We start from the raw sequence: 71,931 nt of genomic DNA, 5'->3' as shown, positions 1-71,931 counted from the left end.
CTAAATCGTGACAAATGGTCTTTCAGAAAAAATGGCTTCCCAGCAAGAGAATTTAGCTGGGAAATAAAGGTCTGCCTTTCTTCAACACGAATGTACTCGAACGAGTCTAGCCTTTTTGGCGTAAATATCTCGTTCAGGTAAATTCGTCGTGCTTGGCGCCAATAGGGACCATACGGTGCCCATGTCATGTCACAATAGTTATAGCTTGTATACTTTCCACCAGCTAACAGAGGACGGGAGGCGAAATTTGCATCATGTATTTTTAGAAACTGTTTTGCCATTTCAGCAGATGATGCCACAAGAACTGGCCTGGAGCCAAATTTCAGCAGCATCAGCTCTCCATATTTTTTGGAAAGCAAGTCAAAAGATTGATGTGGGATAGGACCAAGTAGGTTCAAATTACCAATGATGGGCCATGGTTTTGGACCCGGTGGTAGCTTCCGGTTAACTGGGCGTCGAGAAGTGGTAATTTTACAGAGAAAAGCTAATACAACTAGTCCTGCCAAGGCTAGAAAAACCTCCATATTTCATTTTGTGATGAATGATGACAAGTTTATTTAGTATGGCAAATATATTTATAGAAGAAGTAGGTGGGATTTGGAGTTGCACTGAATTGAGACTTTTGACTATGTGTATCCAATTTCTACAGAGTGAAAATGACACTGGCTTGTAAACTTATGTTAAGTCATACAACTATGCAGCAGTCAGAGCAGCAGATTTGAAAAGTGAGCACTAACATTTTGTATTATAATTAGTTTGTAGTTTCCTGGAAACTCTACAGCAATGGAAATTAGTGAATTAGACCGTAGAATATTGCAAGGAATTAAATGTATACGACTTTTTAGAGTAATGTGATTTACACATCAGCCTATCATTTTTAATGGTTTGCACCCTATCTTCTTAGATTTTTTGCAAAGTTATAAAACATCTCATTTTTCAATTATAACAGGATAAAATAGGAAATTACATATAAACAAAACATAAAATGATTTAAATTTAAAATAAAAGCAATATTAAATACAAGTTATTTGCCGCTTTTTTATTTCCATGAAAATAAAGAATACTTATTTGTTGCTACTACTTCATACCAAGTGAAGGTATTCACACCCCTAACATAAGTTCATGACTATTGGAGCTAGCATGAATATGCATGCAATAAGGCTCTACTAGAAAGGTTACACAAATGTTGCTAATACTTTCTTGAAAATCTGATGAGCCCTATGCATAAGCAAGCTCATTAGACACTTGGACATTTCATAATTTAGTAAGACCATTCCAAAGCTACATGACCTAATTTAGGAAGACGATTATAGGTTTCATAATGGTAAACACAATACACATAAATCACTCCTCTCTTTATGAAAGTAGAAATCAAATTTCAAGACCTAACCTCATCTCTCCAAATGGCTCAGAGATGTTGGTTGAAATGTGCAAGTGAAGATTGGGCACGTAAGATAAAATAATATAACGTTATTCATATCTTTTTTCTATTTTCATTCATTACTTTAAGGGAACTACATATCATCTACATGTATCATACTGTAACCACTATTACTATTGCAGAGGTCAGCATTTCTTCACTTACTTTTGATGCTTGCTGACAAGATATTTCTAACGGTAAAATGAGAGTACATTTCATTTAATCACTAAGAGGAAAGATCAAAATGAAGTGTGCTAACGGCTAACAATGAATTAAGGATGCACTGGTAAGACGAGCTATTAGAGTACCTGTTATTGCTCACAAATAGCAGGAACATATCTATGCAAAGCATTAAGCATTGATTTAGATGATCCAGCTGGTTTTGAATGGAATACAATATCCAAGATAAGCGGACTCGAACCGCTGACATCCGCCGCAGGGTAAACCACCGCCACATTTTTTATGAGGTCCATCAGTTCTGCAGATGAGGTTAATATTGTTATCACCTGCACAATAAAGCATAGTTTAGAAAGGGACAAGGAGAACAATAGTAAAATAAAAGCATGTGGAATGCCTAACTAATCTAAAAGTCAATAAGGATAAAAACATGCAATAGATTTTAAAGAACGCTGGAGAGTAACAACATATGCTCTAAAGGGCAGGGCAGCATAGTGCACTAAACTAACAACATATGCTCTGAGACACATAATTACAGGAGTTGGTCCAAAATATTTTGATCAACAGCTCCTGGTGAGATGCTCCAGTCTGTTCACAATTTCTTTCTAATATTAGCAAAATTGAGATGACAGCCAAACTCAAGGCTACTGTGCCACTAGATCTTACAATCCCACGTTCAATGGTACCATGATTCATGGTTTTGGCAAGGCAGCTAAGACCATTGTCTTATGTCCTATAATACCATGCGAGTTATTACATCAGACTCTTCAAAAGAGCGCAAAAACACTTCCAAAGAACAAAGAAAAGTAATTAGTATTACCAACAGTTGCCAATATGAAAATCCACAGTATTTGTTGAAACTGAAACCACAAGACTCGTGTTATCTGGAGCAGTTCTCATTTAGCTAGTGAAAGTTAAAAGTAGCCATATAAAGGTAATTGATGACCAGACATGCCAAACAAAGACCATGCACATAACTGGCAGTACATGTCATGCATTCAGCCACTCATTATTGCAACAAGCACCCAAGTAATATGCGCCAGAAGCTTCTCTACAATAGTAACCAACAAAAGGAAAGATTTGAAAATGGAACAGACCTTTGAAACCATCTTGACTATCACTTCTGGATCTGTGTGAAGAAACTTGTGGGCAAAACCAATAAAATGCATGACCAAAGAGCTGTAGTATAAGTAGTTAGCTAATACAAAAACTTGCCAAGAAGAGGTATAACCATGTGGCATTGACGGGGTAACCTCCTTTAATGTACCTCTATTAGACTTCCCCAGATCCGAAGGATATTGTAAGAAAATCCTAGATTATGTAGCGGCTTATAAATTTGCTTTCAAAAATGTGTAGTCTAGATAGTCATCAAGTAATGGCATTAAAAAACAACTTAATTAGCTAAGAACTCTAACTGCTATGCATGACAATGTGATGATAAATATATAAACAGTTAATGAGCATCCTAAAACACATGAGATTATAAGAAATTATACCTTATTTGTAAGGTCTAATCTAACAAAACGGAAGTAAATACAAAGCAATCAGCTCAGAAATGAAAACGCGCAGAGTTTCAGAAGCAAACCTGCGAGCTGAGTATCATTGGATAAAGCGGTGATATCTATCCATCCAGAAGGAGACATAGACTTGAAAGCAGCTGAAGCAGAAGAAGATTCATCGAAGCCGAAAATTTTACAAATTAGGGTTGGGAAAGTGATGGAGAAGAACCATCGGGTCTGTTCAGCTGTATGCTTGTGTAGAAACGACTCAACGGCGTCGCACGCAGCGAGGATCTGCAGAGGCGACGAGGCGGCGATATCGGAGGATTTCGACTGAGTGTCCGTTGCGTATCCACGAGAAATCATTTTCGCATGACAATGTAAGAAGCTTTGAGTGAAGAGAAATTTGAGGGTTTAGGGGTTTTTAAACGATGGGGGTGGGGGTGCAAATGGCGCTTTTTATATGGGACAAGAGAAGAGGAGAAAGAAGCGGATTTGTGGGTAATTATTCTGGAAACCCGTGGGTCTTCTTTAATTAGTAGGGGCGTTTCGATAATAATTTTTTTTTAAAAAATCTATTTTTAGGTTATTTATATAAGTAAAATTATTTGTATATAATCTTAGATTACTATGAAAGTCAAGAGTTAAGTAGGGGTCTGGGCGGTGAGAATAGGGACTTCGAGTATGGGTGAAGATTGTTGATGCAAGTGTTATGTTAAGTTATGTTTTTTATTGAAAATATTTGAAATAATGTTCGTGTGTAAATATATTTAAATTTGAAGATAATTTTAAAAATAAAAAATGAGTGAAAAATATGTTATAAATTGTGTTCTAAATTTTAAAATGAACTTTAAATTGGATTTGAATTATTTATGATGGAATATTATTTTTAAAATGAAGAGAAAAAATATCATTTTCTAAAAAGTAAATACTAGCATTGCTTCTATACCCAAATGGTACTTTAATGCGTGGCGTTTTTGTTTTTGTTTTTGAGATTTTTAAAATCTGATATTTAATAACGCACTAAAATTTTAACTAATTTAAATTATATATCATCAAACTCATTTGGAGATGACGCTCCTGCCGTTCGTTTTGATTTTGCTACCTGCTTCATTGTGATTTTCCTTCTTTTAGGGTCCCACTGGACTTTTGTGTTTCCACCGTAGGTTTGAAAAGACTGATTTTGAATGCTAAATAGACTATTGTGTGTTTGGAATTATATTATTAAATATTTTCCAATGGGAATAAGAAATTTGAACTTTGAGATGTACGTACATGTTTGGATAATATTTGGTTGAGTTAAAAAAAATTATGTTTTGAAGTTAAGTTATAAAATACTATTTGAACTTTAAATTTTGTTTCGACATTAAGTTTAACTGAAAAAAGGTTTGTGAGTTTATAATTTTAGAAGCAAAAATTATTATCTAACTTGAAATATCTTTAAATTAACATGCAAATATTTCAAGAGTGTTCTAATTAATGTAGTTTGATAATTAAAATACTCTGATAGCCAAACAGAGCCAGACAGGAAACAGGACATTACATGTTTTTGTAAAGCTTTGTCAACAACATTGTGTCTTTTTTGACAAATATATATATATATAAAATTACTGCTTACCAACTATATTTTTCTTTTGAGTTTTTCTGTCTGGTCCCCATTATTCGGATTAAAATTTGATTAAATTGAAATTTGGGTATTTCAAGGTTTATTTTTGGAAACAATGCTTTCAACATGAAATTTTATGTTTGCTATGGAGCTTTTATTTGTATAATTCGCTAGATACATCCAATTTTATACAAATTGTTCAGTTTATACAAAATTCATTTACACATTATAATTTGTATAATAAGATTTGTATTTGTATAATTATAAGTGTATAGGATGAAAATATATGTATTTGTATTTGTATATACACTTTTCTCTCGCTTTATACAAACACAAACGCATTTTATACATTTGTATACCGAATGAGTAATTGTATACCGAACCAGATGACAAAAAAATGAGATATTTGTTGCGAATTACAAATAAAATAAACTATAGCTATAACATTTAATTTAAATTAATAATTTGCTATTTCATACAATTTTCCCTAATTAAAAGTGAATGAAATATTAGTTATCTCATCGTAACTTAGATTGATACATATGCTTTACTATTCTTTTGCATTCCCTGTGTAAATTGATACTCCTATTTGGTTGTTACAATATATTTTATTCCAATACTTTAATTATAACTTGATCTAGAGATTAGTTAGATGATAAGAATTTTTTATACACAATTTTATCTTATATTTTTATAAAAAAATATTTTCACAATTCAAAAATCTTCACTTAATCAGTCACATCAAGACTCCTCTCAAACAACACAGATTGTATCAAGCATTAGTTGCGTGCCTTCGCAACATTCAGTTTGTGTGAGATGTGTATTGGAGAAAACAATTATGAATTTTTTCCAAAGCTTGTTTTTATTTATTAGTAGTCAAAGTTGTAGGTGAACGAAGTATGCTATTTTTTAATTTAAGCATATGATTGGATTACAGATATCCTCCCACGCGGCAATTGTTTTTTTTCTTTATTACATAAAAAAATAAAAACATATCACTTGGATTTAATATGAATTTTTCTTGTGTTTGATTGTGTAAGATTTTCGAAAAATATTATATTTTGTAAAATAATTTTCATGATAATTTTAAAAAAATAAAAATCTATAATGATATACCCCTCCTCCCAGCTTCCCACATACCTAGGAGTGTTCAATGGTATGTTTTATCGGTTATTTTTTAAAAATTATACTATCTTAATTTTTGGATATTTTATAGTACATAATCAAAATTAGATTTTTTAAATCATCTCAATCATATCGGCTTCTCTTCGGTATCGGTATGGTTTGGTTAATTTTCGTTTTTAAAATATCACCTCAAAATATACTACTATAAAGATATTTCTTTCGCAAATATGTTTTTGAAAAAACACTTTAATTCTTCACCAAGAAGACAAGAACTTAAAACCTTGTTGCCGTATTGTTTGATCTTAAACATTTAATAGGAGTGTTTGCATAGATTTTGTTGTATTGTTTGATAGAGTATCTACTACGATATCTTTTGATTTTAAACCTAATCAGGTAAAGGATAATTGATGAGCAAAAACCCAGAGTCATCTAGTCACCGGAGGCCTAGGACCTAGGTTATATTTATATTTGAAAAATGTTATAAAATATATTTATATATTAATTTTAACATATTGTTAATATATAGAATATATTTACATTCATGCAAGATTATTTGGTTCGGTTCGGGATTTTTTCATAAATTAAAAAGACCTTCTCAATTATTCGGGACGGTTATACACTTAATTAAAAGTCCACGGTTTTATTGAAAAAATAACATAAATCGGTTCGGTTTGATTAGGTTCTATCGATTTTTCATATTCTTTTGACACCCTACGTATACCTATCACATCTCCACCATTACCATTTACCGTATAACTTATCTAAATTATAAATATATGGTTTAAAAATATTACCTCAGATTATGTATCAAATATCATAAAATAATTATATATTTTTTTGCTTATTTTTGAAAAATAATTTCCTTCTTACCAGCAACACGCTAATGAAAACTCTTCAGGTAGAGATCAACACGTTGAATGAAAGTAAATTTCATAGTTATAATTACTTAGGTCTTTTGTGTTGAGAAAAGGATTAATCATCTTTAATCCTTTTATAACAAATCATTGTTTGCCTTAATTTATTCATTATTAACTTTGACTCTTCATTGCCATTAATCGAGCCTGATTTGAAAACTTCGGGGCCTTGAAGTCTCAATTCTAAAATACAATTAAAGGATGTGGTACAATGGATGATCATGGCTGCTTCTTCTTAACTAGAGTCTCAAGTTCGAGCCCTAACTATGGAAAAATCATTGGTAGAGAGCACTACTCCCTTATGGGTCCCCATCTGACATGAATTTGAAATAGTTGATCTCCAATATGAGTACCCGACATTGGATGGGGAAAATTTCATATATGGCAAATAAACATAAATAAATTCTAAATGGTTAAACATTTTAAAATTTTGAGCAACTTTTACATATAGCAAACATAAAAATCATATTTGTATGATATAACTATAGATTGTATAATTGCGCTCCATAACAAACTTTATGTTTGCTATGGAGCATCAGATTGTATAACTCGCTGACAGGAGCTTCAGATTTGTATAATTTCACTGGCAGGCCATTTGTATAAATTGCTGGTAGCCTCTCAATTCAACTTTATGTGTTTGTATATCTGCATAAAATTTGAATTTGAATACAATTGAATTTAAATAAAATATTTGTATATCAAATCTCTCTCTCTCGCTTTATACAACATAAATTATACATTGTAATTTGTATAAAGCGAGAAAGAGAGAAAGGCAAAAGAGAACTGGGTAGAGGAAGATCTGTATTTGTATAATTATAAGTGTATAAGATAAAAATATATGTATATACAGTTTTCTCTCACTTTATACAAACACAAATGCATTTTATACATTTATGTTTGTATAAAAGCGAGAGAGGCAAGGGAGAGACTAGTGAGAGTGGCGAGCGAGAAACCTAGGGAGAGAGGTGAATGACAACTGTTTATTATGGGTTACACTTAAATCAAACTGTGGTTATAGCATTTAATTTGAATTAATAGTCTGGTATTTTATACAACTTTCCCTAAAATTTTGATTACATCTTAAATAGCGGCCTTCATGCATGGGCTTGGTTAGCACATCTATCAGGGCTTCAATAAGCGGACCCAGCCCATTAATTAGAGTCGGTTCTTTCAGAGTCCGAATTTCCTAATTTTCTATTGTCAATAAAGTTAATTATTTTTGTTCATTCTTTCTTCTGCTTCTGCTTGTAATTTACGAACTCCGGTTTTGTACTCCCTTCCTGTTAATTTCTTCGCAGATTAGTGTTTGCAGCAAAATCATCAACTGGTCTGTTGGAGTTTTTGTGCAGGAATAATGGTAATTAGCCAATTTCCCAATTTTCGTGTTTTGGATATTTGTATTGATTATTGATTTAGGGTTTTAAAAGATTTTACCTGGTTTCAGGCAACTCTTGCTGATTCTTTCCTGGCAGATCTGGACGAGTTGTCCGATAATGAAGCTGATGTTATTGTGAGTATATCTCTTTCACTTTTTTTTCCGCTCATTACACCCTGTTTGGATGGTTGTTACGTATTGTTTTATTATGTATTGTATTGTATTATGTTTATATCGTACTGTACTGTATTGTTTTAATGAATACAACAGTTTGATAGATCGTGTCTTCTCCGTATTTATGTAACGTCAGACATCAACAAATAAATAGGATAATTAAATAACAAGTAAAGACAAGATGAGAAGAAAATATTAAGGTAACGATTCGATCAAACAAAATCGATCATTACACCAAAATGTGACTTTTCGTTGTTACCTAAAGATGGATTTAAACGACAAGATACAATAATCAAAATAAACATTGTATTTAAACTAACAAAACAATACAACGGGTGCAACCATCCAAACAAGGTGTTAGTAATCTCCGTTTCTTCATTTTCTATTTTCCTCTGTGTTTTTCTATGTTTAGGGTTGAGAGAAGATTGTGGGTGGAAGATGTTGTCCATTTGGTTATCAAATTCCTTTCTTATCTTCATTTAACTTGGACTGAATTTTTTCCTCTTTATTTAATTAGGATGAGGAGAATCTTGATGTTGATCAGATGGAGGAAGATGGAGACTTGGCAGACATTGAAGCACTTAATTATGATGATCTGGATAATGTTTCCAAGCTACAAAAATCACGTCGGTACATTGACATAATGCAGGTTTATACCAACCTTATCTTTAATATCATCACATCATGTCCCCGATATACTTATAAACAATGTGGACTGCCCACAAGTATTTTTACATTATATTTTGTTGTCTAACTATTGATGCTGCCTTCTTCTCGGTTTGAATTCAAAGGTCTTGTATGCTTTTTATCTCTGAAGTCTAGATTGGTGTATTTTTAATTCCTGTTACCTTTTGCCCCCAAGGCCTAGCTCAAGTGGCAAAAGGTGGAGGATTTGTGGCTTAGGTCGCAGGTTCAAGCCCCACACCATACAAAGTGAAGCCTGGTATTTAAGTGGAGAAGGGTAGAGGGGCGGACCCATTATCCACCGAGTTTAGAAGGCTGTGATTCGTCACAGACGGATTTCTCGGTTATCAAAAAAAATAAAATTTCCTGTTACCTTTTCTCTTTCATCATGCGTCACTTCTTCTTATATCATGTCAACATGGATGGGTAAGTGAAATAATCCCTGTAGCTTCCTTTTTCACACATGGGTTGAAATTAGAGGTTAAATATCCTATGTGTTAGTTTGAAATTTAGAGCCTTTTATTTTCTGTTGTCCTCTTATTTTTATCTTCGAACTATCCGCTTTTCCTACGGTGCTAGGAGTAATTTCAAATGGTGATATGCTATTAATGCTGCAGAAAGTTGAAGATGCACTTGAGAAGGAGTCTGATGTCACGAATAAAGGTGTTGTTCTTGAAGATGAACCAGAGTATCAGTTGATAGTAGACTGTAATGCCTTATCAGTTGACATTGAGAATGAAATCGTTATAATCCATAACTTCATACGTGACAAGTATCGATTGAAATTTCCCGAGTTAGAGTCACTTGTTCATCACCCGATTGATTATGCTCGGGTTGTTAAAAAAATTGGAAATGAAATAGATCTGACTCTTGTTGACTTGGAAGGACTCCTACCCTCAGCTATTATCATGGTTGTCTCTGTTACGGCATCAACTACCAGTGGCAAGCCATTGCCAGAAGATGTTTTACAGAAGACGGTGGAAGCATGTGATAGAGCCCTTGCTCTTGATTCAGCAAAGAAAAAGGTTCTTGATTTTGTTGAGAGTCGAATGGGGTATATTGCTCCCAATCTTTCTGCTGTAGTTGGGAGTGCAGTTGCTGCAAAACTTATGGGTACTGCTGGTGGTCTCTCATCGTTGGCAAAAATGCCTGCTTGTAATGTCCAGCTTCTTGGTGCCAAAAGGAAGAATTTAGCAGGGTTCTCCACAGCAACATCCCAATTTCATGTGGGTTATATTGAGCAAACAGAATTATTTCAGAGTACACCTCCTTCCTTAAGGATGCGAGCCTGTAGACTGATGGCAGCAAAATCTACTTTAGCTGCACGTGTTGACTCGATCAATGGAGACCCGGTTGGAAAAACTGGAAGATCTCTTAGGGAAGAGATTCGTAAAAAGATAGAGAAGTGGCAAGAGCCACCTCCTGCAAAGCAGCCAAGGCCTCTTCCAGTTCCTGATTCCGAGCCTAAGAAAAAGAGAGGTGGCCGTCGGCTGAGAAAGATGAAAGAAAGGTATGCATGTTTCCACTTCATCTCATGTGAACTACAGTTTCCAGAGTTATATATGGTGAAGCACATGTTTTTTGATTTACATAAATGTTTTTGTTGTATTTCATCAGATATGCTATCACAGACATGCGGAAACTAGCAAATAGGATGCAGTTTGGAATACCTGAAGAAAGCTCCTTAGGTAATACCAACCAGCTCAATGCAACCCCTCACCTTCTAAATTAAATAGTAGTTCCAGAAAGAAGAGCAAAAAGTGAAAATGGAAAAAGTTTGGTTAAAACTGTACTTGGATTAAATGCTTGATTGATGGCCATGTTGTTTGCTAACTACATATTGTATGAAATCTTTGATGCGAGCATTCATGCATGTGAAATGATGAGCTATATAATGACTGTTAGTACATGTTACAATTTCTTGCGAGTATTCACAATTTTGTGAGATGAGAGAACTCAAACCTAATCTGAGATGGTCAACTCTTTGTGATTCTTAGGATTTTGTTTTCAGATTTTCTTTTATAAGTGTAAATCAGGACTGATGTTGTTCTTCACTTCATATTTGATCTTCCTGGAAACTAGGGGATGGACTAGGAGAGGGCTATGGCATGCTTGGTCAAGCTGGAAGTGGTAAATTGCGTGTATCAGTTGGTCAGAGCAAGCTTGCTGCCAAAGTAGCAAAGAAGTATGTCTCTCTTCTCTTCTCTTTTCAGCGAAGGGGCCTCACTTGTGAAACATTGATGACCAGTGAATTTTGCACTTACTGTTTCTTATTGCTTGACAATTTTCCAGATTCAAGGAGAAGAGTTATGGAAGCAGTGGTGCTACATCAGGCTTGACTTCAAGTTTGGCCTTTACTCCTGTGCAAGTAAGCTCTCTTTTGTTGTTTAATTACTTATTGGTGTTTCATTCTTGTCAAGCAACTATCATACACGAGATTCTCTAAGGTAATGCATGTGGAGTCAGAAGACGGAGTTGTTCACTCCTATGTTTCATGTCATGTTTTAAGACGCATTATGAAACACCATTCTGTATAGAAGTATGAGGCACCTCACAACAAACGGGACCATGTACTCAGTTTAGGCAACAGTCTAATTCTTAATTCTTCGGGAATATGTTTGCTATGCAATAGCAAAATGATTTGGGACAACATGAATACTTTTTTCATTGTTATTAAAGGAAAAAGTATTTACGTAGTCCAAATCTTCATGAAGGCGCAGCAGGAATCACAATGTAATTTGTGGTTCCGCTGAGTTTTTGCCAAATAATATCTAATGTAGGTGGATGGGGATAAGCTTGTCTACATATGCACTTTTAAGTTTTACGGTTGCCCCTTTACACTTGTAATGCCAGTTTCTCTGATTTGGCTATTTTCTTAAGATTGTGTTTCTTTTGTATTGCACTTCTTCATGTCTTGGTTCACTGTCGTCCAGGATAAGTCGGATAGGTCTAATTCAGTCAATCCTTTTATTCGCCTACCCCTCCCCCAAACTCCCCTTTTCTTTCCTTTCCTTTCCTTTTTTGAGTACTTCTGTCTTTTGTGTTGGTTTTCCTGATGCTAACGTTAATGTCAGGGAATCGAGCTATCAAATCCTCAGGCGCTTGCAAATCAGCTTGGCAGTGGAACCCAGAGCACCTATTTCTCGGATACTGGAACGTTTTCTAAGATTAAGAGAACCTGAACCAGACCTAGTGGGCACCAATGTCCAGGTTCTTTCCGATTCAGTGCAGTAAGACTCTACTAAAATGCAAGCTTTTGTTTTTCTTGATCATGTTTTTGATAGAAGAAATACTATGCAAATCGTTTGATAATTCAGACGTATCATATATGTACATCAGAGTTAACTAGACGTGCGAATCTAATACTCTACTGTATTGTCGCCTATCCAAATGATTGTCATGTTTGGTTAGTAATTGAAAATTCGAAAAAGGTGCACCTCTTTGTTCCTCATCCTAACAAGTGGATTTGGTACCGGAACTATATTACAGGTTTTAAATCTACTTTTTAAATATTACTACTTATAACATTTTAATTGCGAGTTATAACAGATCATTTTTATTTATAAATTAATTAATTCCACTTTATTAGCTAATTATTCTTTTTATAATTATATTTTAATTAATAGGTAAGATAAATAACATTAATAAAGAGAATCAATGGTAATTATCTATTACGTGAAAATTTTATTCTAATTGACATCTATATGACTAATAATTATAAGTTATGATATTATTCTTTATCTTTCAAAGTTTTACATAATTACAGGTTATAACATTTTTACTAAATTAAAAAAGGTTTTAAAAAATGTTAAAGACCAGTTTGTTAAAAATAATAATAAATGAAAAACTAAAATTTAAGTAACAGAAAATTTCAAAATATTAATGATAATTAATAGGAGTCATAAAATTAGGAGAGACGTAACAAAAATAATATTTGTTTTCCTTGTTTAGCTCAAGACAGTACTGACGTTTTCTCTCACTTACTATCTTGAGCTAAACAAGGAAAATAAATATTTTTTTTGTTATGTCTCTCCTAATTTTATGCCTACTAGTAATTATCATTAATATTTTCTGTTTCTTAAATTTTTGTTTTTTACTTATTTTAATTTTTTAACAAATTGTTATTTAACGTTCTTTAAAACCTTTTGTAATTTAGTAAAATGTTATCATATAATTATTTATTGTTAAAACTTGAAAGATAAAAGAACCATTGTTAGAACTTGAAAGATAAAAGAATAATGTCATAATTTATACTTCCTCCATCTCATTTTATATGTCATCCCTTTCTATAAATAGTTGGTTCATAATACTTGTCATTTTATAAAATCAATGCATAAATTAGCATATTATTTCTTTTTTTCCCTTGTAAGTTATTAGCATTGAAAACATATATTTGACCAACTTAGAAAAGTTAGGTAAATATTCATGTTCATTGATTGAAAATTTGAGTTCCAAAAAAATTAAATAAGAGTAAAATTACATCATTTCTTAATGCAAGTACAAAGTAAAAATGTGATGAAGGAAGTAGTAATTATTATTAATCTTACAAATGTCAATTATAAAATTTTCGCCTTTTTTTTATTTCTGTTTTGTTGTAAGAAAAAAGTGTACAAGGTCAAGGGACATCAAACATCAAAGGAGTCGTCCCCCACCAGAACAATGTAGAACATAGAAATTCGAGTCGTAATGGAACCACACAAAATAGTGTTATGACCCAAAAGCACTTTAACAATGATGATGAAAGGATAAAAGTTAAAACTAATCATATGCACACGCAAATTATCTGATTGGACCTCGTACACCTATGCCTCATGCTCTTTCCCTCCTTTAATCATTGAATTTTGTCGTCCCCCAGAAAATAAGTCTTTGGATGTGGGATTATTTTAACGCAAAATTATGCTCTAGTCTTAGCTTAGGGGAGAAAATATATACGTCACATAATCTAATATAAATTATTACCATAAAATACTTCTTCTGTTTCAGTTTATGTGGCATACCTGAATTTTGAGACCGTGTAGTAATAATATTTATATATTTGAAAATTATGTAACATTGAAAATATATATAAAAAAAATATAATCAAAGATAGATTTGTTTGAATCTTGAGATCTCAGAGATGCTACATAAATTAGAATGGAAAACGTATTATACTTGGTTTAACCATACATTGTATAAACAAATACCTTATATAATGTTTAGATAGTACATGTGTATAAACACACACTTTTTATATAAGATTGACGTTATATATAATGCTTTTTTCAGGAATAATATTGCAGATTAAGTTACATAACGTAATTTTATATTGGACCGTATTCTTTTTTTAAAAATAAATAAATAAATAATTCCCCTGTTATAATGATTACATCCTCTGTTTAAAATAGAATGAAGGGGTTAGGAGTTGGAGGGATTAAAACTTTGTAATATTGGGTCTCAATTCAGACATAATCTATAAGTGAATGTTTTTATAAACATAGAGAGGGAGTGAAATGGTTAAAGAGACCTTGAATAGGACGGGCACTGCATGCTTAAAATGGAATAATGATTATCTTGTACAACTAATTAAAACCATTGTAACTCTTTTCATGTCTATGTGGTGCATGTTTAGACTTGGAGTTTAAGTTTATCTGTCGTTATACTTTAAGGTCATTCATACCATCACCGTTAGCAAATCATCTTAGTTAACCTTAATGGAGTTCCAACATAAATTTTAATCAAGTGTAATTGAAAATGACATAGTCAATTACACATAGAGCGGTGAATTTGGACCTCTAAATTTTGAAGCTCCGTTATATAGTCTAGAGCAAATACGAGACGATTGGAGTGTGTGAAGCAAGTAAATGTAAAGAGCACGCTAATTTTACTCCTTATAAGGCACGCAAAGAATAATATTTCTCCCCTAGTACTATAAGGGATGGTCCAATTAATTAGATGCAGTTATTCATTACCATGCTAGTTTTCTTAAGTTGGTCAATACATCTTGATTCTTGTGGCAAACTAAAAGGTCGTTTTGGGGGGAAATTATATGCTAAGAGTGAATAACTATAGCCACAAAATTAATAGATGCTTATCCTTCGCTGCCACTCGGATTTGTGGTGGGATGAATATTATCTTTTACTTTTAATCATATATCTCGAATTAGAACTCTTGAAATGAAAAAAAAAATGTTTTTTCTAGAAAACACTTTCCTTATAATGGATGAATCTTATGCGGTGCTAAATTTGAGTTAGTTATTAGGCTCAAAGCAAATATCAGATACCAAATTAAAGAAAATGACCGAATACATTAATAATCCTTGAATTTTCTAGTAAGTTTTGAAAACATGATAAAATGTTCATATTAGACACTTCCGACTAAATTTTGGAAAAGTTTATGCATGTGTTTTCAAGTGTCTATCATATATATATATATAAGTTAACCACTTATAAATATGTGACCTCCTTTAATTATATGCATTAGCTTCGATAAAACATATCATGCATATTACAATTCATGTTGTTATTTTCGATTAAAAAATGTGACATATTTTATATGACTATATAATGGACGTTTAAGAATACAAACATTTTCTTTTCAAGATTTGATGTAGAAATATTTAATATAAACACGTTATCATATGTTCAGTCAATATCTAAATAAAATTTATTGATATATTTATAGGCAATTGATGTATACGGCCAAAGAAAATCTTTATCATTGCACATGAGTGATGACACCATCCTTGTGTTTAGCAAGTAACAACCTTTGTTTTTTCTTATTATTGTATTTTGTGGGGATCCATATATAGTTGTAAGTTTGATTATTAAACTTATGGATTTTGCAATTGACAAGAAGCCAAAAGTGTCCAATGGTGATGTCAACATAGTTGAGCAGTAGCATGTTCCATAAAGTGGGGAAAGGACCAAGTTTAAAGCATGATGTTGTGGCCTTAGCATCAATCATGGTGACTTTTTTGTACCACCACTTAAATGGATAAGAAATGTGAAAGTTTTAAGTGTTACTACTGTTCCAATTATAATGACACTTCGGATTGTAATAAGGTGAACTTTTATTTTGAGAATTCAGAGTTGAAATCAGAATTTTTAAAGTTAAATATATGAGGTTCTAGCTTGTCCTCCAAGTCTTGGTCCATTGACCTTAATGATTATCTCTGTTTATTGCACTACACACACTCTCTTCTTCTTTTTTTTCCGCTCAGTATTTGACATTTGTATTGGAGTTCAATCGTGTTGAATTTGTGCCATGTAGGGTCCCATTCGGGAAACTTCTTCTAGTAAGGATTTTTTTCATATTCAAACCCCAAATTCGAGGTTTGTAATTAAGAAACAAACAATCTTATCCACTATACCACATTCTTTGGTGCGCTCTTGCTCTTTTTGCAGTACTGAATAAATATCCCACCAAAGGAATCTGCGTGCTTTTATGTATCCCTACTTATTGTACTCTTCATTTTAATTTGTATAGCATAGTTTAATTAGTTAGAAAAATTAATTTTAAATGTCATCATATTTATATGTGCTATAAAACTTTAAAACTTGCTGTATTAAGCATATTATAACATTAGTGTGCAGGAGTGTAGACAAGAGTACTGTAATTGCGTGTTTAATAAAACTTAGTAGTTTAGACTCAAATATGTGTATGTGTTGAAAAAAGTCATTTAATATGTATATTATATAATATATTCAACACTTATAAGTAAGTAAGAAAAATAATAATTCAGTAAACTAAAAATCTTGATTCTGCATCTAGTTGTGTGACCATAAAAACTTGTCATTAAAAATGAAATAAAAAATTTAAGTAAATTGTAAATTTACAAAGATATGATTATTTTTTTTAGAAAAAAACGAAGTAATAAACACAAACAACAGTGTGTTCGTGGATGTGTAAATTACTCTAATCCTACTTAGGATTATTTTAATTAATTGATTATCATATTCTTTTGTACGTTTAGCCTCAAAGAATAGTCAAAGTGATCTCACCTTTTTCTTTTAATTTCTTATAGTTTTCATAAAAATGCTTGTAATTTGGTCTTGACACTTTAAATCTTTTGAATATCTTTATTTTTCACTTTGCAGAGTATAGCTAGCTTTATTCCTCCTATATCACAATCTTTTTTTTATTTACTAATTATTTGGCAAAGTGATTCCTTTAATTTAAATTATTAATTAAACATGTGATTGTATAAGTAAACATCTATACTATGCAATAAACTTGTAGCGGTGATCGAGTTAATTGAGCAGAAAATTTCACAAATGGAGAGTCTCAAATTCGAAACTCTTTGTATACATGTTTTTTCGGTCAAGTTCATCACACGAGGCTTATCTAGTTCCCATGTGGTTCACATACTATTACATTAGAGTGAATTTAATTTGTACGGACTCGGATGATAGTGACTGTGTAGGATTTTTCCTTATAATTAAAAAAATATTCAATTATGCATTAACCACGTCACAAGGATGTGTAAAGGTGACTTGTTCTAGTTATATTAATTAGACAAATTCATAAACTTTTTCCGTATTTGGAGGGTTTTTGATTTATTACTTAAATTAACGTAAAGATACTAGTATATTTTATTTCAACCATGAAAAGCACATTTGATTTGATTAATATGGACAACCTCTAATTGCTAATTAACATGAACCCACAAAAAAGAAAAGAATAAAAAGAGAGAATAATTAAGAAACTAATCATGAAAGTTGAACTTATTTTCTGACAATATATTGTTATTATTTTTTTTTTTGGATGTTACAGCACTTGACAATTAATTAAGATGAATGAAGTATTTGTTATCATAATTATGAAGAACTTTGGTCAAATTTGAGAACTGTAAATATTTGGTTGTCTAAATCTTAGAGGGGAACAAGTCTTATCAAGGATATTATTTTACCGGAATCAGCTATAAATGAGACTGTTTTTTCTTAATTAGAGGTCTTGAACTCATGTCCTACATAAAGAAAAATATTTGTTAGAGAGTGCTCCACCATATGGGATCCAACACAATACGATTTCAAATAATTAAATTTTAATACGGAAATCGAATAGCAAGTGAAAAAATAATAATTATGTTTTGGTTTACCATGATTTAATATAGCATAAAGTTGGATAATGTTTTGACTTCAAGAAATTACCATCTCTTTGGATCTTACTTTTTTTTTTTACTAACACATCTCAACTACTCCACTGGGTAAAACTATTTTGCCTATCAAAACTTAGGTAGATAAGATGTATCAGTTCCTTTTTTTTTTCTTACTTTTGTTAAGATTTGAAGGAAGTTTTGAAGCAGTGATAAATTATAGAATTTGGAGCCAAAATGATAATTTTTTCCTTCAAAAAATATAAATGGCATATTAATTTTTTTTTTAAATTTAAAGGGTAAAATCGCTTTAGAGAGAGTGATATCTTTAGTACAAAATTGACTCCGTTTATGTTCTTTGTGAACTATAAATCATGATTTGAGCCGTGAAATTAGTTGGCATCGATGACACTTGCGTTAGAGTAAACAACTTATATTACACTGCCTCAGAGTGTGACCCTACCCCAGGTTGTGGGAATAATGTGCAATGTTTTGTGTGTCAGACTATCTTAAATCTTTTAATCTCTGATATGATTTAAATTAATTTTGATCTTTTATGATTTTTACTTTGCTTTACACCTAATATAATGACGTGATTTAGTGATCAACGAATGAGTGCAGAACTTGAAATCTGCGTTCAACGTCTAATAAAGACAAACATTTTAATTAATTTCTTTTTATATTTGCCTAATATTAACAACAAAGTTACTCGATATCTATTTTGCTGAAAGGTAATAGATACTCAATGATCCAAAACACCACCATTAGAAAAAATAACAAATAATTTTCACCCGCTTCATGAACTACGATTAGTTGATGGTTTTACGACTAAAGTTACATTTTTTTTTCTTGTGATTTTCCATCAGATGTTTTGTATCCATATTAGAGTTCGACTATTTCATATTCGCACTGCGTAGGGCTATTTGAGAGGAAAACAATCCATACTAAGAACTTTTTTCATGTATATCCAAAATGTAAACTCAAAACCTCTGATTAAGAAAAGAATCGCATCCACTACATGACATCTTTTAGTTGTAAGAATAAAGTTACTTATTAAGGTATATAATGTGGGGAGTTTGGTGTATGTTGGGTGGGGGTAAAAATGAAAAACAAGACAAAGTGGTAAAAATGCATGAAAAGCAAAAGAAGATCTCAATGATTAAGGAAAAAAAGCACTAAATTAGATTGGGTTTCCAACTCAAAAGTCATAAAGAAAGACAAAGATTGGTCTCTTATTGCTACTTATATCACTTTATAGCATCACACTCGCTCTTCTCTTCTGTTGCAAGGCATTGGCCCACCTTAGTTTAATTTTTTATTTTACACAGGAGAGAAGTATTGAAAACAACCTTGAATTTAACATGAATTATTAGTTTTATTTTTGAATTATTGATAGTTTTAAAAATATCCCTCTATTTGACTAATTAAACTTAGATATGTAACATCTCGCAACTTGAAATAGCTAGAAAGAAGCTAAGAACTTGAAATAATCATTTTTGGAAAGTACAAGGAAATCTGGAAATTTTTAAGCAAGTTAAAGTTGAGATTTTGGTCAACTTCAATCGACCATAACTCCTAGCTCAGGATGATTTAGGTGTAGTTCTAGATATCGTTGGAAAGCTCTTGGATTTATATTTCCAACGCCACCGAGTTTGCACAATTCCGAGTTTGTATGAGTGAGTTACGTCCTTTATAAGTTGGGCTGTTGGATTAAGGAAATGTCCGAATCCGAATTTTTAAGGATAGTTTGGTCTTTTCCTTACCCAATTAATTAAATCCGTTTTTAGTAAAATAATTGGGGTCAAGACCGAGTTAGTTCAGTTTACGCTTTTAAAAATTAGAGCTAGGGTTTTTGGAGAAAGAACGCAAGAGAAAGGAAAGAAGAAAAGCAAGTTTCGCCAAGGACGATCGATTTTGGTTGTGGATTCGCCAAGAAGTTGATCCTACAAGGTATGTGAGTCTCTCATAGCGTTGGGTTCATTCACTCACGCGCCAAACATGTTTAGTTCAACGCAATTCGTCCTAAAAGAGTTTGAAAGTTGATGTTCTTGATATGAATTCTTGAATTTGAATGTTGTTCTTGAATTGGGTTGAATTGTGGAGTTTCCGAGATCTTTATATTGTGTTTTAGAGTTACTTTGAGTTAGGTTCTTGAGTACATACGCTGGGTATCAGGATCTAAAACGAATTTGAGGAAGATAATCGAATTTAGGTGGTTTGAGGCTGAAAAACGAAGAAGGAAAAAATCGAGTAAGGTTCATGAAACAAGTCCGCGTCGCGGACTTGTTCCCCCTGTGAACAAAAATCTGCTCCGCGTCGTGGAGAGGACGCGGACTCCTCTGTCTCAAATTTAATTTCGCGACCATTTATTTAGAAACACCTCCGCGTCGCGGACTTGTTTCAAGACGGTGATTTCGTAACTTTTCTCAAGTAATGCTAGTCCAAATCATTCCTAAACATCAAGAGACCTTTCCTAGCACAAATCATAATCCTTGAATCCATAATTCAAATTCAAGGAAAGTAAAGAGTAAATTCAAGTAAAGTTAATAGTCAAGTCAAGTGAAGTTCATCAAGGTTTTCAAGGGTCTTTTACAAATGTTTTAACTTTATTTTAAGACTTAAGTTTCAAGTTAAGCAAATAGTAAAGAGTTGGGTTCATTCCTTAAAAGCTATTAGGGAACTAAGTATTCCCAAAGAGTTTATAAATGTTTTCACATTTGAGCAAGAAAAGGGATCATCGATTCCAAGAGGACTTTTAAGCTAAGTTTTGAGTAATTATCTCAAACCAAAGAAAGAAGTTATTCTAAAACATATGAGCTAAGTATATTTTTGGGAGTAGTATTGAGCACCGATATGGGGATGCGAGTTCATATTAACTCAAGTCTCCATAAACCATGTAGCCATCATGGGCAGAAAAAGGATCATACTTTTTAGATGATTCCTTAGTGCTTTTAGCATAGACTAGTGAATCCACTTAGTAGTTTAGGTTCTATACTGGTGACAAGGTATAGGACGGTCCTTGGCAACGTGAGGTAAAACGTTGTACCATCACTTAAGCTCATAGTGATGGTTGTCGGTTAGAGAATCTCTCACAGAAGTTATATTACTTTCTAAATGAGTAAAGTTAAGTTTGTTATTGTTTTGTCTTTAACGAACTAAGGTTGTTTTCAGTTGTTTTATAAAGCTTTTCATATATTACATGTGTTTCATTGCTTTATTTTGAGTTAAGTATTCATGAGTTGAAAAGAGCCAAGGTAAGTGTTTCTTTCAGAATCCTTTCAAGCCTATGTATTGTTTAGCATTCCAACTCGCATACTTGTACATTCAAAGTACTGATGCCAGTTGGCCTGCATCGTCTTATGATGCAGACACAGGTAACCAGGATCAGCATCCAACGCCTCGTTGATCCAGCTTGAGCACTCGGAGTCTGTGGTGAGCCTTCTTGCTTTTGGAGGACTCCTTTATTTGCTTTCTAGTTTAGTTCATTAGGATGTTGAGGGGTTTGTCCCAATATCCCTCTCAGTTGTTTTAGAGGCTTCATAGACAATCAGTTATTAGTTCTTTAGTCTTCTCATTTTATATTATGTTAAGACTTGGGTTGCCATTTTGGCAAAGTTGAATGTTTAATTCTTCTAACATTCTAAGCTATACTATTAAGCTATTTGAGTAAGTTCATTTGATCATTATAATCATGCGTAGAGTCTTCCGTTGAGTTAAGTAAGTCAGGCCAAGGGTTCGCTTGGGGCTAGCAATGGTCTTCGAGTGCCAGTCCCGCCCAAGGTGTAGGCTCGGGGCGTGACAAGATACACCTCCGATATACAACATGACATAACAAATAATCTTAAATGTTTGTAGGAGTATGCGACTCTTAATAAAAAATCGAGAGAAGTGTTGAAAATACCCCTAAACTTGACGAGAAATATTTAGGGGTGTATTTTACTCATGTTGCAAGATCATGAGTGTATTTAAATTCAGTTAATCAAGTAGAAATATTTTCAAGACTGTCAATAATTTAGAGATAAAACTAACAATTCACACCAAATTTAGGGGTATTTTCAATACTTTTTTTTGTACCATTAGTATAAATTATATAATTGCTAGCTTACATCACAATCTATATTGGTTTATATCTGACTATCTGTTATCAATGCAAATCAATTTAGTAGTGTTGGTATGTTTTATTAATCCTTGACACAACCAATAATTTGTATTGATAGAACATTAAGGAAATTAATGAAATTGACATATATCGAAAGAGAAAGGACAATGATGGTATAAGTCTCCGTAGTAAACGATAAATAATGAATGCATTTCCTAATTTTGGGATATTCAAGTGTATCCTTTAGTATCCTAAACTATGATTTTGTATAAGTTTATGTATATTGTTTTTATTACGATGTGAGAGTCTTAACTAATCTTATTTTAATTTTAAGGCATGTGCATATATAAACATTTCAAATTCAAATATTCCTTCCGGTCTCAAATGTTAGTAAATCATGATGGCCAATTAATTTGTTCAAAATATTTGACATTTACAAAAATTACAAGTCATTTATTACTTTTTTAAAAAATAATTCTATTCTTCTTCTAATTAGTGATGTAATTAATTAAATGAGACGTTTCAAAGGACGTACATAAGTTTAGAAAAATTACAAGTCATTTGATACTTTTTTTAAAAATAAATAAATTATATTCCTTTTCTTCTAATTAGTGATGTGATTAATTAAATGAGGCGTTTTCAGCGGACTAACAAGAGTGTGTTGCATTAATTATACATAGATTATATCTTATACATTATTTAGTTTGGTGTATTAAAAATAGTATGCATTGCATAAAAATATTTATTTACAAAGATACCCTTCACAATTATGATGGAAAAGATGTAAAAAGACTTTGAGGGGAAATGAGCTTTTTACCTGGGCTAATGCATGCATTAAAACCCCTTGCATTACTAATACCTAAAAATCTATGGCATTAGTAGTACACACCTTAATACACAATAGATTAGAGGGGTCGTTTGATAGAGTGTATTAGGAGAAATAATGCATGTTTGGTACAGTTTTTCAACTTATGTATTAGTTATACACTCTATTGTGTATTACGGTGTGTATTATTAATATCACAAATTTATAGATATTAGTAATGCAAGGGATTTAATGCATGCATTAGCATGATTTAAGACCTAATTACTCCACAAAACCCTTTTTACACCTTTTCCACCATAATTGTGGAGGATATTTTTGTAAATTAATATTTTTATGCAATGCATGCAAATTTTATTACACCAAACAAAACAATGTATAAAAATTATCTATATATAATTAATACAAACGTAACTAATGCGAGTATTACTAATACATTCTATTTAATATTATTTTTATATACCCTACCAAATAAATAATTCATTAGTTATATATAGCATGGAAAAAATATACAAAACAAGGTATTACTAATGCGAAGAATTAACGCATACATTATTTTTGCTTATATACTCTGTCAAACGACTTCTACATGAGTTTGGTATGGAGGAAAATACAAATATTTCTTTAAGGAATTTTTTTTATAATAAAAATTAAAGAGTTGTCCATTCATGAGTTATTTTTTTTAAAAAAAAAGGCAAAGAAAAGAAATGAAAAGTGAAAGAAAAAAGGGAAACCTCTTATCTCACCGCCGTTTTCTGTTTACAACTGAAGTGGCCAAACTTTTATTCCACATGTTTTTTTCTTTCTCTTTTTCAGGGAATATAAGCTCTGATTTGCAGAAAATCAAAATAAAATATTTTACGTATTTAAAATATTATAAAAATCTGACAAACATCGTGCATGAAATGATAAATTTCACATGCTTCCAGTTGTATTTCTTCTATTGTTGGTAAATTAGGATTCCCCTTAATTACTTTTACCAAAAGAAGCAAGCTAAACAAAACAAAAATAATAAGTGTATGCATGCAGCAAATGAAAAATTAAAATTAAAATCAAGAAAACAACTTATTCATTTGTTTACATTTTACAATGAGAGGTTCACGCCAGGTTGATTCACAAAGCATTTCGCGTTAATAAAATTAGAAAAGGAACTGCACCTCAAGATTTAATGTAGAGATCATATATATATATATTGGAAATAGTTTATAATAAGTTACGGTACTTATTATTGCCGCAAGGCTCCCCTCGTATAAAGAGAGTACTTATTTTTCATGAATTCAATGAGGTAAAAACAAAAATTACTGTCAGTTTCACTTTTTGTTACTAAGCATACTACTGCAGAGACTTCATCCATGATCTTCAATTATTTTTCATTCGACTGAATCCTTTCGTCGAAAAATTATATTGATGTCAATAATGGGATTTCGAATGCAGTTCCATTGCTATAATCCCACATTTAGAGACCTTCAATATGCGTCCATTTAGTTTAATACCTTTCGTTGAAAAATTATACTATTACAGTTGTGGGGCTTCGAGGATGTAGTCCCACAAACAAAGATCTTCTTCAGGCCAAAATTCACAGTAATTAGAGTCATTGCTTACAGCTCCAGCCAAATCCCATGGTGAATTGTCGTAATAGAATTTATCAAATTTTTGAGTAAGATCCATAAGAAGATCAGGCAAATCAAGAAAAGGGTCTTCGTTATTACTCCTCAAAGATGATTCTGTTGACTCTATTTCTTCAGGAGAACAGGGCATTTCCATTAACTCATCTGTACTCTGTTTTTCCATAAAATTTCTTGGTAAAATATCCAAAGCTGCAGCCTTAGCGGCTGCTGATTGAATATCTTTAGCGCATTTCGAAGATGGTTTAGGAAATTGATGAGCTAATTCAGGGAAATTGAGTAAAGCTAAGTGACCCTTAATGGCAATTGCAGCTACATCATGTGCTCTGGCAGCCATTTCAGCAGTAGAAAAAGTACCAAGCCAAATTCTAGATTTTTTCCTCGGCTCGCGAATTTCAGACACCCATTTTCCCCAGCTCCGTTTTCGAACACCGTGGTAAATTGGGTGTTTTGAGTCATCAATTTTCTTGGTTTTTTCAGTACTGGATTTGATTTTCTTGTTGTGATTGGTTTCTTGATTTGATGATTTTAAGGTTATTGGTCTTTTTGTTAGAGATGAAGAAGAAGTTGTTTGATTGTTGTTGAAAATAATGGGAGATTCATCTTTTTCTTCCATGGGAGTTTTCTACAGTAGGAGAGGAAGCTACAGAATTTAGCTTCTTATAGTGTTTTGGTTTTTGGACTTATTGGCACTTTTTATCTTTTTTTACTTTAGATGGAATAATTCCAAAGAAAAAAGGTGAAAGTAAATACTACTACTTAGTACTAACTAGCTTCCACTACAATTAGGTGTCGTTTGGTTTAAAATTGAGATATCTTACAGGTTATAATTTTGGGATTAAAATCAAGATTAGAGCTTAATTAGATAACTTGTTCCATCTCCAATAGGAAGTGTCATCAAGACTTGGTAAGTTCAATGATTGTTAGGCCAATTATGTTGTATAGGGACGAGTGCATTTAGAAACTGAAGATACTTAGATGGATGTGTGGACATACTTAGAAGAGATAAGATTAGAAATAAAGATATTCAAGACAAGGTGAGAGTGACCTCTGTGATGGACAAGATACGGAAAGCGGGACTGAGATATTTGAATATGTGAAGAGGACAAGAAAAGCACAAATGTCTTAGTAAGGAGGTGTGAGAGGACATAATATATTTTAAGCTCACCAAAAATAAGATATTAAATAAGAGAGCGTAGAAATCGACAATTAAATGAACTCCGGCAAAGTCATTGCTGTTCCTTCTCTCATTGTAGCTAGGTGGATGGGGGTAAGCTTGTTTGAACGTGCACTTTTTAAGTTTTAAGGTGTCTGTTTGACGAGATGAGAAAAGTAAGATTTAGATGATTTGAGCATCTATAAAAAGGAGATACACATATATCTCAGTAAAAAAGTGTAAGGGGTGGACTAAGATGAACCGAGGTAAAAGTGGGTCGAAGAAATATATTGGGAAGAGATGATCAAATATATAAAACATAACACACCTATAAGGTTGCAACTCATCATATTGTTTAGTTTCTTTATCAGTATTAGTATATTATCACTCTCATACTAACACATTCTTCGATTTTAATATTATCTGTTGTTTCTTTTTACTTCAACATAATTATATTATTTATTATTTCTACTGTTCTCTTCTCTATTATTTCTGCTATCACAATGGCTGGGAGTGTAATTGGCAGAGACCTTGAATAGGAAGGGCACATGCACATGCACACTTAAAATGGAAACTAACTTTAAGCAACCTTTTGATTTATTAGTAAGAGCTAGCCATGGTTTGCTTTAAAAAAGAATTACAAACCTTTCCAATTGGTGTGTCGGTTGTCTCCAAACAGCCATTTTTCATGTTTACTGTTTCTCTCTACATGCTAAAGATACTATTTTTTTAAAATTTTTTTATATAATTTATTTTGTCTATATAAAATTTGAAATATCAATTATATTCTATGTTCTAAAGGGTTAAAAAAAAATTTAAAAAATAAATAAAGAGTTAAATTGAGGAGAACGATATCATATCAAAATTTAAAATTGTTATTATCTGAAAATGATGTCAAACTATTTTGTTGAAGCCACATAAATTGAAAAAATTGAATATACTCATAGTAACATAATTTCAATATTTATATTAACTTGTGTCACTCATGGATCTCAATTATAAACTTTATAATAAATTAAATATGTAGTGCAATATGTCCTTTTGAAGACAAAAATGTACAATCGTGGTGTCAACATATATAGTTGGGCAGTAGCATGTTCCATTAAATGGGGAAATTAAAGTACAAAGTTTGAAAACATCAACCATGACTTGTTTTTTGTACCACCAAATACCTGTATAAGCCTAAGGACAAATTAAAGAGTACGTTTTTAGGGACAAAATTGATTACTACTCCAATTGATTATGACACAAGCTAGCAAAGTCTGTAATAAATAATTTATTCACAGTTTTTCCAGCTTGCAAAAAATCTTTATGTACATAACTTAGATTTTAGTTGTCCTGAGTTGAACAATAAACTGTCTACCTAATTTTTCAATTAGATTTAAATTATATGTACTAATGGTGTAAAAATAAATGTGTAATTATACAAGATTAGATGAGATTAAAAATGACCAGTTTCGACGAATGATGACTGAAGGTGTTGAAAGGATACGAGGTAGACTTAAAATCATATGAAAATATGTTGTTTCGAAAGATCCTCAATTTCTTAGAATCAATATATAGACTTGACAAAAAATAAGACTTAATAATTAAAAGAAAAATAAAATAAAATAAAATATATATGTATATATATTGGTGATATGTACTAGTTGGAAAATAGATTGTTGTATGGAGCTTGAAAGATATATAGGTGCAAAAAAAAAAAATATATATAAAAATAAATAAATATATATATAGGTGCTTTTATTGGTTGATTAATGTTATTCTCAAGTCATTAACCATGAGAAATCGAACACTAGAAAATAGGAAATTAGCTATGAAATTTGTCGTTAATTATTAGTACTGAATAGAGTCCATACCTATAGATTTTTAGATAATTAATCCGTCATTAAATTCTTGTTTGTTATTTAATTACAAAAGTCATCTATTGACTATCGTTAAATATGAATTGCAACAAATTTCTATTGTTTAACGACAAAAGTCATCCGTCGTTAATGTATTTTTTGTGTAAGACACATCATATTCGTTCTTTCAATTATATACCAATTAGTTATATTACATTATTAGAGGCAATATTTCTTATTTCTCTACTGTTAAATTCTTCAAGTTAACATGTTTTTTTTTTCTTATAAATTTTTCTTTTAAATTATTTTTCTCATTTACTGTAAGTTATTCTAAAATTTACTAAAGCTATTAGAATAATTTTTTGAAAAAATTTCATTTGGATTGACTGGAAAAAAAATTATGGAATCACGTTTCACTTCTTTTATTCATCATTTAATTTATGGGGCTTCAATTTATTTTAAAAATATATGTTTCATCATTTAATTTAATGGGGTTCAATTTATTTTAAAAATCATGTGTTGCCTCTTTCAATTTGTGGCACCCATGTGTCTACGGTGGACATGGCACAAGTTTTGGTACGATAATTTTAATTTTAAAAAATATTATATTATATATCATGATAAATTAATTAATTTGATATTATTAAATTCAATATTAATATTTTGCGATAAATTGATAACAATCTCTCCCAATGTTATATTGTTGGCAATAATTAATATTTGCATTTTTTTATACGGACAATTAACATTTACATGCTTAAACATGGATGTAAAACAGAAAAGGAAAACTGACAAATTATATTAAATGAATAAGTGTAGCTTTGAAAATTGATAATAAAAAAATTGGTAAGTTTTATCAAATAAAAAATAACAAATTTGTAAGATGGATTATAAAAATTGAGGTTATGCAGAATAAATTGAGATCTTTATGAATTTAAGGAAGGAAATGGAGTAATAAAATTATCGTAAATGTATATTGTGTCACGCTACCAAGTTGATGAAGAATGAGATAAATAGGTTTCTACTGCTTCTCAACACATATATTTTGTAATATTATTATTGTTATTGACATGTTGATTTTTATGAACGTTCATTTTATGCATACTCAAATTTAAGCATGGGAGAGACTGGAGATAATATGAAAATATCTTCTTTTCACTCAAAATCCAACTGCCGGATACATTATTTCATTTCCACTACAACACGTTTCTAACTTCTATATTTACTCCTTCAATTTCTCCCTCTTTTCACTCACATAATCAAATCAGTTATCACATTAATCAAAATTTGAATTTCAAGAGATTTCTCTCTCCAGTCAACTAATTTCAGATCTGTAGGTACTTTCATCTTCTTCAAATTTTTTCTTTATTTTTTCTTGTTTCATCATTTTTTCTAATACATATGGATGCTCCTTCATTAGCATTGAGATTACCCAAATAGTTATACCTAATACTAATCGAATCTTTGATTCTGATAATTCAAAATGGACAAAAAACATATCTAAAAGGTTGCAGGATCCTTTAACAATGGCAAATTAAAGTTCAGAGAAGGTAAAAGCGAAAAAGGATGTACATGCATCAACCTGCATCATCGAAAGCAAAGGTTGAAAAACAACAACAAAAAAAAAGAGGTAGAAAGGTTGCCCCTGCCATATCTCGACCTACACTATACCAGGGTATGTATTTTGAACCATGTATTTTAGTATTTATTTATTTTGTTTTAAATTTATGTCTTCCCCTATTGAACTATTGGATCCACAACATTCGTTTGAGGTGGAATATGTTCAAGATATTATGCAACAAGAAAGGGACAGTCTGTAACTATTGAATCAATTTTTCTTTTACTTACACATTTGATCTGTTTTTATAATATATCTTCTTCTTTTTTGTAGTGACTGCGGAATGCCTTTTCCTGTTTTGTTGAATTTCCGAGCGATGAAATCAACATCCCATCTAATGATTTTCGAAGTGACTATCTTCGCACAAGATATGCAACACTGTTATGAAAGTATGGTCTCAACAAGGTCAAGACGAGATATGTTACCGAGAATGATGATCCTACAAGGCCGAAGAGTGACTACACTCTACCAACAGAAGATGATCTTGTTAGTGTAGAATAGATTTTTATGTATCGATTCACCAACAGTTATTGATGATCTATTGTTTTTAAGATACATTAATTAGTGTTTTTTGAGTATTTCTTCCCTTTTGAAGATACTACTTCTAAATGTGAAGAGTTTTTATGTTGAAAATTGTTTATTTCGCTTTTCATTTTGTTTTCAATATATTTAATACCTTGTTAAATTTTGTCTCTTATAAGTATAGTACACATCACTATAGTTGATAGTTGATACTATATTATTAGTAGATACAAGATTTTTCAAAACTTTATTATGTATATTCAAAATATTGGATTCAGACCTATTATTTTTTATAATTTGTTTACATATAAATTTGTACTATGCAAAAACTATTGAATTCAGATATTATAGAACTACATCCGCCCCGATCTATATCCATCTTATCAGAATCTTTCATAGTATGTACATGTCCTCAACGGATCCGGCTCCTCTCCATTTTTCTTCTCTTCATTTTCCCCAAGTTCTAGCTTGGATTGGAGACACATGTCATAGTTTAGAATTAATGATTGAGATCTAATTGATTAAAGTAGAGTCCTAACCATAGTTATTTACTTCCATATATTTACTTCTTAAATATTTTTGCAATCAATTATATTTTCCTTAAATATATTAAAAACTTTTTGTTACTGCCCTGCATACATTTTTAAAACTTTTACTAAATATTTTTACTTTTTTGAAAAAAATTATAATACAGTTAAACATTTTTATTATTCTAATTGAGTATTAAGGGCTACAGTGTCTATAGAGCAATATGGACTCTATTTAGGGAGTAAGAAAGAATTTAAAGTTGAGTGACAAAATTTATTTTACTCCTAAAATTTAAAAAAAACGTCAGCTCACAATTTTTAATTTTTAATTTGGCAAATACTATTTGAGAAATGGCAAACGTTTGGAAAAACAAATTAAAAAACCAGCAAAAAATTACTCATGTAATTAAGAAAAGAAATTCTTTTAAATATATTTAGGAAAAATATAATGTAAATCTAGAATTGTTGGATTGCAAAAATACTTAAGAAGCAAATATATGGAAGTAAATAACTATGGTTAGGACTTTACTTTATGAATTAGATCTCAACAATTAATTCTAAACTATGACATGTGTCTCCAATCCAAGCTAAAACTTAACAAAAATGAAGAGAAGAGAAATGGAGAGGAGCCGGATCCGTCTTCAACATAAACTTGGCTAAACATAATTCTTATTGAACAGCCTCCTTTTATAATTAGGTATGCTACATGCATGTAATTTTTAGCAATATCTGTTAATACTCATAAATACTTGGACTTTTTCTTTTTCAATATCGACTCTCATAATACTTCTAGCAAGTTACATGATTGAATAATTTTAGCACTAGAATTAATGATGGAGAGGTAAAATCAGTTTATTAATGACAAAATAGCCAAAGAGTAGCTAGCTAGTACATAAATCCTTTGTATGAAGTACAAAAACTTAAACCATTTAGGCGGTAATTATATCTTATCTGAAAGTTTCCCAAATTATATTAATTTCAGAATTTTCATTTGCCCAATACAAAGCAAACGATATATAAGTTATGTATCAGATATATAACTATAAATCATATTCATATAAATTTAGGTTTGAAATAATTGAGATTTGTATCAACAATAACATTTGTACTAGATACATTGTACACAAACAAAGTTGTAATGTATCTGATAAAGCTGGAGTCATGTATCCAGATGTTAAGAAAGAGAAGGAAAAATGAGATTTTTAATGGTAGGAATTTTTAAAAATTATGTTATCTTAAGTCGTGTGATTACTTAATTTTCCGCCATATGGCTTGGTCCATCTCAAAAGAGATCCTTATGTTAAGACACATGTCAACAATATAAAATATAAGGTTTTAAAATAATTTTTAAAAAATAAATTCAAAATAATTATTTTGTACTACTATCATTTTCAGATGGGATATATAAAGTATAGTGTAAATGGGATTCTAGCTTATCATCCAAGTCTTGGTCCATTGACTTTAATCATTCTCTGCATGTTGTACTGAACTATAACCTACCAAAAGATTTGCATGCTTCATTTTCCTTGTTTCAATTTATATAGTATAGTTTAATTAGTCAAAAGATCATTGCATTCATATAATTTTAAGACTTTAAAATTTATCGTCTGAAAATACTATAATATTTGTGTGCAACAAGGAAACATTGTAATGGTGCGTTCGGTATAATTCAATAATATGAATATATAATCAAATTCAAAATTCACTATGCAAGAAGAATTATAATTTAAAAATCATAAATTAAATTTTTTGCCTGTCTCTGTTTGTGTACTGGCCATAAAGGTGGTCATTAAGGATGAAATAAAAAGATACTCCATAAGTTAATTTTTATGTATATCAAAGTAACATTTTTTTCTTTTTTTAATCGAAGGGAGTAATAAACAGACAAACAAACAAAGTATTCCTGGATGTGTAAATTACTCCTACTCTGTATTGTTTTAATTAATTAATATCGTATTCTTTTGTAGGTTTGGTGCCAAAGAATAGTCAAAGTAATTATCTCACCTTTTTTCTTTTTATTTCTTATAATTTACATAAAATGCTTGGAATTTGGACTTTGGTCTTGACACTAAAAGATTTTTTTAATATCTTTGTTCTTGTACATGAATAATACATTTCACTTTGCAGAATTTAGCTTTTTCCTCCTATGACAATTTTAATTATTTTCTAATTTGGCACAGTGATCCCTTTAATATAAATTATAAAACATGTGATTATTATTTGAGCGATAATATAAAAAAAGAGCGGAATGAAGTGAGAGATCGGAGACAGGACAAATAGTCTAGTTGATCAGACTAGACGATTGGAATGAGCAAAATGAAATTAGGATGTGACTGAAAAAACCCAACTTTTCTCCCCTATTTGGAGGGTCTTTAATTTGTACTTAAATTGTCCTAATTATCAGACCTGCAGATACTATATTTTATTGCAACCATGAAAAGCACATTTGATTTGATTAATAAGGATAACCTCTATATATTGCTAATTAACATGACACCACATAAAGAAAGATTTAAAAAATGAGAGAATAATTAAGAAACTAATCATGAAAGTTAAACTTAATTAATTTCTGACTGTTGATGTTGTGTGTTCTTTTTGGGGGATGTTACAGCTCTTGACAATTAACTAAGATAATGGAGTATTTGTTATCACAATGAGAAGAACTTTAGTTAAATTTGAAAATTGTAAATATGTGGTTGGCTAAATCTTAGAGGGTAACAAGTCCTATCAAAATTACCATGCCTTTGGACCACATTTTTTAATTATTATTAATATGTGCATCTCAACTATTTCACTAGGCACGACTAGTTAAATAAATATCGTACAACTCTACTCATTAAAATTTAGGTACACGAAAAAAGAAGTTATTTTACTTCTATTAGGATTTGAAGAGTCTCCAAACAATGATAAATTTATCTGAGTGTAAATTATAGGATCACAATTTGAACAATTAGTTGACATTAATACTTACTTCCTCCGTCCATTTTTATTTGTCATGGTTTCTCTTTATAGAGTCAAACTATAAGAAATTTGACTAATATTTTATGATATATTTTTTCATCATATTAATATGCAAAAAAATTGCAATTTATAGTACTTTTCGTACAGTTTTTTAATATCTAATTTTTTTAAGATATCGAATTAATGTAATCTAATTTAATTTTTAAAATTAGTCTATTTGACTTTCGAAAAGCGCAACATGACAATTAAAAGTGGACGGAGAGAGTACATCAGAGTAGATTGCCTACATTCACCATCTTCGGGTGTGACTTATCCTTGAACCCTGTTGAATGTGTAATACTTCGTACATCGAGCTAATTTTTTTTCTTTTAATCTTTGTTATGATTTTTACTTTGCTTCAACACCGAATGACGTGATTTAGCGATTAATGAATGCGTACAAATTTTGAAATCAGACTTCAATATTTAATTGAGATGAAAATACTAATTAATTTCTTCTTATATCTGCTTAATATTAATAGCAAAGTTATTCAATATCAGATAAAAATAATAGATACTCGATGATCCAAACACCATCATTAAAAATATAAAAGATAATTTTCACTTGCTTCATTGACTAGAATTTCTTGATGGTTCTGTTACTTATTAGGGTAGGGTGGGGAGTTTGCTGTATATAGGGTGGGGGAATTAAAAAAAAATGGAAACAAGAAAAAGAGGTAAAAATGCATGAAAAGCAAAAGATGATTTCAATGATTAAGAAAAAAAAAGTAATTTAAACCCTGCTTTTTATTTTCCCTGCCTTTTATTTTCTGTACATTTTTAATATTTTCATATTCAGATAATAATCAGCTTGTGTTTTTTTATTAATACAAAAATCCTAAATATTTTCTAATTTCATGTGGTAAAGGTAAACTAATCTGAAACGTAACGTGTCATAGTATATGAAGCAACTAGCTGTAATTTCCTTTAATTATACCTTAGCTTCAATTGGAATATACTTGAGGTTTTAACTTTTTAGGTTTATTAACCTTTAACATTTATATTTAAAAGAAATAGTATATTTTATATGATTTATTAACTTATTTATACAACAGATTTTTATCTTAATTTTGAACGTAGTTGGTCAATTAAATTGAGATAATTGATGAGCTTAAATGAAATAATATTGTTAGCAAAAGTTATACAGCAGACTTCAATTTATTTATAATTGACGCATAACAATGGTTATAATTGTATGTCCTATATCAATTTAGAGGATTATCTGATTTTTTTTTAAAAATATTCTCACTCCATAATCAATCTCATCTTCAATGGTCCAACAAAAAAAAATTCATTCGTAGAGGCTCAAACTTGAAATATCTAATTAAGAGTGAAAAAATCTTAATCATTCTATCGCAATCTAGGTTAATCTATGTGTGACTATTTGTTATTGATTTAAACCAATTTAGTAGTGTGGGACTGTGGGTATGTTTTATTTATCGTTTGACACAACCAATAAATTGTATTTATAAAATATTAAGGAAATTAATGAAGCTGACATATATCGAAAGAGAAATTAGGACAATGATGTTATGTGCCACTATTGTAAACAAATAACAATTAATACATTCCCTAAATTTGGGATATAGAAATGTATACTTTTGTATCCTAAAGTATGATTGTATTAATATATCTTAGCTTTATTAATTATTACCATATGAAAGTCTTATTCAATCCCATGTTTATAATTAAATGCTTCAAATGTTCATGTTTCTCTCAACTATATAGTAATGTAGGCAGGGGCAGATCTATAGTATTGAACTATTGATCATATCACACAATATTTTTTTCTTAGACTTGATATTTATAATTTCTTTTAAAATAAACACTCATTCAATATATATATATTATAACAAAAATAAGTTATAAATTTGATACAAGTTCAGAAATTATAAACTAATTCGAATGTTGACTCTACTTCTGAATGTCTATATGTATATAATCTTATCTATGTTATAAATGATTGATTCAACAATTTGAGTTTGTGATTTATGAAAGATAATTTTATTATTGTTCGAAGGCTCACGAGCCATATATATAAAAAAGGAAGAAATATCCTTGTCTCATTGGATAGAACAAAAAAAAAAAAGGAAAGTGATTAAATTATTCACGTGTTCTTTTTTTTTTCCAGAGAATATAATCTCTGATTTGCAGAAGAATTAAAATATTTTATTTACTAAAAGAATTATATAAAACCTGTCAAACGTCGTGCGTAAAATGATAAATTCCACATGATTCCATGTTTCACTTTCTTCCATTGTTGGTAAATTAGGATTCCCCTAAAAAAAATTACCAAAAGAAGAAACCTAAATTATATTCCCCTGAGTCCCTGACAATTTATTTATTTATCAGTCACTGAAAAACAATAATCAAGAAAATAATTTATTCATCAGTTTATTTACAATGCCATAACATAAAAGATGACTGTCAATTCCGTACTCATTTATTCTATTTTGTTACATAAAAAAAAAGATTAGAAAAAATTTAAATCATTCAAAAGTTACATGACTTAAAAATGTTAAAAAGAAAAAAATTCAGATTCCTTATCGCACCTTCTCAAATCTTCTTTATGCTTGTTTCTTTCGCTTGCTAAAAAGTCGACACATTGATTTGTCACTCTTCATGTATGTGTAATTGTATAATTCTGAGCTTTAGATAAATAATTGCAATCTTTAATAATAGTTTTTAAAGAGTTACGTTATATAAGCTTGAAAACAAGTAGACAATCGTTTCCAACATCATTGGCTTACTGTAACCTTTTTTTGATGCTCCATAGTTCTGTGACGGCTCCATTGTTGTAATTCCCACAAATTGAGATCTTTAGCATTCATGCATCAGTTCACTTTTCGTCAAAAAATTATATTATTACAGCTGTGGGACTTCGAGTGCGGTTTCATGGCTGTAATCCCACAAATAGAGATCTTCTTGAGGCCAAAATTCACAGTAATTAGAATCATTGCTTACAGCTCCAGCCAAATCCCATGTTGAATTATAGTAACAAAATTTATCAAATTTTTGAGTAAGATCCAGTAGAAGATCAGGCAAATCAAGAAAAGGATCCTCATTATTACTCCTCAAAGATGAAGACGAAGATGAAGATGATGATTCTGTTGACTCTGTTTCTTCGGGAGAACAGAGCATTTCCATTAACTCACATTTACTCTGTTTTTCCATAAAATTTCTTGGTGAAATATTCAAAGCTGCAGCCTTTGCGGCTGCAGATTGAATATCTTTAGCGCATTTCGAAGCTGGTTTAGGAAACTGATGAGCTAATTCAGGGAAATTGAGTAAAGCTAAGTCACCTTTAATGGCAATTGCAGCTACATCATGTGCTCTGGCAGCCATTTCAGCAGTAGAAAAAGTACCAAGCCAAATTCTTGATTTTTTCCTCGGTTCGCGAATTTCAGACACCCATTTACCCCAGCTCCGTTTTCGAACACCGTGGTAAATTGGGTGTTTTGAGTCATCAATTTTCTTGGTTTTTTCTGTACTGGATTTGATTTTCTTGTTGTGATTGCTTTGTTGTTTTGATGGTTTTAAGGTTATTGATCTTTTTGTTAGAGATGAAGAAGGGATTGTTTGATTGTTGTTGAAAATAATGGGAGATTCATCTTTTTCTTCCATGGAAGTTTTCTTTGAGTTAAGTGAAAAACATGAAGAGAGGCTTCTTATAGTGTTTTTGGTTCTTGAATTCATTTGGCACTTTATTTATCTTTTTTCCTTTAGATGGAATAATACAAAGAAAAATAAAAAAAGTGAAAGCAAATTAATTTATTTGTACTACATTTCTTTTTAGTTTCGTTTTAAAAAGTTACCTTATCCAGAATAGTCATTCTTCATTATGGGCTCGAAATAAGCTATTTCGAGATTAGTTATCTCACTTTTAATGTAACATAAAAGTTACATTACAATTTTAAGATAACTTGTTCTGTAATTTTATATTAATCAAACATGGAATAAATACATCTTATTTCCTTAGTATTTGGTAATCTTAGCGTCTTCGCCAGCAGACTTTTTACTGTTAATGCAATACTCTCAAACACTTCCTTAAAATGCTTTAGTTTATTTTAAAAAAAATCATTTTCCAAAGTATATTAAATTCATCGAAAGTACCATAATCATATAGAAAACTAATTAGTATCTTAGTATATGATATTTGACATAATGATTACGTGGTATTACAATCATAAAATAGCTCTCCAATGATAATTCTTCTGTGTTACATGAGTACGTAGAAATAACTTACTGTATAAGAATGGACTTGCATAGTAGATGTCACAAAACAAATTACTTTTCCATGTGGTTTTTTTTTTTCATTCAATATCCGCAGCCTGCATTAAAGCTTTACTAACACAAAGTGAAATATTTGTCCTTTCTTAGTCACCCATGTTTTTCACAATTTGTCATCGTAACATTTCTAAATGTTTTTTAAATGACAAAATGTTAATGTTTTTTAAAAACTTTAACTTGTGTCTCACTACTTTAAAAAAACGTTAAAAACCAAGAGACTCCATTTTATTTTAATGATTTTTTTCTTAAAGAAAATTGATGAACATCAAAAGATTATTTTTCTCGCAAAGTATAAGGAAATTATAAAAAAAGTTTTTTGAATTTAATTTTAATTAAACTGTCGGAGTTCCTCAGTTTTTTAAGGTGCAAAATTACAGTTGAGGAGTACAATTAAAACTACATAAATATTTCATTAAATAGCATATGTGGTCTAGTGGTAAAATCAATACTCCCTCAGTTCCTTTTTATATGTCACATTTTTACTTTGTACTTGCATATGTAAATGATTAAACATTACCCTTCTACCCTTATTTAATTTTTTTGGAACTCAAGTTTTCAATCAATGAATATGAATTAATTTATTTTGATTAATTAATTTAACCAAAGAACATGAATCATTTATTTAGCTTTTTTAAGTTGATCAAATGTATATTTTCAAGGCTAATTCATTGATTTAAGTAAAAAAAAAATAGATCGTTTGTTGGTTTTTACCCGATTTTCAATCTACTTTTTGTAGTTTCTCTTACCCCTTTGGTTGTGATATTTCCTTTAAGCATTTTAGGGATAGATGGGCCAAATTCATCCTAGTCCATAGATACAATATCTTAGTAATCAATAAAGAAAACAAAGTTTGAAAAAAAAAGAAACTAAATATTATGAATAAAGAAAACAAAGTATTTTATTTATTAAAAAGAAAAAAGAAACTTTGGTGCTTTTTATTAGGTGCTTTTTGGGCACTTCAATATGTTTGGATGCCCAGTTTTAGTGATGGTGATTGATTGAAGCTTTAACTAGAACTATTTTACTTACCACACTGGAAAATAATTTTTATAGAGTCGTTTAATTTGAAGACAAGTTATATTGAGATTAACTATATTGAAATTAATTTCATTACATAGCTTTAAAAAAAAAATCAATTATCAATATGAATTATGTTTACATAATCATCTCATTACCTTGATTTTAAGCTTATTTGAAGATTTAATGTATGACACACTATCATCCATAATTTATGATTATCAAAATCCACTGATTTCTCATTTTCAAGGTACGAATAAAAGTAACTAGCTAATAGACGGGCAAAAACAATAAATCGGACTTCAAATTAATCTTCCCCACATGAAGCACGAGTTAAGAGAATATCATTAATTATCTATACGCAGTAGATATTAAAATTACTGAGGCATTATGACATTTTGACTTAATCTTTTACTAAAAATGTTAGTCTAAAATCTTAATCATGTCTTTTGCTTTTGTGCCTTTTGACTTCTTCTTTTTTTTAATATCATTACATGATCTTTCATTTTTCACTTTTTTGTTTTTTTTGTGGTTGTGGCTACAAACTTGGAACAGGAGCAAAGCACAAAGATTAAAAAAATCTAGATTGTGCATGGATGGTGTTGTATTATTACTGGTCTTATATATTAAGTCATCATTGGACTAATCACCATTCAAACTTTTTAACTACTTTTAATTTATTACCATGTAAACTATTTTTTCCCAAGTATATATAGGAGCTAGGAACTATATAAGAACAAAAAAAATCAATGGAGAATGACTATCGAACCTATAATTATTGCGTAAAAAATTATTTGTATATAATGTTTCTATCAAGCAGTCAAGCTAATTAGTACATAATATGTGTTTGTACATAAACTCTCAGCACTTAATTATTAATTAATGAAAGGTAGGGGTCGTTTGGTTTGCACAATAATTTCATTTTCTTGTTTATTTACTGAAATCTTACCACCATAAGTGAAAGGTAGGGGTTGTTTGGTTAGCGGACTAATATATCCTATGCCTAGCAAATGGAACAAAATAATATATTCATTATTAAGTTTTGGATATATAAAATTGATATTTTTATTTGATTGAAGGTATAAATTTATAGATATCCCATCCCACCTTACTCTATGATCAACACAACTTCTTAATGCTCCTCCTTTTTGTTAGAGTACTACCTACTCATTCCATTCGTTTTTACTGGTCCACTAAAATAACATAATTTTTTTCATGTTTTATCCTTAACGTACGTTAACTACTTATTTTTCAAATCATTTCTCAAGATTTAAGACAATATTAATTAATATGATTATTGTGGTAAAATACTCAGGATCGTGCAAAATTCAAAGTAGACAAGTAAAAGTGAACAGAGGGAGTAATATTTAACACCTTACAGTTCACTTTCAGGAGTTCCATAATCTTATTCAAATAAGTTTGTAACTCAAGTTTATTGTCCACAATACAATACAATACAACAGTTGTAGTTATATATCTGTTTTCTGCAATTCTTCATTCACAATCTAGCAGTCTGCAGTTGCTGCTTGAGTAGTGGCCTGATATATTCATCGAAGCCATCGGGTACATCTGATTCGTTGAGAGGATCCTTCCACGCAGCCTCATACAGTTTTGGGTACACATTTCCATCATAACGTCCAAGAATTGAACCAAGGAAATGATCGGTATGGTTAAATGCATCAGCCAACGATACAGCATTTGGACGAACCTGATCATATTAAAGAGTAATATATACATCAATACAAAAAATTATCCACCACAACAAATTAAACAGGAATGACAGATAACAAATTCAACGAGACGAACCTGAGTATACAAGGCCCTGAGCTGCTCATTAGCAAATAACCCCTGCTTTGAGGTGATGTAGCCAGTCGCGAGGAAATCTCCTTGATGTTTGTGAAGTAGGAAGAGTGCATAGATGCTACAAAGCACCTCCAGCTGTTGCTTAACGCCTTCCCCTGGAATGTCTTGTTGCAGCTTTTCGATAAACCTTCAATGAGATGAAAGACATGTAAGAATTAACAATGTTCTCAACATATATATATCCAGGTGATCAATTTCCCAATATCGCGAAGCTTACTTGGAGACAACAATCAACTGAGAATGAGCAAGTGCTGCTTCAACTAAATCAGGTGCAAGTTCTTGAAAGCCTAGTGAAAAGAGGGTAAAGCAAGGAAGTTCTTTAACCTATACTCGATCGATAATCAAACTTTTACATTGAAGAAGACTTAAAAGTGAGTACCTTCTTCTGGATTATCAAACTTGGTAAGACTCTGAGCACAGGCAACAGACATCCTGGCAGCCCTTGATTCAAATGCTTCCAATATTGCACTAGGTTTCAGCCAGTCCTTGGCTGCCGAAGATGGAAAACAACCACAACTAATGATTTACTTTTACGCGGTTGATGTTATGCAAGTTAAAGGATTTACCTTGTTCCACATCAGAATGGCATTGCATCAAGTGTTCAATTTTCCCCATATAAGTTATGGTACCCGTTGGCTTCTTTCCGGAGCTCAGCTGTGAAACAGTTTTCATAAGAAACCTTGCAACCTACATGAAACACAACATGGTTCATAGTGGAGTGTTAGATCTAAGAAAGCACTTGGAAACGCGTATATATGTCAAACTTCATATGAAAATTAGTTTTTACCTGAAGCAGTAGCACGACGTTATCTCCTTCAAATGTACAGGCAGGGACATAAACGGCATATAATTCTGGAAGTCCACTGCTACAAAGATAACCATGACCTCCACACAACTTTCGGCATTCTTCAATTCCATCCTGGAATAAAAATTGCATTCAGGCAAGACACTAGTTATGTTAGATGGCGCGATATTGTATTCAAATCAATAGTCAGAGAATTAAATTGTCACTACTCACAGCAGTGGCAGTGGTTGTCAAAGACTTTATTCCTGCTGTAGTCGCGTGCAACTCAGGCAGCGTTGAGAAATCATTTGCTTGCAGTCTTTGAGTTACATCAGTGTAAAACCATTTCAGCCACTCACCAACAAATCTGAAGGCATATGCAGAAGCTAACAAGGGGAAGAGCCTGCTTTGTTGAGTTTTGTAGTCAATCACCTGCATAAACGCGTGTAAGTAAGAGCATTGATCACAACTCGATGACTAAGTGCAGTCACCAGACACTATTACTTGACTGGGAAAAACATAAATTGTCCAATATGAGTATGCTATAAATGGAATGCAGGAACAAAAGATCAGAACTAAATTACCTGAATTTCTTGTCCACCATTTTGAGAACCAAATTGTCTACGAACAGCACTATATCTCGTTGCAATACACACTGCCCGAGACAAAGCACCAGAAGCATATGTTACAAGTTCTTGACGAGTATATACCATGGACACATAGAGAAGTTGTCGAGGAACATCAGATTGGACATATTTTCCGTCCTTGGTAACTTGTGCAACCCTGAAATTTTAGGATCAAATATAATAACTATTGTGTTCATCATGAGAAGCTGAAACTTGAATACCAGAATAAGGAAAAGCACAAACCTCATCAGCATTTGATCTCTTGGAATACGCACGTGATCAAATCTTAGTACCCCATTATCCATGGTATTGTATGCCCCGTTTCCAAATTTTGTTCCAATATCTCCGACAGTAATGCCTGGAAGAGGTTTGTGGTCCTCCAAGCTCCGTAGTTGGACAATAAAACCTGAAATATGAATAGTCAATTTAATGTTAGTGCATATAGATTTACTGAAAGTTTGACATGCATCCCTGTTTTGTGACCTGAGAATCATTGACTTACCGTTTATCCCATGATCTATACCATCTGTTATAAGACGAGCATACACAATCGCATGGGTAGAGACTTTACCCAATCCACCAGGCCACCACTATTGACATCGTAACAATGATCAGTGAATTTCACTTATTCTTAATAAAAAAGCATGTTGTAAGCCCATTCAGAATAGCACATTGAACAGAAAAACAAACTAGAAGCAGGCCAACGATGTCATATAGGACAATACATATCTTGCATAAGAATGTATTATATAGCAAGTGTTGGACAATTTTCACCTTGCTTGATGTCAGTGTTGGACTATGCATGACAAATTCATCTGTTTGGGGATCGAATGTGGCAGTGGTTTCAAGGCCTTGAACATTGGACCCATGTCCAAGTTCAGTTTGAGCATAGCAGCCAATAATTTGCATCTTGTATGCCAACGGCAACCACTTTTTCAGTTGTTCCTTCGTGCCCTGTCCTTTTATAGCGGGTATAAACACTCCCTAACGAAGAAAAACAGTGGCAGGTGAGCCATAATCCTAAGGCCTGAAGCAAATGAAACGCGAAGGGAAAAAACTAGAACAACAACTTCAAAATTGGCATATGTATGTAAAAATAGTAGTCAAACAAGAAGTTACTACCAAATGAGAATCAATAAAAGCAGGCTCATCGACGAAATATCTTAACCTTTCTGCTTCTTCTTCTGCAGAAATGACAATTCAAGTTAATTAGCAAACAGTGACAAACTTCAGTTAGATGCCTCTTCTTTGGCAGAATACATTTGAAAAAATATTAAAAACTAAAATGAAGTCATACCAGAAAGCTGAAGATCAATGATGTGTTTCCATGAGCATGCTGACTTCCTTAGAGTGTTCTTAAATAGTTCTTTCCTGGGAAGCATGGTCCTTTCCTCCTTACTGAAGCCCTGTATCCCACGATGACACTCGATAAAGATTAGAGACAAACCCTGATTCATATCCAGCAACAACAACAACATACACAGTGTGATCCCATAAGTGGGGTCTGGGGAGACTGGAGTGTACGCAGACCTTACCCCTACCTTTGTGGAGGTAGAGAGGTTGTTTCTGATAGACCCTCAGCTCAAGAGAATCGTTATTCAGGAATGTCACTGACTGCCATACACAAAAATAATCCAACAAAAAGGGGTCAAAACACAAGTTTAAAAAATGGGGAGAAAAAAAGGAATTACAGGATCATCAGCAACAAGCTTGGAGATATAATCTGAAACTTCAAAAGCACGGCGAGAACCAGCCCAAACAATTTTCATCTCATCAACATTGAACTCAGCTTTCTTCCTCTCATCAGCCAAGTAATCTATTCTCTCCATCTCTCTCTCTCAAGGATGAAACAGAATACAAAATCCAATGTTGGATAGTTATAACAAAAAGGAGAAGGGCTTTAGACATTTTCATGTGTGCTATGTATAGCTAGATACGGTGCCAGATGTTGCTTCATTGAATTTGCTTCACTAATAGGCTCATGTTTCGACTCTGATCATTATGGACTAGTAGTACCAAGATTGAGTAGTTAAAGTATGTGGTTATACCAGCATTCTTACATACATTTTTTAAATTCTTCAATTAAACATTTAACATTATAAAGGTAGTAATCTAGCTGAGTGAACATTGAAGTTACTTGTTAGACAAGGCCACACCAACAACTAGCAAATTAAAATACATCAATATTCACAGACTCATTGCACAAGCACTATTTTACTATGGGCTTGTAGACAGAGGCCGAGCTAGGAGAAATATAGGAATTAGGATAGTGATATATATCTATGTTAAATAACTGAGTTCTGAATTTAATGAACTAAATATAATGTTTGGACTAAAGCTGACGTTCTAACCAAATACAAACCATGATCTAGGACATCTTACTTTCCTTTTTAGTTCATTCCAAAAAAACTTATTTTTTCTTTTTTTGCAAACTCTTTAATTTCAAAACTTTTTTCCACAGGACTAAAGAGCATTTTGAAAAACACAAGATTCAAAAGTAATCTCCACAACAATAACTAGTGAAAAGTACTATTCTAACTTCTAACCCTCCAAATTTCATGCTATTTTATTATTAATTTGTTTTTAAAAATTAAATTTTTTTTTATTTTTTAGCATAATTAACATTATACATCTCGCTGAATACCAGAAAAAAAAATATCTTTATTAGAATCAACTTTTTTTTTCACTCGTGTTTGATCTTTATCCAAAAGATGATTAAAAGAAAAGGAAATAAACATATAAGAAAGCTATAATTAAAGGAAATAAAAAGGTGAAATAATTTTTCATAAAACACAAAATGTTATGACTATTTATGTGTAAGCTATAGGCAATAATTCATAAGTACTAGTAAGCATAAAACCTTTTTGTCATAGATTGCATGATAGACTGTGTGAAAGTAAATTATAAATCAGAGAGATTATACAGGATACTTGTTAAAAATAAAAGACTCCAAATACCAGGGAACTCATATTTGAGGCAAAAAATCAATCTATTCTTATTCATAATTCTGGGAGGAAAAAAAGCTAAAGCATACATAACAGTTTCCTTTCAAAAGTTCAATAATCTTATTCAAAACAACAAAATATTCAGTCACCACTTTATAGTCCATAAAGGATGTTGCTATTTCAAAATCTAGTTTATTGGCACAGCACAGAACAACAGTTCCACTATGTGTGTATTTGCTGCAGTTCTTGCGCTTCACAGCTTAGCAGTTCGTAGTTGCTGCTTGAGTAGTGGCCTAATATATTCGTGGAAGCCATCTGCTATGTCTGATTTGTTGAGAGGATCCTTCCATGCAGCCTCATACAGTTTTGGATACACGTTTCCATCATAACGTCCAAGAATTGAATCAAGGTAGTGATCGGTATAGTTAAATGCATCAACCAGCGATATAGCATTTGGACGAAGCTGATATTAAACAGGAACTGGATCAGTGAAAACAATTCCACCCTAGAAATACAGGAATGACAGCATAAGTTTAACGAGACGAACCTGGGAATACAAGGCTCTGAGCTGGTCGTTAGCAAGAGACCCCTGCTTTGAGGTGATGTAGCCTGTCCCGAGAAAATCTCCTTGATGTTTGTGAAGAAGGAAGAGCGAGTAGATGCCACAAAGCACCTCCAGCTGTTGCTTAACCCCTTTACCGGGAATGTTTTGTTGCAACTTCTCGATATACCTTCATGAGATAAAAGAAGAATTAGTAAAAACATAGTCTAAATTCCACAACCTTGTCAATCAAATTTCGATAAGCCTTCATGAGATAAGTTAAAACTCTTATCAACAAATTCACCATTTTCAGCAAGACGGAATGAATACATTTTTGATCATTTAAACCAAATACAGCTGAAGAAAGAACAGTCAATACAGTAAATTATGTGATCTTTCTATTTGGACAGTTCATATTTATAGTAACTTATGATAAAACGAATTTGTGTTTGCAGGGTCATGGCATTGTTTGGCATTTCACTAAGTAGAGAATGCAGTAAAAAAAGCTTACTTGGACACAACAATTAATTGACAATGAGCAACTGCTGCTTCAACTAAATCAGCTGCTAGTTCTGCAAAGCCTAAAAAAAGGAGGACAAAGCAAGAAAATTAGAAATTGAATTTGGTTGCGAGAAAAATACAGAGAGTGATCGTTAAATTAAACATTTGCATCTGAAACTTCACGAAGAAACGTTAACGTAGATGGTAATAAAAAAAATACAGAAGTGAAAAAGAAAGCAGCAGAAACTAAAAAGTGAGTACCTTCTTCTTGATTCTCAAACTTGCTAAGATTCTTAGCACAGGCAACAGACATCCTGGCAGACCTTGCTTCAAATGCCTCCAATACTGCACTAGGTTTCAGCCAGTCCTCGGCTGCAGGAGATGGGAAAACCACAATCAGCAACTAACTTTGTGTAGGTCAGAAAACACAGGAGGATATTTGAAGGGTGAAACAACAGGCGTTCTCACATGGTTGACATTAAGCAAGTAAAAGCGAGGAAATTACACGAACTAATATCACAAGCGGATCCTTTTCCTAATGCAACTGCTACTACAATAAGTACTTTCAGAACGAATTGTAACTATGACAACGAAGGATCAGCTGCAAGGATCCAAGGACTTTACCTTGTTTCACATCAGAACGACATTGCATCAACTGTTCAATTCTTCCCATATAAGATACGGTACCTACTGGCTTCTTTCCAGTGCCCAGTTGTGAAACGGTCTTCATAAGAAACCTTGCAACCTACATGAAACAAAGCATGGTTCATAGTGGAGAACGGGGTCTAAAATATAATACTAGGATTAGAACACTATGCATTAAGACTTCATAAAATAGATAAGCATCTATTGCACTTCACTTGCTTTTTGGAGAAATAGACAAAAACCCACAACAGAATCACCATTGTGAAGCCACATGCAATCTCACAAAATTTACCGTATAGGAAACGTTGCTCAACCACCAATTCTATAAACATTTAAATTTGTCCATTGATTTTAAGAAAATCAACACCTTAGTCTCCTCGATAACAAAAATTATCTCAGTACTAAAAAGTGACAAAATGTACCTTGGTTCAGCGTCTGCACAATTTCTAGTTTCACACACTGATTGACTTAATTATAGAACATCTATAACTTCTGAAAGATCATGATAAGTGAGGGAAGAAGTACAAGCTTAAAGGATTTATGTTTTTATTTATTTGTTCATTTTGATGGTACTGCACCAGAAAAGGTAAATATGATTGACAGGCTTAAATGACCGCAATGGAACCAGGTGACCTAAAGGAATCTCTAACTCCACACCATCACTTTATAAGAACTTCAAAATTTTTGAATAAAATGGAAACTAGCAAAAGTTTGATCTTTCCCTTTGGATGAGTGGAAGGCAAAGAAAAACTGAGAACTGGTATGTCAAACTCTCATACAAAATTTAGTTTACCTGTAGCTGTAGCACGACATTATCTCCTTCGTAAGTACAGGCAGGGACATAAACGGCAAATAATTCTGGAAGCCCACTGCTACAAAGATAACCATGACCTCCACATAACTTTCGGCATTCTTCAATTCCATCCTGGAATGAAATGCAATCACACAAGAAGCATGTTATGTTAAATGGTATGATATTGGATACAAATCAGCACTTAGAGAATTTTTTTCCTCCATTTTATAACGTAATAGTTCTTACTTGAAGCTAAAAAGGAGCAGGTCCAAATTAAACTCTTTTGTCAGACAAGAAATTTGACTATTTATAAGCAGTACAAGACACCATTGCAGAAAACCTAATTGCTAATCTCTTATCCTAATACAAATGAAGATTATTTAGGAGACTACATTGTAGCAGACAAATCAATCATAGCAGAACCTTAACCTGCCAAACGGTACAAGTTGTAAGAACAAAAACTCCAAAACAAGTAAAACTTAATGATGTGGCCAGCCATATATTTTTCTGATTAGGCTTTCCGCATGCATATTATAAAATTTGTCTTTTTACAGAAATTGACATCTATGTTGTTAGGTATATGGATGACTCATGTAAAAAACTTGGAATGATAACCCAAAAGCCCGAGACAAGGATGACAGCATCCATGACTGGTTGTAAAAGGGCAAGAAAGTAAAGGTCGGTGAACAATCAAAGTTGTTGTCAGCACTTACAGCAGTGGCACTGGTGGTCAAAGACTTCAATCCTGCGGTACATGCATGTGCCTCAGGCAATGTTGAGAAATCATTTGCTGCAAGTCTTTGGGTAACATCAGTGTACAACCATTTCAGCCACTCACCAACAAATCTGAAGGCATATGCAGAAGCCAACAAGGGGAAGAGCCTGTTTTGCTGAGTTTTGTAGTCAATCACCTGCACAAAGCATGCGCCATGAAGTAGGAGCATTAATCACAATTCTTAAGGCTGATGAACAATGACGATGTGCGGTCACCTGACAATATTAACTCGACTGGGAAAAACATAAATCTATGATGTTGAGCTAAGTACTATGGAATACATGGAAAACAGATTTTGACTATTGAGGTGCCAAAAACTTCATCAAGCTCAGTCAGCAGAGAAATTCTTATTCTCGGAGTCACATAGGACTAATGAATGTGAGTTACTTAAGCCATAAGATTCCTAGGCACTGCAGTAGTCTGCAATGTCCAAAAATGTTGGGGCAGATCAATTGGCTTTGCTGGGAGATGTTTAGGTAAAAATATCACATGTGCAATGATTTACATCTGCCAAAAGATGTAACACCTCATACCTTCGGGCTATGGTTTGAACCATTTGTCGATCAGAATTCTGGTTCTAAAGAGCACGGACAGAAAATTTCGCCAAGATGTGACCGCATCCCATACTTGTGGTCACATATCAGTCAAAATGGTTGGGATTTAACTAGTTGTATTTACTCAGATACTTTCATGAGCACTTGAGTCATTTAAATTGTGTTAGTTATAGTATACTTTATGTCAAAAGTTCACTTACGCTTTCCCTAATGAACTGATTTGTGATGAAAGATGAAAATGTCAAGGTCAGTTTTATGATGAGAATCTTTTAATTCCTTCCATGCTTATTATGATTCTTTGGCTATCCTTTCAGTCCATGTACCTCTATTATGTTTCATTCAGTCATATTACATAATACATACAGTGCAATTCCATATGTATTTACTCCCCTTTCGCAAGGGGTGCTGCATTTTAAAAAAATGCAGACTCAGGTACTCAGACAGACGATCAAGCAACACGTTAAGTTCCTACATTCAGCTATCTAGTGAGCCCCACTTTACTTTGGGGCATAGTCTCTATTTACAGCACAGTATGCTCAGTTTAAGGTATGTCGGGGGCCTTGTCCCAGCAAATAGTTTTCAGTTATGTTAGAGACTTCATAGATAGTTAGTTTGTATGTTTTCATGACATGTATCTTGGTTTGACCTTTGAGCCATTTATGATCTTAATACATTTGAGTTTTAGCCCTCTTTACTTCAAATGCTTTTAAATAATATTTCTGCTCATATCTAGATGTATGCTCAATGCTATGCCATGTTATGGGTACGATCGGGCGAACAATGACATCGGGTGCCGGTCCCTCCCAAGGTGTAGGCTCGAGGCGTGACAAAAGATGTGCAGAGTTTTAATTGTTTGTCATCATGTAAAAGGTCCCCTGAAAAATCTTATGTTCATTTTCCAGGTCACAGTACAGTTTAAACTGCTACCATGCGGGATCTCATTGACTATTCTAACACTATAATAACATGATTATTGATAATATTCTCCCTCTTCCCCTGTCGGATTAGATTTTTCAAGAAATCACCAAGTGGCAATTGTGGAAATCATGGTAAATGTCTCTTTATGCCATTTAATCCAACATTGGTGGGTATTGGGGATTTTTATAAGGGATCAATGGCAAATGGAAATATAAAAGTGCAAGTCCTTTCACTCATCCACCCCCTTTATTAACCAACGTGCAGACATCAAAACTCACCCTCTCCACTCAAATATTGACGAGACAAGAGAATTGTCGTTGGTACAGAAGCTGGATTTGTGCTGGCCAACATTAGCGGAAGTGCAGCACTGATAAGCAAAGTTGTATGGTACGGGTTTCACTTTGGAATAAGCAAATGAATTCCATAAACCACAAAGAACCTTTTTTTTTTCTTTTGTGTTGAAAAGGGAAAGATCATAATTAAATTGAAAATCTTACTACAAGTGCCCCTTTTTATTTGCACCAGTTAAATGCAAGGCATAAGCAAATGACAATTTTTTTCAACTACTGGCAGATTGCTTCCCAGATTACCTGAGTTTCTTGTCCACCATTCTGAGAGCCAAATTGTCTACGAACGGCACTGTATCTGGTTGCAATGCACACAGCCCGAGACATTGCAAGGGAAGCATCTGATACAATTGATTGCCGTACATATACCATAGTCCCATAAAGAAGTTGTCGGGGAATATCAGATTGAACATATTTTCCTTCCTTTGTAACTTGTGAAACCCTGAAATATTGGAATCAAATATAATAACTACCATGTTAATATAATATGGTAATAAGCCAAACACTTGAAATCAAAATCATTGATACAGAAGAGAGAGAGAGATATGTAGTTCTTGGCTCGCCCATGAGAGAGAGATATGTAGTTCTTGGCTCGCCCATGGGATTCAGCCTAGTAACATTTGAACAGTAATCTTTGTTTAATATAATTAGAGGCCAGAAATTCCAAATTTTCCTAATAGATAAAGCTTATTTTTCTCGTTCCAGGTAAACCCTGCCAGAATTGCTACTCCCAAGACTACTTAAACACAAGAAGCTGAAACTAGAGGGCTGGAAATTTTTTTATTTTAAAAAAAAAAAAAACTAAAACTAAATAGTGTATAACAAGAGCCGTATCATGGAGCTGTCATATATACACTCAAAAGGAAAAAGGAGGGAAAGAGCTATATAACTCGATAACGGAAAACTACAAACCTCATCAACATTTGATCTCTTGGAATGCGCACATGATCAAAGCTTAACACCCCATTATCCATGGAATTGTATGCTCCATTCCCAAATTTCATTCCAATGTCTCCAACAGTAACACCTGGAAGAGGTTTGTGGTCCTCCAAACTCCGTAGTTGGACAATAAAACCTACAATATGAACAGTCAATCAAACGCAAACATCTTCCCTGAAAGTGACATGCATTGCACCAGTTTGTAACATATAAAATCATTGACTTACCATTAACCCCATAGTCTTTACCATCTGTTATAAGACGAGCATACACAACAGCATGGGTAGATACTTTACCCAATCCACCAGGCCACCACTATTAAAAAATGTAAAAAAGCTAGAGATCAGGGAAATTCTCTATGTCTTGATGAATACTGTGTTAATAGAGATGATACATTCATTTCAAATAGCATATTGGATGAAATAGCAGCAGACCAAAGATCACAGGAGGCATATCTTGCATAATAGAGTATCATATATTTTGAGCATCATTCCTCATGATGCTAAAAATCTAGAATTGTTTTGCAAAAGGAATACAGGAAAACAAGCAGTGGACCATTCTTACCTTGCTTGACGTCAATGTTGGACTATGAATGACAAATTCATCTGTTTGAGGATCAAATGTGGCAGTGGTCTCAAGGCCTTGCACATTGGACCCATGACCAAGTTCAGTTTGAGCATAACAGCCAATTATTTGCATCTTGTAAGCCAACGGCAGCCACTTTTCCTGCTGTTTATCTGTGCCCTGTCCTTTTAAGGCAGGTATAAACATTCCCTAATGAAAAAAAATGTTGGCAGGTGAACGACAATCCTTGGGTTTGAAGCAACGAAAACAGAAGGGGAAAAGACTATTGCACCAACTCTAAATTTAGTGTCTTTTAGTCTTCAAGCGCATTATGCATGTAAATAACGAATGCAAAGGTAGCAGCATTGCAAAATTTAACATATGTAAAAGTAAAACACAAAAGAAGAGGTTACCCAATGAAGATCAGTAAAAGCAGGCTCATCTACGTAACGCCTTAACATAGTGGCTTCCTCTTCTGCAGAAATGAAATTCAAGTCAATCAGCAAACAACAGAAAACTTCGATTAGATGCCTCTTTTTTGGCAGAACTCATGAAAAGGATTAAAAAACTAAAATGAAGTCATACGAGATAGACGAAGTTCAATGATCCGTTTCCATGCATATGCTGCCTTCCTTAGAGTGTTCTTGAATAGCTCTTTCCTAGGAAGCATAGTTCTTCCCTCCTTACTGAAGCCCTATATCCCACAATGACACTCGGTAGATATTAGACATTTAAAATGAAGAAGGAGCAGAAACAAATATAATTGTCAAAACAAGACAATACCATCTTCCAAAAACTTCCCCCTCAACCCTCAAAAATGACACGCATCAAACAACATAACACCCTCCTGCTCGGTTCAATTTTACTTCTGAAACCAAGTCATTATAAATTTATGCCAGTAAAAAGTCTTTGATCAACTTTCAACCCCAAAATGATCACCAGCTAAATTGCAATTCACGGACACCAATGGTTCGTTACGATGTACCAAAATGGAAACTCTATTTTAGATCACATTGAAAAAAAACTATTGTTTTGACCGGTATCATAGATTTTCAGCATCAGAATCGTTGTTGAAACATATAACAGCAAGCATTAGACAGCCCATCCAGCCAGGCTCTCCAAACCCATAGAGGGACATGGATTTCAGTACATAAAAGGTCAAAAAAGGGAGCTGTAAGAGTGAGTACTACAGCAAAAACCTTTTACTGACCAAATCATCTTAAAAATCAATTCCATGTTAGCATTAATCAAAAACTTGTCCCAGTTCCTACCAAAAGATTCTAATCCACCTGCGCCAGTTGTGTTTACGTTTTTCTTTCTTCAGAACATCAGAGCAGTTTTCACACCAAAAAATGATTCATCATTCCACGTCAAAAAAATTTAACCTACTAAATAATGTTTGATGAAAGCTCAATTCCAGAATGTGGTCAGTTTATATCAGTTAACTCACACACATTACCGGCTGCCTAAAACTTATCATAATCAAATCTTTTTCCCCTTAAAACACAGTTAATGATCATGAATTTTCTCTCCATTATCACCATATGCATGTACAAAGAACAAGAAAATAAAACATTAAACACCCAAAAAACAGCAACCAAAGAAGAATAAATCATCTGCTCTAACAACTACAAACCCAATGTACACCGGCCTTACTACTACCTCTCCTCGGTAGAGAAGCTGTTTCCGAAAGACCCTCAGCAAATCATCAATTCTAAAGCTAAACAAATCACAACAAAGCCTGATTTATATCTACCGACAGCCATTCCATACCCAAATAGGGATCAAACAAAAAATCTAAAAATTGAGGATAAAATTTAAAAAAGGAAAAGGGATTTACAGGATCATTAGCAACAAGCTTAGAGATACGATCTGTCAGTTCAAAATCATGACGAGAACCAGCCCAAACAATCTTCATCTCATCCACATCAAATCCAGCTTTCTTCCTCTCATCAGCCAAGTAATCTACACCCTCCATCTCTCTTACTCTCAGATCAAAACCAAATTCCTACACAGTGAAAAAAAATCCAATCTTGGGTTGTTTTACAATTACCCAATTCGATTCTTGAAAACAAAACAAAAAAGAAGGATAAGGATTGGACACGTTGAGTTTTTCAAGAAAGTTTTAGGTGTGTAATATTTATAGTAGTAGGTGGGTAGTTATACTCGCAATCTGCATATTCATGTTTTGACTATAATTTTGCTTACATTATTTGCAACTTTTTGTGAAAAATAAAAAAAGTTTGTCCACTCTAATATGTTCATAGTATATTCTTTTAACCAAAAATAAAATAAATGTTAATAGTATATTAGGAATATTATTTTAGCCTTTTTTGCTTCGTGTGGTTCGCAGTGTGAACAGTCGGTATAGTGACGATAAGAGGATATTTAGCCCATCTTTTTCTATTTCCAATGCTCCTCAATATGTTTTTTTGTTACAGCGGAATACGTTAATAATTATTTAAATTTGTCAATAAATTTTATTTAATTATTTAAATTATAATTTGTATTTTAAAATATATTATTTAAATTTGTCAATAAATTTTATTTAAATATTTAGTGTTTTAAAACACAATGCATAAGACGAGGTGTTATTTTATTATACCGAATGTGGCATAAATCTCGATGCGCTGACATAAACTCCATAAATTTTTAATATTTTATCAAATGTTGTAATTAAAAAAAAGAAGTGTAATTAGACACAAAGCTGCTTCACTTAAAATGTAGATCAAAATCAATAAAACAATAATTAAGTACTACTTATCTAAAACAAACTAATTAGACTTTTTGAATAAATTGAGTAGAAATTTATAAATCAACTCTTAAAAAACGAAAAACAATACATTTTGAAGCCTCAAACCAGGCATGTTTACTGTATAGTTTACGTGTTGATTTACACCCCCCCACCCCACCCCCACCCCCATTTGCTAAAAAAATTGAAGAGGTTCTATGGGCTTATGCTCCAAAATAAAAACTCGATCAACACACTCTATCTCGAGGCTCAACTCATAAAACACCTTTAAAAGCATGAATTATAATTTATTATGATTGAACAGATGATAAGGTGTTTTTATTAAATATTTTTAGCTAAAAATTTGAAAAAGTTTACAAGTGTCCTCAACTTTAACTTAGAAATAACTTAACTTTAAGATTCTCATTTTTTCCTCAATGAAGTGATTTATAGTCACATAAATATTTAAGGTTTATTTTAGACGATAAATTTCAAAAAAAATAAATAAAAATAATTGAGATGAAAGAAGTATTACTCCCTTCACGTTTGACTTCATAACATTGACCTCCCTTGTGATTTACAATATTACACTTGCCTCCTTTATTTTGAGTTTTTGGTTACAATTCATTTAATTTATTAATTATTAATGTAAAAATTATGATATGACTAATCTACCCTTTTTAATATATCCTATCTTGTAAACAAGCTTTTTTCAAACAAAAAAAAAAAGTTATAAAATAAATATTTTCATCTTCCATTAACTCATTATGCTAAATTTGCTTTAGAGTTGATGCCACCGATTTATTTGTCAAATTTTATTGAAAATGATTTTTATATCAAATATTGAAACTTGAAAAATGGAGCAACTCAATTTTTATATCGACTGGAATGCAAACAATTTAACATACATTTTATCCTAATTTTGATCATTTTCTTTTCCAGCTCAATAATTAAGTCATCGTAACATATTATATTTTCATCTTAATTGTTGACACCATTATAAGTGATTTTACCGTGAATTGTATAAAATTATAAATTCATTTAAACAAAAAGGTTTCAATGGAAGATGAAAATAAATCGATTATCAAGGAATAAAAAAATAGTATTTTGAAGAGACAAATTAGTCAGATTATAATTCTTTCTATCAATAATTAATAAGTGAAATGAATTGTTACCAAAAATTCAAAATAAGGGAGGTAAGTGTAATATTGTAAACCAGAAGGGAGGTGAATGTTATTGAGTCAAACTTGAAGGGAGGTCTCTGAAATTATCCCTAAATAACAATTTCATTAATTTATCCTTTAAAAACTCTTTTAATTTTTTTTCAAATTTGCTCATATTTATTTCAAAAATAGAATTAATTGAAAAGGTAAAATAAAAATAATAATTAATTATATCTTAATTTTATAAACTAATAAATAATTCGAGATAACTATTTATAATAACATAAACAACTATAGAACGAAGGAAGTCCTAAGTAGGCAAATCCTGGTTCAAATCGCACTCAAAACATAGTTATCAATATGAGTTGTGGTGCAATGGAGAAATTATTTCACCCTTAACAAGAGGTTTTTGATTCAAGTCCTGCGTATGAAAAAATTCAATTAAAAGCATAACTTCTAAATGAACCTTACAATATATGACTCAAATTTAATTAAAACTTCAATACAAACTACGTAAACCAAATTAAAAAAAAAAAAGTAGGCGGATCCTTCTTATGCCGTCCAACATGAAATAAATATGCATAAACAGGAACAGTGAATGGAGCCATTCAAGAAGTGGACCAAAATGTCACATCCATAACCAAATTTATGAATTCCACATAATTCAAAACACTAGACAAATAATTGACAACATCAATTATTATCGTCCTTCCCATGGATAAAAGGCATATCTTCAAGTCAACATATAAATAAATATAATACAAATTATGCAAAATAAAAGACATGTTTTTCTATGTACACCGACTATAATAAATACATGGAAATAACAATTGGGGAAATATTTTAATCTCTAATTAGTGGAAGTGTAGATTTTTCTTTTACGTATTCCGTTTCAAGGGAGAAAAAAGAAGGAAAAAAAAATAAAATAGATTTACGGGACTTTGAAAAATTAAACCAACTATAGGAGAAAAAGTTTCACTCTATACACTAATAAATAATACTTTCTCCGTTTCATTTATTGTGATATTTTTCGAATTTTGAGATTCTAACAAAATTTATCTTTAACAGTAAGTTTTCCATAGATCTTTTAAACATTTTAAATTATCAATTATTGTGACTTATAGTACTTTTTACGTAGTTTACAACTATATAAATTTCTTTTCAAGAAAACTACAGATTCCATGCGCAAATTTTTGAATCAAATTTAAACTGTTTGACTCTTGAAAAATGAAAAATGTCACATAAATTGAAACAGAAGAAGAAGTATAATTTCTTAAAAGATATATTCTTTTATACAATTAAAACATCATATATCTAAAGAAATCTATACAAGAGAAGTTTCCAATTTACTTTGGAAAAGTTTTATCACTCTTATATTTGCCCTCTGCCCATAATATAATAGTAACATTTAATCATGTCTCTCCAAGAAGTGAGCTAAAACATTTTTTTTGTTCTATTGTATTACTTGTGATATCTATTATCATATGTTCGTTTATTATATTTGGATTAAAGCAACCTCTCTATTTCAATGAGTTAGTGGTAATGTGAACATATATTCTATCATCTTAAAACTTCACTTGTAAAATTTCACTGAATATATATTATTATTGTTCTTCTAGTTAATTTGCATGCAACTATTCCATCAAATAACATTTATCTCCCACCAACATAGATACTCGGTAACTCCGCCATAAAAGGTTCAACCAACCCTTTTTGTCTCTACAGGAATTTGAACCCTTGTAAAGAAATGAATAGACAAATGAAAACAAACAAATATCAACCTGATTGAATTTCATATAGTAGTAACAATTCAGTACAACCCTTTCTTCCAGAAGCAAATAATGAAATTTTGTTGTCTATCCATACTGCTCTCCCAGAAAGTTTATTGTGAAAGGAACAATGACTTCAGAGTACAAATTCATAAATATGTTCATAGAAAACCATAGTGAGGAGGAGACAAACGGCGGCTAAGAATCAACATAGAGCAGAACCTTTCAATTTCTTCTTGGTGTACTAAGCCCTGAACAAAGTGTAATCAGGAAAGGGAAGGAGCACCTCCAACAGAGTACATAAACATGTTGTACAGTTCAATTGTTCTACAGGGTGCTAAGTTATCGGTTATTAAATGCCACAAATCAACGAATAGCCTTCCCACCTTGAAGGTTGTTGATCTTGTTTCCAATTCTGGACTTAAATTTAGAAATATGATTACCTCCTCCCTTTAAAAGGGTGGAATCTAGTTAGCAGTATGCATTTGAAGAATAGAAAACTCCGCACCAGACAAATCCAGCCATCAGTTTTTCTAATCCATTGATATATGCGGCAGAATCTTCATCCAATAGTCCCTCTTCCAGCAGTGTGGATCACTTGTATCCTTCAAATTTGACAGCCTAGTCCATCTTTGAATTCGAGCAGGACATTGTTAATTTGTAAGTTCACGCTTGTGGAAAGGGAGAATTTCAGATGATACATGGATTCTAACTGCCAAATGGGAGAACACAAAGCTGGGTGAGTAACATTAGTTAGCTAGAAGCCAGAGCAATTTAGCCAGAACAAATGTCATGTTTTCTCATTAATTCTATGCTCTCGGCAATTGTTGACCCAGCAGTGCCCACAAAACCAAGAGAAGCACAGCTGCAGACTACTTCCTCTATGTATAAGAGAACATCAGTTAATGATTGAGGATAGTGACGCTTGTCAATCCCTGCCGAACTCTGTGAAACAGAACCAAGTTTTAGCCCATGCCCTGCAGCCATGACTTCTTTAGCAGTTTCTTGAACCAAGTCATCTTCTTCTCTAATAACAAACAGCTTAAAGGCATCTGAATCTTTTGCTAAGTTCCCCAAGTAACTCCCTGTCCAATTAGCCATGGGGAGATCAGTCATCACAAATACATGGATCTGTTTCTGTCCTGTTTGCCTCAAAGATTCTATTTTCTGCTTCAGACCAAGAAAAGTAGCTTTATGGTGGTTCTTGAATTGTCCATCTAGTAGCCTGAGCTGTGCACAAAGAAAGGGACCCTTGATAGTTTGAAGAGCAAACTTCTTGCCGGCATTTATTATTTCGGGCACAAAGGGAAGGAACTCTATCTTTTTTATTAAGGTCTGTACAATGGGATCATTAGGAGCTTCATGAATGTCAACATGGGATTCAGATCCCTTATAAGGAGCAGTAAAAAGGCTTCCAAATGCCAAAACAGTGGCTGATTCTGCAGCAGAACCAGGACCAAGAGCTTTATACACATCTTTCCTTCTCCTAATAAATGATATCTTCTTTTTCTTCCTAAGTTGGTCATCAGGTTGAAACGAGTCTAAAGCTCCATCTTCATTGTCCTTTTTATATGTCCAAACTGTTGTTCTACAATCTTCTTTTAACGCAGACAAACAACCACTGAAACTACCATAATAACCAGACAATAGAGAACCACATTGTCGAAGGCTCTCAGATAATGGAGATGGTATATTTTGGTCCTTAGAGCAAATAACATCCAAGTTTACACCACACCAGGAGGACACAAAAGCACGAAAATCTATAAATCTCACTGTTGAATAAGAAGCAAGTGGTGAAAGGTCAACTATATCAGCCATGGATACATATCTGCAAAACACAAAGTAGGCAGATTATTAGAAACTTCTAAATACACCATCCAAAAAGTAATTCCATCTTTATTCAGTCAAAAATCAAAATGCACAATGAAATTCAAAAGTTAATAATTTATAACTTATAAAGTCCAAGATAAATCAGCAGCAGAAAGATAAAAACAAGCAAGATAGGCTTTTGCAATGCAGACAAAGTTTACAGTAAAGCTTTGTCACTGTGGCTATGCATAAAGTTTACATGCTGGCTTTAAGCACATTCAATCAAGCAATCAAAATCCCAAACTAGATGGAGTCTTTCGAATCTCTCTATAATCATTTTCATTCCAATTGAAAAATCTATCCTTTTAAATCAAAATAGGAGTTGCTCTAATCCAAAAGTAGAAGTTGCTAAATCTCTTCCTAATCAGTATACTGAAATACAAGTCTCTAACGGAAAAAAATCCGTCACAAACAGGATCTAATGTAAGTGTAACAAAATATTTAACCTACAGTTTGACTACTAGTATTAAGCATCAGACATGAGAAATGCAAATTCCTCATAAAGGTGATAAATTCAACTCCAAATGCCATAACAACAATAAGTGGGATCTGGGGAGGGTGGTGTCCACACACACCTTACCAAGGTAGAGAGACTGTTTCCGAGAGACCCTCAATTCAAGTAAAGCATTTCAAAGCACGTATGTAAAAGGGAATACAGTAGTAAATTCTCTCAAGTAAAGCATTTCAAAGCAGGTATGGAAAGGGAATATAGTAGTGAAGAAGCCATGACGAAAATAATGGAGAAAAGAACATTAGCAACAATTTGACTCCAAATATCTCTAGATAATTCAGTCAGGCATATTAACAAACACATAGAATGCACAAAAAGTGATTCTTTCTAGTCAATGAGCTAATGGGGTGTTGAGAACTGGGACAAATTTAAAAATTACCTGCAATCACGCAAGAGCTGAATACTATGATTCCAAACCAAGTATCTCAATTCATTAGGTTCCAAAACCCTAAATTTAGGACAACTACCAAGCGCAACAGCATGATGATCCAACACGGGTGGTACAACTAGGGTCCGATTAAGAATCTTAGCCATCAAAATCGCATTCTTGAACTCAGCCAACTGGTTGCTGAACCCACTGTGAGGCGCATACCACATGAACTTTCCTTGAAGACGATTTGTGGGGTTGCATTGTTGGGGACGGGGAATAATGGGTATTGATTTTTTGGAAAGGGGAAGAAGAGAAGGGGAAATGAAGTTCTTGAAGTAGAAGAAAAGGAGAATCAAAGTGAAGAGAAAAAGGAAAGTTAAAAGTGGAGATCTTTGTTTCTTCTTTGATTTGTTGTTGGGTCTAATGAAGGTTTCAGTTTCCATGGATTCAATTGAACTCTCTGAATTCTTGGATCAGAGATGGCGGACAGTGACGCTAAATCAAGTTCTAAATATTTTTACCCGACGATTTGGTCTTTTTCTTTAAAAGTAGGGGTCGTAATTGAGTTACACAAAACTATAAGGGTCTGTTTAGAAAGCTACTTCGCAAATTGAATTTCTCTAAATTACACCACATACACAATCAACGTTACTCCAATGAGCGCTCCCCACACAAAGTAGAAAATCAATTTTTTTATATTAAATCTGACTATGTCCTCAACTGATAATAAATTTGAGGTTTTCATTTTCGAATCTATTTGTGATTCTTCTGACCTTTCTAAATTATCGGAAATTGTGAGACAATATGATGTTAGGAAAATCATTAAGTATGTTCGGAATGGACGTATCTATAAGAAAGATGGAAAAAAAGGTTGGCTTATCAAAAATTTGATTACCACTAACTATTTCTTACTAACAAAAGGGGTACACCTCTAGTAAATATGTACTATAATAGTTATACATAATTATAAATATAATATTTGATTGTGTATGTGTAATTATAATAAGCATATATTCAATGAAGTACAATTTAAAATGATACAATGCATTTAGACCTTTTTTTTACATGATAAAGAGATTGTTTCTGAAAGTTAGATATTTAAAGATTAATGTTTTCAATTATAAGTTAATAAGATTTGTTCAAATATTTGATTAAAAAACAATCTATTAATTCTTAGATTGCTCAATATAAAACAAATATATTTATAATCTTATTCAATGAGAAAATCCAACTTTAATGACATTACCCTTTACAAATCAAATTTGCAGATAACTTATTCTATTTATGATTAAGAGATATAATTTCAAAAAATTAAAATAACACACTAAGCAACAAAAAAAAAAAAATTAAAAAAGAATTTGCCTACTACTTCTTCACTGAGAGCTGACTGACAAATCCAACTTTTAATTTCCTCTGTGTCATCTCAAAATCACTGCTTTACTTTGATCCATCTCCCAGAAATGGCGGCGTTCCGGTTGCAGTCATGTAGCTCTCCGTCACTTTCCGGCCGATCACCGCCGTCAACTCTGCTACTTCATATTCCCACACGCTGTAACCTAACCTGTAACTCTTCCTTCACCAGGTATGTTATCTTAATCTAATCAAAATCCTAACTTTCCTTGTGTAAAGTAAACTGAAAGATATAATATATGTTTTATTTGATTAAATTCAGGTTTAAAATGTCAATTTCGTCAACCCCACAAACTGCCGCAATCCCAGAAAATCATAGCGTTGTGGGTCTTCCTTACACTCTTGACATGTCAAAAATAAATTACAAACTGTTATAGGATTTACTATATCTGTTGAATTTGTTTTTGGGAGTAGTTAGGTTGTGGAATGGCGGCGGTGGATTTCCTTGTTGCTGTTGATTCTTATCCTAACCCTGATGATAAGATTCGAAGCACCAGTTTTCAGGTGATTGTTTTTTGTGTGTGATTGATAGTATGATATCTTTTTTCAAAATTTCAGAGTAAGTTGTGTTTTTTTCATTAGGTTCAAGGAGGTGGCAATGCAGGGAATGCTTTGACTTGTGCAGCTCGTTTAGGCCTATCTCCAAGAATTATATCGAAGGTTTGAGATTTTGGGGGCTTATAAATATCAATTGGCGATTCAATTTCTTGATTGTATTTTTGTTCCGGCTATTCAAGTATAACCAGACCTCACTTGTAGGATTATACTGGGTGTGTTGTTGTGTTCAAGTATAAAAGTAAGACTTTATATTATTCTATGAGAGGTTCAAAGAAGAATTATGTTATGTTACCCCTTAAAAAACATTGCTTTGTCCCATTTTGATGTGAGTCGAACTGTGTATAATGAGATAATGAAATTCCAATATCATGTCATACAACTGTTGCTGTGCTACTGAGCACAGGTCCTATATCTTAGCACGGTCCTCATTAGCTTCTTGAACCTCCTTCTTGCTATTGGAGTTAACAAGCACCAATTTACCCCTGCCACTGTGTTTTCCTACAGAGGTTTGTAACACTGTTTAACCTCCATGTTTCTTTAATCTGGAGTTGATTGGAGAAAAGACAGCCTCTATTCCAAAGCAAATGTATGTAAGTCTACCAGAATAAACTTGTCCCTCAGTATCGGTGGTCAAGATTCAATTGTAAATATTACTTCCTTTTTCAATAGTTGCATAGCGTAGAACAAAAACATATTTAATGAAATGTAACCTGACTCGTTGTGTTATTTTATGTATCATTCGTAATTATTGCATAAGGAGTCGCCTATAACTGTTATTTCTATAAAACTATTTTCTAATTTCTTCATCTTTCCCCACATAACCCTTTTGCAATAATCACATTGAAAGTCTTCAATTTTTTGTTACTATTTTTGCCTGTAGGTTGCAGATGATTCTCAAGGGAAAGCAATACTGGAAGAGCTGGAAGCTGATGGGGTTGATACGTCGTTTATGGTGGTGAGTTTGGCAATGTTCAAACTTGAAGGTTCTTGCATGTAGGATAATTATGGATGTAGTTTCATGCATCTGTTAAATCAATCACAATTTGAGTGGTCTCAAATGTGTTAGCAACATCAGATATAACTCAAGTATTTAATTTACCTCAACCTTAAATCTTGGGTTCAGGTTTCCGAAGGGGGCCATTCAACATTCTCTTACGTCATTGTTGATAGTCAAGCGTGAGTTCTCTCTGTTTATGTTAATTGCATTCTGGTGATTGTTTGGCATATTTCAGACTTTTACCTCAAAACATGATGTCAGTTTCTAGTTTTGTTGAATCAATTGTAAATGGCTCTGCTGTGATTTGCTTAATATTTGGTTTCTAGATCAGTAACAGTATATTGTACATTACCTATACTTCTGTATAGTGGGTTTCAGTCTTCACTATCCTTTCTAAGACAAAAAATTGCTTATGCAAGAACCAACAAAGTTTTTCTCCACCATATTTGTGTGAGAGAAGTATAAACATTTTAGCAAGTTTACTATATTTACTATCTCTTGGTGTATACAATTGGTTTGCTGACCCTTCTGAACTTGTTCTGTTGAAGCTATTAGCTCTCGTGAGTCATGATTAGTATTGTTTGATCTACCAGGAAAACTCGGACTTGCATTTACACTCCAGGATACCCACCTATGATACCTGAGGATTTATCCAAGTCGAATTTGTCGTCAGCTCTGGATGATGTGAGATTTGTATATTTTGATGGAGTATTGCAAGAAACTGAATTGTTATCAGCTTTAGTTGTGGCCCGAGAGGTAATTTTAACTTGAACTTCTTTGTCAGACAAATGGGAGTAATGGCTAGCAAAAACTTCTATCCTACTGTCTGCTTTTGAATATGTTGCTTGTACTCATCCTAGAGCCGACATATTGAGCTTAATTATTGTTTGTTGTTTTTTGTTCAAATTATCCGAAGATTTATGTTTTCAATCAAATGGAAAATACTGTATGCCTTTTGGATTCCCAGTGCAGGCACATCGGAGGAATATACCTATTGTAATTGATGCAGAACGTAAAAGAGAAAGGGTAGATGACCTTCTAAACTTGGCAACTTATGTCGTATGCTCAGCGAGATTTCCACAGGCAAGTTAGCTACACTGACAAATTGCAATGACACTGTTCCTTTGCTGCGGAATTTCAATTTGGATATCTGGTGATCTACCTCTAATTCTTAGTTGCTAATAAAGTCTAGGAGTGAAATGTGTTGTCTCCCCAATTTTAATTCGACGACAAAGTCCCTTCCTCCCTCAGTGTGTTACAACTTACAACTTAAAGCTTTTATCCCTTGCCACTGCTTACGACATAATTGGGGATTAAAATTGTTTTCAACACTCTTTTTTAAAAGGTGAAATAGTGTTAATTTTTCTCCTCCTAGCTCAAGAGGTTAGGATCACCCAAGATCATACCAATTTCTCCTCATCCAACCATGTGGGACTCATCACCCCACATGCCCAGCACCCTGGGCTGGACATCTAGGGCATGGGAAATTTAATGTGGTCCCCAAAATCTGTAAGCCATGAATTGGTATAGGCTTGGCTCTGATACCATGTTATGGACCTTGGGCCTAACCCCCAAAGTTAGCTCAAGAGGTGAGTATTGTCCACGACTGTATAAAGAGACCAATTTCTCCTCATCCCGCCGATGTGGGACTCAACAATATCTTTCGCCCTTTTGAGCTTGACAAAAGATGTATTGTCTCGCAGGTATGGACAGAGGCCCCTTCAATCCCAGCTGCTCTAGTTTCTGTACTTCTAAAGTTGCCAAACATCAAATTTGTAATTGTGACATTGGGTGAAGATGGCTGCATGATGTTAGAAAGGGCTGAAGCTGGTATGCTTGCATATTTTTTTGGTTCTTCTGATGTATGTTAAGTGTCTGCTTGTAGGCAAACAAATTGTTTTGAAAGATGAACACGAGGTGTATGTATTTACTTCTCGCTATTCGGTTGATTTGCAGAGGATCTCCAGTCTGAAGAAATTGATGTCGATGAGTTGTTCAAGAAAATGAAGCAGAGTATTGATACTGACGCAACCAGTGCAACATCCATATCTTCGGTAAATTCACCAATTAGAAGATTTATGATTCAATAGACGACCGAAGCATGGCCACAGTGTTCATGAACTAATAGAAATCCGTGCACACAATTCATTTTGTTCTAGTCCACCACTGTAAAGTGAGTATCTACTGTGGAGTGGGAGTCATGCATGGTTCTTCCTGGCTAGTACCCTTTTTCTAGTACGTCATGATATTCATCTTTACAAATATGAATTGCCTCCACATGTTCTCTTGCAGTCGTACCGTTACTCATCACCCTCTTAATTCTTTTTATTGGAGACTTCTTGGTGCTGCTTATGATTTTTCTTTCTCCCCAGCACTTCTTATGAAGTTGAATAAACCAAAGTACATTCTTCTTCTAGGATATTGCAAAATTGCATGCAAAAGGCATTGGGACAGTGAGTGGGAAGCTGCTTCTTGGAACAGCTGAAAAGATACCGCCTATCAGAATTAGTCGATACAACTGGTGCAGGTGATGCATTTATTGGAGCAGTTCTGTATGGTAAGCAAAATTACACTCTGCAGTCTTTATACCTAATGTTCTTCCTTTAAATGTGTTATATTCCTGCATCGCCCTTTTCCCTCTACCTGTAACAATTGGATCGAGAGATTCGATAAACCTCAATCCATTTTCTTACCTCCTTTGTGGATGTTATTGTTTTTTTCTATAGTCTTACGTGTGTCTATATCCATGCAAGTTTAAATCTAATGTCATTGTTCCCTTCACGCTTGATAAGGGTTTGTAATGTTTCATTTCTCATGGATTTCCCACTTGCAATCTGCAGCTCTCTGTGCCAATATGCCACCAGAAAGAATGTTGCCATTTGCTTCTCAAGTGGTTAGTAGACTTTAGCTTTGTGTCTTATGTAAATTGTAAATGTAAAAGAAGCTAACTTGTGCATTGTGGGTTCATTGCAGGCAGCTATCGGGTGTAGGGCCTTGGGAGCAAGAGCTGGTCTTCCCCAGCTAACAGACCCTCGATTGTAAACCCTTTTTAGTGAACGATCCCCAAAACGTGGCCACATTGCTATAGAAGAGAACACAAGTCAAAGTTATTGTCAAGTTGGGATTTTTCTTTTAGTTTTTTCTCTTTGTCTAGACATATGTTCTGCAACATTTGTAACATTTTATGTGAAAGATTTGGCCATTGAGCACAAGACCTTCCGAATATCGTTATAGCAAGGCATATAAAGAGTTTAACTACTATGCAATGTGATGTATAATTTTTCTTTCTCATAGGTTCTACACTGCTTTCGTACTAATTGTTATGCATTTTTCATTGTTTTTTCTTTTCTTTTATGTGGATTTGATGCACTTGTGCCAAGGATATTTTGGAAACAGCCTCCCTACCTTGACGAGGTAGTGGTAAGGTCTCCGTTTACTCTACCCTTCTCACACCCCACTTTGTGGACTTTCACTGGATATGTTGTATCAGTTAAGCTGAATGACAACAACAGGTAGCCCTTTACAAAAAGTCTAATGTGGTAACATGGAGAGTTAAACTGTCAAAAGTAAATAGCCTGCTACAGTATGAATAAAATGTTAGTGCAAAGATCAGTTAAGATGTTAGTGCTTCAAGTTAAATCCCTCATGCAACAGACAAACCAAAATTGGAAGTAAATCTTAGAAGTTTTACTCCCTTCGTTTCAATTTATTTGTCTGCTTTTTGACTTGGCACAAAATTAAAAAAAGTAAAGAAGATATTTAAATCTTGTAATCTCATACTAAACATACGTCAAATATACCAAAATGTCCTTTAATTTTATAGTTTTAAACATGACAATTGAAAAGTTGGAACTAAAAAGTTGTTAAAAATGGAAATAGACATTCTTTAAGAGATTCCACGGATTAAAAAGGATAATAGGACAAACAAATTGAAACAGATGGGTAAAACCTAGGTAATTAGAAGGATAAATCATATCTTTAATTTTTTCCTAACAAGTTTGTGTTCAGTCATGAAAAAATATTTTACCAATAATAGTAACTTGTTCGGAGAAATAATTATTAAAAAAAAAAACAAGAAGAAAAGGTTCAATATCATATTGACATGGAATCACAAATTAAAAGATGGCAACTTGTGGCTAAGTGATAATAATTGAAAAAAGAAGTGATAATAATTGTAATATATTACAATGTCAGTTATGGAATAAATTAGAGAAATTCACTACAAATTGAGAAACTTGCACAACCAAGAAATTCAACATTTACAAGGGAACAACTTTCTTTATTTAATTTTATGAACAGAATCTTTTCTTCCCAATTTCTGTTTTTTCTCTCTCTATCCACATCCAAAATAAAAATAATAATAAAAAAGCTCAAGCTTTGTGATTATGTATATTAGTTGACAGCATTTGCTGTACAAACTGAACTTAATGATCCTTTTAACCTTTATAACCTTTATATATATCCTCTCATCAAATCTTTAAAAAAAAAAGAGAATTAAAAAAGGAGGAGGATCAAGTCCCTTTCAATAGTACTATATTAATAGTAGTAGTAAGCCTTTTATTTTTGTTTTCCACTTGTGTCTAGTACATGTATTAGAGTCGGACTAATTTACATTCGCATTGAATAGGACCCCATTCAGAGTTAAAGGCTCTCAATAATAATGTTCGGGCTTGAGAGTGGAGTCACTCGATGTCCGGTGCCCATATTGAAGTTCGACACACTGTGAAGTCCTACATTGGGGGATAAAGCGCTCCCTAACAACTACATCATGCATGTCTTGATTGACTCATACCACGAATTCATAATATTTGGACTCGAGAGTGGAGATCTAACATCTATATATGACATTTCTAAAAGCTAACATGTATATTATTGGACAATCATAATATTTTTTTCTTCCATATATAATTATCGAATCAAAATTTGATTATAATATTAAACTTTAAAATTTTGATATTTGATAGCTACTAGTAGATGAAATTTCGTTGAAATTGGATATGGATGTGGCTGGGGCGCCTTGATTGTTGAAAAAAGAGAATGCATTAATTAATGTTAGGGAATAATGTTTTGTTTATTCTTTTTGAACCTTCTGACCCTCAAAATAGCCTAATTATCCCTTTCCACTCTTTTCCAATATAGCATGTGACATTTAGGATGAATTTGGTAGTTGGTACGAAGGAAAATGTTTTCCATTATGACCTAAGATGTGACATAAGAAAATGTTTTCGAATAAAAATATTGACACCCAATTTAGACAAGGTGCTTTTTTTCTATATATACACATTAAATCAGCTGCTAATTCTATCTTCTTCATCTCTATATACACACATTAATACTCTCTTGCATTGTCTCTCAACTTCAATTTTTCAAATGGCTAATAATTCAAGAATTGGCCTATTTTTGTTCCAAGCATATTCCACTTTCATGGCTACACAATCCTACATTTTCTATATGTACCAGCAACAGAGCACCACAGCTTGTTCCCTCACAGATTTTGGATTCTTCTTCACTATTCTACTCAATTTTCTACAGCTAAAATATCAAGGCAATAACAAGACTGATCCTTTTTCGACTCATCCGAAAACCATGAGAGTTTCTGTCACTTCTTTGATCGTATACTGTTTAATATACGCTATTAAGCTGATTTTTTCTCGTCATTATATGTACAGGAAATTCTCCGACCATGTTATGATTTTCTTTAGTTCTCTATCTTTGGCTTCCACTGCCTCTGTTCTCTTCCTGGACTCTGTTTCCCCTGTTTTGTATTTCCTCTGTTTTCTGCTTTCTGGAGGTGAAATGCTACTTTGGGTTTTCGAGAAAATTATGCGAAAATTGGAAGAAGAAGAAGAACGGTATTTTGAGAGAAGGAGGAGGAGTGGTGAACCAATTTGGAACTATCTAAGAAGGAGGGCAAACATGATTGTTTATCCAATGGAACAGAGGTTCACTCTTACTGTCTAATTTTGCTAGATACTATGTTTTATTTCTCATTCTCTGTACTTTATACTATGTTTATTTCTCATGTTGCTTCAAGATTTCAGTTGTAATACTAAGTTAGATGCATACCATGCATGTCTTCGGACCTCGAATAAACTTGAATTTTGAATTTATGAATTCTAAATTTTAAAAAATATAATTTATTATGTCCTTGATCAATTTTTCTACTTATGAACAAAAATATAATATTTGTGCCAAATTTACGATACCTATAGAGCATAGGCAACATTCTTACTCGGGCCTCGTAATTATTCTTCATATGAACTCAATATGGTATTCTTTGTTTCTCTCGTCAAGTGTCAAATTATTCACATGATTGGGGCTAACCTATAAACTTCTGCTTAGGTAATCAACATAAATTAATTTATTGCTTTTTTGACAAGTAAAAATGAATGAGTGATAATATAGACGAATCAAAATTTACAAAACATAAAGGATTAGGTCTTTCTTACAAGTACTAGCAATTAATATTAACAGAACTTTTATCACACAAAATACTTCATTACTATATTATAACCGCCAAACTTTCTATAGCTCTAGTTTATTTAAATTTTATCTTTTTTTCTCCTAAGTTTTATGTCCAATCAAACACTTTCACGTAAATTATGATAGCAAAAAATATGTATTTTCACTCTAATTTATGAGTCTCTATGCTAAGTTGTTAACTAAAAAACTGTCCAATTCAAATCAAAATCAAATCAAATTATCTAGTTTTTTTACGAATAAAAATCAAAATCATATCAAATAAAATATTGTCGATTTTAAAAATTCAAAAACCAAACAAAACCAAATGTTTTTTTTAAGTCGGCTTGATTTGATTTGTATTTTAGTTTTATTTTTCATCAAACCGCGGATACATCTAATTATAAATATTCGCTATTTTGTTTCTTATATATGATCTTATCCATATATTATATTGTGGATTCACCTATAATGACCAAGGTCGTTTTAAAAAGAAATTTTTTATGATTAGTGCAAACTCTTATCTTTGGTTGATATTGTTAACCTGTTAGATTGTCAAGAAACACGGCCAAATACATCATACTGCTGAAAATTGATAATTTTTTTAATCTTGTTGTTTTAAATATGTAAGTTGAAATTAGAGTTGCAATGTTCTTTTTAAAATTGGTTTAAAAAATAGGATAAATAAATTAAAACAATGAAAGTAGTACTTTATTATTTTTTTCTTGACGTGGTTGATATCCCCAAATCTAATTTGAGGCCAACGGCAAAATTAAATTGCTGCCAAAAATATGTCAAAAAAAAGCGGCCAACATAGTTCTTCGACTATATATTTTCCCCAAGTTCTTTTCCCCTTGCAAAGAAGACACTTTTCCTTCGTGAAGAAATAATAATGGTGAATTTATTTAATCACAGGGATTACAGTTTAATTTAATTTTTTTTTAAAAAAAATTTGTTAAGTTTAAGGTGAAAGGATAAAAACTAACATCTTTTATTATAAAGATCCAGTTCAATTAAGTGAAATATTTTAAGGACTAAAATAAACTTCTTTATTATATATTAAAGATCATTTTAATCAAATGAAATATATTAAGGATCAGAATAGAATTAGAATCGAAATAATCTGATTCTAATATTGATACCAAAAATCAGATGAGGGAAAAAAAACTTCTTAGAATTGGATGGATGTGGCCCCTCTTGGATGGTAAAGTTGAAAAAAGAGAACTGGAGTCCCAACTTTGACAACTTCAACTAATTAGCCCTATTTTTCTTCAATATAAGTAACCATAAGATGTAAATGTGGAGATTTATAAAAATTTAGACAAATTCTTTCTCTCTATATATACACATTATTAAATCAACTGTTAATTGTATCTTCATAATCACTCCTTTTTATTTCATTTTGTCTCTTAACTTCAATTTTTTCTATGGCTAATAATTCAAGAATTGGCCTATTTTTGTACCAAGCACATTCCACTTTTATGGCTACACAATCCTCCATTTTCTATATGTACAGGAACAGAGCAACACAACTTGTTCCCTCACAGTTTTTGGATTCTTCTTCACTATTCTCCTCAATTTTCTATAGCTAAAATATCAAGGCAATAACTGTTGTCTCCTGTATTCAGATTAGCAAACAAGAAATAATAAAAGATGAAAAGAAAAAAACAAAACAAAAGAACTATCCGAGTCCACAGAATTCATTATGTGTCCTTAAGAAATTTAATCCCCTCAAGTACCCGAGGTTGTAGATTAATTTCTCCCAAGATAAGACGGATTAACCATTAAAGAAGTAGTGGTACCTCAAAACTTCAATAATTTCAACGAACTCAAAATGACAGCAACGAATCACACACAGAGACACGATCGATCGATTTTGTTTTGTAAGAAATGTATGCAAAAGAAAGGAAGAATTCGATGCAGAAAAATGAGAGAAAACCTCTCTATTTATAGCCAACAAAGGGTAAAGGTCACAACCTTTGGAAAGAACACAACCTTTCAGAAAGGTCACAACACTTTGGAAAAGACACAACCTTTCAAACAGTCACAACCCTTTAGAAAGGACACAACCTTTCATAAAGGTCACAACCCCTCGGCATAGTCGCAACTCTTTAGGAGAGTCACAACCCTTCATTTCCGGTTCACACCTTTAAAACCCAACAACCCCCCACATGAATAGGGAATGACTATTGTTAAAACATATGCATTAAAAACTATGTGATTCGTAAGTAAAGATAAATTGCATCTGGATAAGTGGGTTTCCCTTTGAACTTTTCGTAGTGAACATATATCGGATATACTCGGTCAATCGGTAGATTTGATATCTTTGAACCGTCGAGCTTTGGTGTATACCTAGACAACATAAGTCACACAATCAACCATTGAACTATTTTTGATTCTCATTGTTTTGTTCGTTTCAGCCATGAACACATCTCACTGAACATTGTCTTATCATGAGAATGGACCATAAAAATATTTTGACAATGTTGAACCGTCATCAATGACTTTGTTTGATCTCCTTGAACCTAGATCTTGGGATCTCCAGTCTTCTAGGTAGAGTTACCGCCACAATGACTTGTTCTCGGCCATAGTCCCATTCCCTTTGATAATCTATCAACTCCCTCTCTAGTTAGGGCTTTTATAAGTGGATCCGACACATTATCCTTTGACTTTACATAGTCAATTATGATAATTCCACTAGAGAGTAGTTCTCTAACGATATTATGTCTACG

At 32.5% G+C, this 71,931-nt stretch overlaps 8 protein-coding genes across 8 annotated transcripts in view; 2 read left to right on the top strand and 6 right to left on the bottom strand.

Annotated features, from left to right (window-relative positions):
• LOC102588381 (flavonoid 3'-monooxygenase-like) overlaps nt 1-2,986 on the bottom strand; it is a 4,555-nt gene extending 1,569 nt beyond the window's left edge. Inside the window, exons 1-2 of the mRNA XM_006355361.2 lie at nt 2,695-2,986; nt 1-1,926 (exon numbers count right to left, since the gene is read on the bottom strand). The exon at nt 1-1,926 is cut by the window's left edge and continues 346 nt beyond it. Of these exons, the coding sequence (XP_006355423.1) occupies nt 1-524 (524 nt within the window). The 5' untranslated portion in view covers nt 525-1,926; nt 2,695-2,986. The remainder of the gene's footprint in view (nt 1,927-2,694) is intronic.
• Nucleotides 2,987-7,961: 4,975 nt separating this feature from the next.
• On the top strand, nt 7,962-12,431 carry LOC102587736 (U4/U6 small nuclear ribonucleoprotein Prp31). The gene is made up of 8 exons (XM_006355359.2): nt 7,962-8,098; nt 8,186-8,251; nt 8,808-8,939; nt 9,592-10,484; nt 10,592-10,662; nt 11,057-11,159; nt 11,267-11,342; nt 12,049-12,431. Exons 1-8 carry the CDS (start codon nt 8,096-8,098, stop codon nt 12,154-12,156), a joined length of 1,452 nt encoding a protein of 483 aa, XP_006355421.1. The 5' UTR covers nt 7,962-8,095; the 3' UTR covers nt 12,157-12,431.
• Nucleotides 12,432-24,196: 11,765 nt separating this feature from the next.
• On the bottom strand, nt 24,197-25,200 carry LOC107062137 (ethylene-responsive transcription factor ERF038-like). Its single transcript, XM_015312416.1, has one exon. It carries the CDS (start codon nt 24,929-24,931, stop codon nt 24,485-24,487), a length of 447 nt encoding a protein of 148 aa, XP_015167902.1. The 5' UTR covers nt 24,932-25,200; the 3' UTR covers nt 24,197-24,484.
• Nucleotides 25,201-35,690: 10,490 nt separating this feature from the next.
• On the bottom strand, nt 35,691-36,884 carry LOC102588168 (ethylene-responsive transcription factor ERF039-like). Its single transcript, XM_006355447.2, has one exon. The coding sequence runs from the start codon at nt 36,882-36,884 to the stop codon at nt 36,126-36,128; it is 759 nt and encodes a 252-aa protein (XP_006355509.1). The 3' UTR covers nt 35,691-36,125.
• A 3,071-nt stretch (nt 36,885-39,955) lies between these two features.
• On the bottom strand, nt 39,956-43,669 carry LOC102586848 (peroxisomal acyl-coenzyme A oxidase 1-like). Its single transcript, XM_006355356.2, has 14 exons — nt 43,532-43,669; nt 43,138-43,246; nt 42,963-43,024; nt 42,615-42,824; nt 42,343-42,430; nt 42,084-42,246; nt 41,799-41,997; nt 41,449-41,646; nt 41,218-41,349; nt 40,997-41,117; nt 40,810-40,920; nt 40,648-40,717; nt 40,374-40,557; nt 39,956-40,275 (listed from the first exon to the last, which is right to left on the bottom strand). The coding sequence occupies exons 1-14, from the start codon at nt 43,667-43,669 to the stop codon at nt 40,066-40,068; spliced, it is 1,995 nt and encodes a 664-aa protein (XP_006355418.1). The 3' UTR covers nt 39,956-40,065.
• A 1,125-nt stretch (nt 43,670-44,794) lies between these two features.
• On the bottom strand, nt 44,795-53,521 carry LOC102587406 (peroxisomal acyl-coenzyme A oxidase 1-like). Its single transcript, XM_006355358.2, has 14 exons — nt 53,203-53,521; nt 51,948-52,056; nt 51,776-51,837; nt 51,363-51,572; nt 51,026-51,113; nt 50,772-50,934; nt 50,103-50,301; nt 47,979-48,176; nt 47,266-47,397; nt 46,452-46,572; nt 46,089-46,199; nt 45,838-45,907; nt 45,333-45,516; nt 44,795-45,248 (listed from the first exon to the last, which is right to left on the bottom strand). The coding sequence occupies exons 1-14, from the start codon at nt 53,338-53,340 to the stop codon at nt 45,039-45,041; spliced, it is 1,995 nt and encodes a 664-aa protein (XP_006355420.1). The 5' UTR covers nt 53,341-53,521; the 3' UTR covers nt 44,795-45,038.
• A 3,495-nt stretch (nt 53,522-57,016) lies between these two features.
• On the bottom strand, nt 57,017-60,292 carry LOC102586517 (uncharacterized). The gene is made up of 2 exons (XM_006355355.2): nt 59,785-60,292; nt 57,017-58,853 (listed from the first exon to the last, which is right to left on the bottom strand). Exons 1-2 carry the CDS (start codon nt 60,216-60,218, stop codon nt 57,800-57,802), a joined length of 1,488 nt encoding a protein of 495 aa, XP_006355417.1. The 5' UTR covers nt 60,219-60,292; the 3' UTR covers nt 57,017-57,799.
• An 815-nt stretch (nt 60,293-61,107) lies between these two features.
• Nucleotides 61,108-66,033, top strand: LOC102586184 (ribokinase-like). The gene is given in 14 exon segments (XM_006355354.2): nt 61,108-61,357; nt 61,448-61,508; nt 61,600-61,689; nt 61,768-61,845; nt 62,624-62,698; nt 62,867-62,919; nt 63,334-63,496; nt 63,713-63,823; nt 64,444-64,570; nt 64,697-64,794; nt 65,158-65,238; nt 65,240-65,297; nt 65,581-65,633; nt 65,714-66,033. Coding segments are annotated over 14 exon segments (1,239 nt in total). The 5' UTR covers nt 61,108-61,235; the 3' UTR covers nt 65,783-66,033.
• Nucleotides 66,034-71,931: the final 5,898 nt, after the last annotated feature.

Source organism: Solanum tuberosum, unplaced genomic scaffold, assembly GCF_000226075.1.
Source record: "Solanum tuberosum cultivar DM 1-3 516 R44 unplaced genomic scaffold, SolTub_3.0 scf00201, whole genome shotgun sequence".
Taxonomy (NCBI): Eukaryota; Viridiplantae; Streptophyta; class Magnoliopsida; order Solanales; family Solanaceae; genus Solanum; species Solanum tuberosum.
Note: the sequence above shows the minus strand (reverse complement) of the source record. Positions and strands in the feature narration are given on the sequence as shown.

Bases quoted from the DNA above. Each gene is read 5' to 3' on its own strand.
- LOC102587406 (XM_006355358.2), bottom strand. From the start codon at position 53,340: ATGGAGGGTGTAGATTACTTGGCTGATGAGAGGAAGAAAGCTGGATTT. The intron at 51,573-51,775 runs GTAACCTCTTCT...TTTTTTCATTAG, and splicing joins CTTTTACTGATCTTCATTGG to GGAATGTTTATACCTGCCTT. The intron at 51,114-51,362 runs GTAAGAATGGTC...ATTTTTTAATAG, and splicing joins CAACATTGACGTCAAGCAAG to TGGTGGCCTGGTGGATTGGG.
- LOC102586848 (XM_006355356.2), bottom strand. From the start codon at position 43,669: ATGGAGAGAATAGATTACTTGGCTGATGAGAGGAAGAAAGCTGAGTTC. The intron at 43,025-43,137 runs GTATGACTTCAT...TCATTTCTGCAG, and splicing joins CATTGATCTTCAGCTTTCTG to AAGAAGAAGCAGAAAGGTTA. The intron at 41,118-41,217 runs GTAAAAACTAAT...TGTTTCATGTAG, and splicing joins ACGTCGTGCTACTGCTTCAG to GTTGCAAGGTTTCTTATGAA.
- LOC102587736 (XM_006355359.2), top strand. The intron at 10,663-11,056 runs GTAATACCAACC...CCTGGAAACTAG, and splicing joins ACCTGAAGAAAGCTCCTTAG to GGGATGGACTAGGAGAGGGC. The intron at 11,160-11,266 runs GTATGTCTCTCT...ACAATTTTCCAG, and splicing joins GCTGCCAAAGTAGCAAAGAA to ATTCAAGGAGAAGAGTTATG.
- LOC107062137 (XM_015312416.1), bottom strand. From the start codon at position 24,931: ATGGCTGCCAGAGCACATGATGTAGCTGCAATTGCCATTAAGGGTCAC.
- LOC102588168 (XM_006355447.2), bottom strand. From the start codon at position 36,884: ATGGAAGAAAAAGATGAATCTCCCATTATTTTCAACAACAATCAAACA.
- LOC102586517 (XM_006355355.2), bottom strand. From the start codon at position 60,218: ATGGAAACTGAAACCTTCATTAGACCCAACAACAAATCAAAGAAGAAA. The intron at 58,854-59,784 runs GTAATTTTTAAA...TGTGTTTTGCAG, and splicing joins CAGCTCTTGCGTGATTGCAG to ATATGTATCCATGGCTGATA.